At 50.3% G+C, this 71,189-nt stretch overlaps 1 protein-coding gene across 2 annotated transcripts; it reads left to right on the forward strand.

The window, feature by feature from the left end:
• Positions 1-582: 582 nt before the first annotated feature.
• SORL1 (sortilin related receptor 1) lies at positions 583-43,098 on the forward strand (the record flags this gene model as incomplete). 2 transcript variants are annotated; one of them, XM_080358012.1, is made up of 48 exons in its annotated part: positions 583-801; positions 8,684-8,800; positions 9,085-9,210; positions 9,451-9,612; positions 10,337-10,404; positions 10,608-10,788; positions 12,483-12,584; positions 12,980-13,149; positions 13,323-13,515; positions 14,352-14,469; positions 14,990-15,063; positions 16,667-16,755; positions 16,824-17,002; positions 17,651-17,837; positions 18,468-18,596; positions 18,827-18,912; positions 20,357-20,529; positions 20,698-20,829; positions 21,362-21,453; positions 21,860-22,106; positions 22,190-22,328; positions 22,764-22,937; positions 23,089-23,202; positions 23,987-24,109; positions 25,220-25,339; positions 27,383-27,508; positions 27,733-27,840; positions 28,245-28,376; positions 28,631-28,762; positions 29,423-29,557; positions 30,293-30,448; positions 30,902-31,051; positions 31,452-31,580; positions 33,198-33,324; positions 33,878-34,047; positions 34,146-34,258; positions 34,541-34,645; positions 35,571-35,643; positions 36,324-36,406; positions 36,649-36,745; positions 37,312-37,496; positions 38,315-38,434; positions 38,529-38,693; positions 39,424-39,598; positions 40,088-40,194; positions 40,863-41,055; positions 41,986-42,198; positions 43,031-43,098. In XM_080358012.1, 48 exons carry the CDS (start codon positions 583-585, stop codon positions 43,096-43,098), a joined length of 6,576 nt encoding a protein of 2,191 aa, XP_080214138.1. The 2 variants fall into 2 exon arrangements, with proteins under 2 accessions (XP_080214138.1, XP_080214139.1); XM_080358013.1 differs by having other exon boundaries at positions 27,386-27,508.
• Between the last annotated feature and the right edge of the window lie 28,091 nt (positions 43,099-71,189).

The following is a 71,189-nucleotide window of genomic DNA, read 5'->3' on the forward strand; positions in this document are numbered from 1 at the left end:
GTATTCCCAGCTGGTCTCCCATCCAAGTACTGACCGGGCCTGACCCTGCTTAGCTTCTGAGATGAGATCTTGCGTTCTCAGGGTGATATGGCTGTATATATATTATATATATATATGTATGTACATATATATGTTCCCCAAGTATATCCTGATAGTATCTGAACTAAACCCTTTTTTCAAGGGCAGAGCAGAGGGGCAGGAGAACCTCTCTGACCTACTGACCACCCCCTTCTAATCCAACCCAGGTACCATTGGCTTCCTGGCCACAAGGGCTCAGCCTGGCTCCATCCTCGTGACACTCGTATTATTTGACTTAACTATTTGACACTGTTCCGCATCCTTTCACTGCATTTCATCACCAACAACTTTACTTCCTTTCACATTATCTCTGTAAGACCCCGAGCATCACTTCGAGAGGTGCATATATGGTAGCGGGGAGGGGTCCCCGAGCATCCCCCGGGGGGACCGTGCGGCGGGGGCGGGATGCGGCTCCGCTGCCCATTGCACATTCTCTCCGTGCGGCGGCGCTCGGCTCGGCCCCGCTCGGCTCCGCTCGGCTCCGCTCGGCCCGGCCGCACCGACATGGCGACGCGGAGCAGCGGCGGGGCTCGCCGGGCCGCCCCGCTCCCCCGCCACCTCTTCCCGCTCCTGCTGCTGCTGGCGGCGGCGCCCGGACCCGCTTCCACCGCCGCCCGTTCCGCGCTGCTGCTGCGCGCCCCGCCGCCCGCTCCCCGCTCCGAGCCCCCGCGCAGCCGCCGCGCCGCAACGCGCCCGCCCGAGCCCATCCAGGTGTACGGACAGGTACGCGCCCCGCATCCCCCCCGCACCCCAAAGCGCGCGCTGCATCCCACGGGGGAAGCGCGCACGGAGGGCGGCAGCGCTCGGCTCCGGTCCCCCCGCGACCAGTGGGCTGGCGGGGAACAGACCGGGAACCGACCGGGAACCGGCCGTGCCACAGCGGGACGAGCTGCAGCCCCCGGGGAGGGCGGGGATGGGGCTGCACGCTCGGAAAATAACTTCCACGGCTGCCCTGGGCTCGAGTGGGTTCTGCGTGGGGACGGTCGGAGCCGGGTTGCAGCCCTGGCTGCGTCGCACGGCTCGTTTGCTGCCCGCAACTTGAAACCGGTGGACGCTTGTATGTGAGGTGCTGCTGAACTCCCACCTCTCCTCCTGCCTCTCCCAAAGTCATCTCACACTAGGGACACTGTTGGATTTGTGGTTGATACGTGCGGGTTTATTCCCCCCCAAAAAGCGAGCATCGGTGGCTGCTCGGTGGCCAAGGGCACACAGGCTGCTGTGTCCCCTCTGCTGGGTCACTGGGTGGGAAAGCGAGTCCCGGACGGGGCTCTTCACCTAGAGATGCTTATGGCGAACGTTTCTATGCTCGGAAGCCAAGCAGAGGGAGGTGACATTGCTTTTTGTGCGGCACCGTGCCCTTTTCCATCAAAAGGGCTCCTCTCTGCATTTCTCATCTATCCTCCATTGTGCCTTGAAAGGGGAGAGAGGAGTTGCTCTTCATAGAAGAACATATAAACTCCTATCCCTGAGCGTATCCCAGCACAGTCTTGATCCGCTGGCAAGTTTTGGTGCCAGGACTATTACGGCATCCTTTCGCCCCCCCCTTCTCCACACGACCCTCGCTTTAAGGTTAGTGGGGGATTGCACTTCAGCCTTCAGGAGTATACTCCGTTTTTTAAGTATTCACATGCTACACGACACTAAGCTGCCCCGCTTGACCCTCCTTTGCTTTCACTGTGTCCCACCACATGCCCAAAAGGCACCGGTGCTGCTCCTAAAGCTCTGCTCCGGATCCCCCATTTAGAGCATGAGAAAAGCTGCTCCTACTCCCCTTGCAAACCTGCTTCATCTCTTCTGCCTCCTCACCATTTGTCTGGTTTTAGCATAACACAGCTAGCTCAGTTTAGAAACAGATACACTCGTCTCCCATCTACAGAAAGACGTTTGTAGGGCTTCCCTTTCCATCTTCCCGGGGCTTTGCCCAGCTCGGATAGAGAGTTGCTTTGGCACGAGCAGCCTCTATCGCCTGGACGTGCAGCGGGAGAGTGCGGTAACCCTGGTGCTATCCAAAACATGCCTAAAAGGACGCTATGGGAGTTCTACAAAGTTTAACACTCTTTGGTGTTTCCTCTTTGCCTTGAGGGGATTTGCCTGCAGAACTGAGGGCTCCCGTTTCTGCCGGGCACGCAAAACCCACCTTTCCCGCTGCTCTAGGGCAGGGCGCAAAAATCATATCACAAGAAAGACTTTATTGGCACTAACCAACATTTCTCCTGAGCAAAATGGTGCTTCAAATCAAGGTCTGCTTTATTAAAAGGAAGGAGAGGGAGCCCACGTGTTCCAGGCACTGATACGGATCTGACTGCACAGATCTACTAACGCTTAGGAAGCCAGAGAGCCCGTATTGGGGGTCTCGCGCCTCCTCGCTCAGATTGGGGGCCAAGTACAGTGGCCCACGAGGTCGGTGCTGCCTGTTGGTGCCGTGGGTGGTGTTGTTGGGGACAGCACCGAGGAGGAGGAATGCGTCACGAGGAGGGGAACAAAGTCCAAACCCTTTGTGGCACCTTCCAAGCCAAGTGGGGCTTACTCAGCAACACCAGCAGCGGGCTCGGAAGCCTCTTGCTCTAGACACCAAAGACAAGGACAAAACATTACTTGGATTCCTCGACCGCTGATCACATCCTTGCCAGGCGGGCTCGCGCAGCTACAACAAAACCTTTTGGCAACCACAAACAACAAAACCAGCAGCCTAAACCTCTGCGTCTTCCCGGCATTTCCCCAGCTTTCCTAACGCCTAAGCACAAGCAACCCAGACCAAGCGCACAACTCCAGACACTGTCAGCTTGGAGACAGAGCTCGTTTTGTTCCCTTGCACGGCCCTCACCTCTATGGGACTCTGGATGCGCGATACAATGGACAGACTGTTGTGAAGCTGGCACCGACACGTGATGGTTCTTTTCTAGGATGCACGGACAGCATAGAAGCATCCTCAGAGCAAGACAACTGCTGCTGGGGCCGGCAGTGCTCCCCGAACCCCCTTTTGCGACCTCGCACTCCTGGTCTACTGAGGGGGCTGCTCATCCGCAGCGCCGCAACAGCCTCCGTGCTCCTGCCCACACATCCCCGCTCACACCTGCACGCTCAGCTCTGGGATCTGACATTTCTACAGTCCATCCCCACCAGCCCACGTAAATCACACCCCCCTTTCCTGGGGGAAGCCGCCCATGCGCTGCATCACCTGCAAGGACTTCACTGCAAACGAGTTAAAGAGAAGCAGCTGCTTGGAGTGCCTACCTGGTGCTGGGTCACTGTCCTCGGTCACTGTGTCGCTGCCTGTCTTGAGCGTCCTGTTGTAGCCGCAGTGGATGGTGAGAAGCATCAGGACCTCAGGCTGCTGGTCCTGAGGGGCGGAGAAGGAAAATCACGGTTATGGACAGTATTTACGCTACTGGGCTGCAAATACAGACATACAGGTCTACCCTTTATCTGCAGACATACCTTTCCCTTCTTTGCTTGTCCAAAACCACACAACTCACCATAAACCTTTGCTGTAAGCTTTACTGGGACCAAGTGCGTCTTATCTAACTGCTGTGCGGCCAGCTCGCCCTCCGTGCCACCTCGGCTCCTCAGCTATTGCCTCCACGCATCCCTGTCCCCGGCAGCTCTCATTGCCGACTCTCACATCAGCTCTTCCCTTTTGCTCCTGGGGGACCGAATTCATTGCTCTTAAGCTTCCTGTTTCCTCCTTACAACCTCTGAGGATAAGGACCGGGTTTTCCACATTTCTAGGCCAATTGCTGCAAAATGACCTCTCATCAGTCCACCTGCTGGACTTTCCTCATTGATGAAGACTTAGAATGACCTTCTCAGCTACTAGCGCTTATTGTACCCCTGCATTAAAACCAACGTGGTGCCTTGATGCCACTTGGAGATCTATATCTATAGGACAGAGTTTTTCAACACAACCAAGAATTTGCCTCTGATTTACACCACTGCAATGACTTTGTGTGGGACAAGTTACCATCTCTGTGAGGCAGAGCACCAACAAATGCAGCGATGGGGAGCGCTGAGATGCTGAGGCTTCTCATCTTTTGAGACCGTTTGTGCATCCTGGATAGAGAACCCACCTTATCTCTCTTCCCTCACAACCTGCGCATTGCCAAAGAGCCTTTTCTTCCTTCAGACAACATACAAAGCGCTTTGCAGGATAAACGCCATCCAGCTATGCGAGCATAGACATCAATCGCGCCGCGGCGGAATTGAACCGTGCTTAATTTTGACCTAGTTTGCCAGCCTGGCAGAGCCCTTCCCACATTAGGCTTTAACCTTCTGGAGGTGCCCGGGGGGTGATGGCGCATCCCTGGGGTCCTGCACCCCACGGCTCTTCCTTCCTTACTCCTTTTGGGAGATCCCTCTCCCCATTGCATCTGCTGGGACACAGACGTCCCTTTCCCTCTCTCCTACAAACAGCATCTCCGTTGCCAGTAGCAGAGAGAAAACAGCCCCGCAAGCAGATGATTTCAGTATTAACCAAATTACCGTGAGCCTGGCGCTCTCTGAAATGAGTCACCTGTGTTTCATATCAATGATTTCAGACCCTGGCATTTTCAGCCGAGCCACAAGCAGCGCTCCGGCAGGCGCAGGCTGCCTTTTAAAATATCACGGCAGGGCTAGAAACAGACGCTGGGGAGCGGAGCAGAAGGTGCAGTAATGAAGCTTTAGTGGGAACGCGGCGTGCCAGGAGCGCCGTGGGGCCCGTGGCACTCGCCGCGATGTTGCGTAAGCCTCGCCGGGGGAGGCGGAGGAAACGGGGACAAAAGCTTGTCCGCTGCGGCTTCCAGCGAGCCGGAACGGCGAGGAGATGGTGACAACACCTGCGCTTTACAGCCCGAGCGGCGGCTTCATGGCTGACCTGTTTAGGTGCAGCTTTCTTGAGCCGCGTCCTCCTTGCCCTGCCTAACAGGTACATAGTGTTTAGCTGGTTCCTCCTATGGAGGCACCTCCTGACAGCCTTGGAGCTGAGATCTGGGCTGCTGGCAAAGCTTTGACGATTTTGGCAGATGCAGGGGCCCGTTGGTCTCCTATACCCTCCCTTATTGACCCATATTAATCACCTATTCAGAAATTCCCTAGAGACTGCATTTGTTTGTTAGGCATCCCATTCTCACCAAGAAACCAGAATGGGAAAACACAGCAATGATCCCTAGCAGTCTTTTTTCAGCACGCCCCCATTTGCACAGCATCGAGCCCCTGGGTATTATTTGCACCATGCCACCTCCTGATTAACACCAACAACCTGGGTTAAGCTGCAGTCGAGTCCTATAGCTCGAGCACTAACTCTTGACAGAGGTTGACTCAAGCAGTTCACTCCTGAGCCCGTTTGGGACTGAGAACGGCCCCTAATGCCGCCCTGACACTTGTCACTGCATGTGGGCGCAGACACCACACGTGAATTATTTCTGCTTGCAGTTCGTCACTGCTACCGGTGTGAATGCAGCATGGGGAAGTCACACTTCCCACGCAGAACACCTCTCCGGTGGCTCGAAGGCTCGGATTAAAGTTTCTAGAGATGGAAAGGACCAAGATATCACCGTCATGCCTGCCAGCGGCCACACGAGGTGCCCACAACAGTCACTCATCTCCCGCACCCTTTTGGAGCCTGGGACTTCTGCTAAAGCTGCGGTTTGTCACACGCTGAACTTGGTGACCAAAACCCTACCCCGACCTCTCAATTCAGGGCATGAGCAACCAAGAGGGATGCGATGGGAATGGAAAACGGTGCTTAAGCGTTGCAGGTGCTGAGTAAGCCGGGTTTGGGGTGCTGGAGGAGTTGGACACTGCACAACGCGCACCCTGCTCTGCTCACCTATGGGTGGTCACCACCTTGGGACGCTTGGCAAGGCGCCGCTGCCATCTCAGCTCAGAACCACGTCCCCAGATGACATTCCCCCTCCCAGCCCTGCCCAGGAGCTCCTACCTGCTCTGGGACGTGCTCCCGTGGATCGGCAGCTCCGGGGCCTCCGTTCTCTCTCCGCTTCCACAGGGGGTTTATTTATGGAGAAATACTGTGAACGAAACAAACAACACTAGCAGCATTTAACCAGAGCCACCAGCAGCCTGCACTATGTCTTGGTCCTCCTGGACTTCATGTGGCACTTCACATATTAGGAGGACGAATTACAATTTCGTGCATATTTCATATACACTTAATAACTTGGCAAAGACCCAAACCCTTCCCTATTAAGTGGAATTTGTACTAAATACTGTTTCTATTAGGCATAAGGTTCCCCCCATTAGGGGAGTCTGTGGAAGCGACTTTGTCCCAGCAAGCGGGGCGGGGTTACTGGTGTCGGGAATAACAACAACCTTATTGCAAAGCTGTTTCACTGGAAACACCCCGCTCGATGAGACCTCACGTGCAGTTCGTTCGGGGCACAACGAGAGCACAGACTCAAGGTCCCGTTTGTTGCTCCTCTGAGCCCTTCGGGACTCCGCATCGCTCCAAAGGGCCATAGGGGGCTGCTCAGCACCAGGAACCGGCGGAGCCAAACGTGTGGGGCTCCTAAACCTGAGATAACGCTGTGTTCACCTTTCCCAAGGGACTTACAGTGTAAAGGATCCTTTGGGTGGTTTCTCTCTCTATACACCCCTCAGTAAGACATACTCTTTAGCTCCTACACGTTCTGCTCAGCCTCAGAGCTGCAGGAGAGCCAAACCTCACCTGTGTCCTGTTCAACCTTTATGTAGGAGCTCTGCCCTAATTAGGCTCCTGTGGCTTCTAATGAGTAACAAGACATATCTGGCTCCTCCAAGCCCAGATGTGCTGCCCCTGGTTTCTACCTTTCACTGCACCTCCCAGGTCCCCCTGCTCTCGGGAGGGTCTCTCTGTCATTGTGAGCGCACGGGAAAAGGCACTGAAGAGATTTATTGCTGTGCTTAAAGCAGAATGTGCAGGTAGGAGCTTTGTGTGGTTTTCCTGGGTTTGAAACTGTCCTAGTCTGGGATTTCTTGCTGAGTGCAAATGGCAAGTGAACTGAAGTAGCCACGGTGGCCATGGGGCTGAAGGGAGCCGGGGAGGGAGCGTGTGGGGCGGAATGGGCGCATCCAGGCTTGGAATCGTTGTGTGGGGCTTTCCTGGGGCAGGGTTGCTGTCTTCTGTCTCCGATTGTACAATTCCAGGCCCCCCTCGCTGTCCTCGTCTCTTCCAAATAGCAGCGACGCTCTACACAGACTAATAAACTGAGCCCCTTGCTTGAGGGTGGCGACCTCAGTCCGGGTGCAGCTGGGAACCCCCAAAAAACTGCATGCAAAATAACTAAAATAGACTTTGATGGGGTTATTCTTTGTTGTGCTTTTAAAGGAGAGGAAGGGGATTTGGGCTGGGAGCGCAGAGCTGTTCTGGATTGCAGACCTCAGGCTGTGTGTGGGTTGTCTCACCGGGCATCAGCACATCCTTCTTCTCCGCCCTGTTTCCCTGCATCCTTTCATCGCTGCTTTATTTCCAGTGGCCACACAAGCCTGCGGCTGCCTGGCTTTGTAGCTGATGCTGCTCTCTGACCGAAATCTCTGCTGCCTTTGCTGTCCGGGTGCTCTGGGGTGCTCTGCTCGCTTTGGGGGCTCTGGCCGGGCAAGCGGAGGGGCAGCCCCCCTGCAAAGTTTGGCATTTTTTCTTGTATTTATTCCCCCGTCCTTGTGTGAGCCTATTGCATAAGAGGGATTTGAGGACTTGTGTTTCGCTTGCCCTCCCCCTTCCAGAATAAAGACCTCGTTTTTCCCAGCGTTTCATTCGCCGGGCGCTGTCAACAGCTCAACCAGCCCCCGGCGGCGCTTTCGCTGATCCCGGGAGCAGCATCAGGCCTAAGAAGGGCTTAGCTTGTATTACAGCTTCCGAAGGCCGTGAGCTTAGGGGTTCCCAGCTGCACGTCTGCTCCTGCGGCGACTGGGATGTCTGTCTGTCCGTGGCCGTGCGGTGCGGACACCGCGCTTGTGCGGAGGCTCCTGCACCCCCAGCGATGCCGCGATCGTTTCCCCGTAGGAACCGTCCCCCCGCGACCGGCGCCGTCACACAGACAACACACACACAACGGGAAAAATGGGATCGCCTACAACCGCCTTTATTGTGGAACCTGGCACATCCTTTTGAGTACAAAAATCCCGGTAGAGAGGTGACTGTTTCCCTAATCAGCCAAGATTTCACATCACTTCTTGACACTTGGTCACGGTTTTTATCCTCATCATACCTCCAAATCCCTTGTATAAGGGATAATAAAGGGAAAAGGAACCCCTTTAGGTGCATTTTGGTAACATAAAGTTTGAGAGATGCTGTTTATATAGGGCCATGATCTAATGTCCCCTCCTCTTTAACTCTTTGGTGGCTTGTGGCAAATGCCTCTCCGAGGTGGCCGCGGTGTGACGCCAGCCCTGACTCGGTGGCACTGTCTGTGTAATCCCTGTTGGGTCAGCAGAGGTTTCCAACCCCTTTGTGCTGTGCTTTACATGGGGGGGCATAAAATGAGACCGCGGAGGGAGGTGGGACTGGGATGAAGGCCCAAAAACCTCAGAAAACGGTGGTTTGATTAAAATTCCCACCGCCTGTGTGTTTGCGAGGAGCGGTGGTCAGTCGGGTGTTTGCCCTCTTGACGGCCCCTTTTCCTTGGTGTTGCAGGTCAGCCTCAATGACTCCCACAACCAGATGGTCATTCACTGGGCGGGAGAGAAGAGCAACGTGATTGTGGCTTTGGCCAGAGACAGCCTGTCTCTGCTGGGTCCCAAAAACAGCGACGTAAGTGACGCAACCTGGTGTCGTCCTGGAGCACCTTCTGTACCGGGACAGGTGTTGGCGGCTGCTGAGCTACAGCCCTGCGAAAATGAAATAAAGGCCCATCAGTTTGAGTTCCAGAGGCATAAAAGATAAACTTTTACTATCCTCTGTGATTTGAGCCCTGGGAGGCCGACTCAGGCAAACCCTAAGGCTTTTCTTCCCTGTAGGTCTCAGAGTTTTTACCAAATCTGACATAAGAGAATCCAAAGCTTTGCGCTTTTCCCACTGGGGCTTCTCCTCTGCAGGTTTACGTGTCGTATGACTACGGGAAGAGCTTTAAGAAGATTTCGGACAGGTTCACCTTCGGCGGGGGGAACAGCAGCGAGGTGGCCATCGCCCAGTTCTACCACAGCCCGGCCGACAACAAGAGGGTGAGGAAGATGCGGCTCGTACGAGGGGCTCGTACGCTGCTGCGCCTCCTGTACGGCTCACCGACGCTTGGGGACACCGGAGTGCGGCTGGAGAGGGGGCGGCTGGGGCCGGCAAAGTCTTCTCCTCCAGAGTTTGCCCTCCCAAAGGCTTCCCTGGGGCGTGTACCTTTCTTACTGCCAGCCCCAGTTCTGCTCTGACCTCCTGCAGTCTGACAACCTGCTTTCCCTCTTCCTCCCCAGTATATCTTCGTGGATGCCTTTGTCCCTTATCTCTGGATCACCACTGACTTCTGCAGCAAGATTCAGGGCTTCTCGATTCCCTTCCGAGCTGCAGACCTCCTCCTGCATGGCAGGGACCCCAACCTGCTCTTGGGCTTCGACAGGTCGCATCCTAAAAAACAGGTGAGCGGTTCTGCTTAGGAAAGGCTGAGGAAGCTGGAGAAGAGGAGACTGAGGGGGGACTCATTGCTGGGGATCAAGATGGAAAGGGGCAGTGTCAGGAGGATGGAGCCAGGCTCTGCTGGTGACAACCGGGGACAGGACAAGGGGCAATGGGCGCAGCGGAGGCAGGACTGAGCTCTGCGGTGTCGCTTGCGGGAGTGTGGTTTGGCTTTGGATTGTGCATAACAAATGGCTTCTGGGATACAAACACTTTTTCTCTGCCCTGGAGCTACCGGCGACAGCGTGAAAATAATTACAGCACCTTCAGATAGACATGGGCAGCGCGAGAAAAACTGGAGGTGAAATAGTCATCACCCAGCATGTGAATGGGGACAATCGAGGGACAGATGGCTCGGCCCTGATATTTAGCCTTGATTATCACACTGCACAAGTACATTATAACAAGTTGGTTTTATTTCTGAGTTAGCGGCAAGGTAAGTGGGTCAACAGACAGTAAAATATTCTACTGATAAGAGACTAAAGGGCAGTTTTTACCTGTTTTAGTTATTCTTCTGCAGCCATAAGGATTGCTGGTGCTCTGGGCAGCTGCTATGAAAGGACAAGTCATCAAAGTAGTTCCTGGTTCTGTGATGGACGCACGTCCATCCTGCCTTTGCTGCCTGAGGTTGGGTCTCTTAAAGGGCTGGGTCTGTTTGGTCCCACTGGACTCTCTTTGTCGTTGCAGCTCTGGAAATCGGATGATTTTGGCCAGACCTGGATCATGATCCAAGAACACGTCAAGTCTTTTTCTTGGTATGTATCTAAGTGTGTTCCAGCCCCGGCCGCCCGCTCCCCTCGCCCAGCAGAGCCCCTGCACCGTGGGGACGTGCTCCACGTTCCCCCTGCTTCTTACACACTCACCCCGCTTCTTGCAAAGTCTCCTTGTACTCCCTGGTGCTTTCTGCATTGCTCTATGAGTACTGAGGTAACACCACCACCTTTCTTGCTCCTTCCAGGGGAGTAGAGCCCTACGATAAGCCAAACACGGTGTACATCGAGCGCCACGAGCCTTCGGGGGCTTCGACCGTCATTCGCAGCACCGATTTCTTTCAAAGCCGAGAAAATAAAGAAATAATCCTGGAAGATGTCGAAGACTTCCAGCTCAGGGACAAATACATGTTCGCCACAAAGTCTGCGGTAAGTACCGCGCGAGCAATTCGCTGCCGAGGGGGACGGTTGATGCTTTTTGGTACAGTACACGGCCACGGCGGGGAATGCATCTAAAGTGCAGCGAGAGCGTTTCCTAGGGATGCTCCTGTTGCTGCAGCCTTCCCGCCTCGCGTTCCGCTTGTCACACAGGTGTTGTTCGCACACCCTCGCGCTTCCGTGGACACGCAGCAGCACCTCCCGATGCCGCTGTCCCGCGGGGGCGTGGAGCGCCGTGTCTGCAGGCTGGGCAGAAGTAGGTCAGGCTGCAAAGTGCTGGGACCTGGAAAACACCCGGGGAAGATGGACGGTGGTAGAGGAGCTTGGGGATGCGGCTTGGTGGTTTGGAGGCCACTTGTCAGAGGGGATTACCATCAAACGCGCTCTGGCTCCGAGTAGCTTGATGTGCTCCAGCCTGGCAAGGGAGCGGAGTTTTCTGTTGCTTTCCCTAAGAACAGAGGATGTGGGTGAGCAAAACTGGAATTTGGGTCCCTGTGCAGCCTAATCTTTTTGCAGCCGCTGGCCAGAATCAGATGAACCTGAAAGAAAGCTAGAAAGCATTGGTGCTTCCTAGTCCTTTCTAGGTGATCAGAGACACCCCACCGGATGCATACAGTCCTATTCCTTCTATAAGTTAAAGAGCAGTTTTCTTTTTAGAAGACACGACCATTGCTTGTCTCCCGCTGCTACCATCGAGTCTGTTTTTAGGAGCTGCCTTTGCCACATAGGGTGACTCCTTGCAAAACTGCATAGGGGGTCCTGGATGGGAAGTGGTGAGCGTGTCACCTCCACCCTGACGCTGCCAGGGGACCCGCTTGCAAAGCACTTTGAGTTTGTCACAGGTGTCTCTCTCAGACAGTAAAGCCAACAACTCTTTGGGCCCATCCCCTTGGCGTTACGCCTGATTCGCAGCCTGCTGCGGTCTGCAGGAGGTTTTATCTAGGAGGTTTTATCTAGGCTGGCTGGTGGTGTGGAGCAAAATGTGGGGGGTGAGCTCTGTCTCTGCCAAGAAACCAGCAGACCCGGGGGGCTGCGCCCTGAAAGCCTGGGGCTGGATTCAGTCCAGACCTTCCCAAGCGTGAACTTGATTTGGAGGCTCCTCAGAGATGTTTCTGCTAATGGACAGCGCTGAGGTCTCATCACGCTTTCTCCTGCAGCTCCAATCAACAATATTACACGAAACAACATGAAAATCAACCAGGCCAGTGGGAAAAACAGGGGCTAGGAGGGGGGCAGCCTGGCTGCACACCCCTGGTTCGGAAATGACAGCCTCAGGTCTGGGACCTGCCTTCTGCTCCTCACCGTGGGAGATGCGGTTGCTTGGCAATCTGGAGCCTGGCAAAACCAGGCTGCTTATTTTTGGAGCCTAAATCTGGGTTTAGGCTCTTAGCGCTGACATCCACTATGAAATAGGTTGCCCACAGCTTTTTACTTCTTTTTTTTATTTTATTTTGCACTGGTGCCATTCACTTTGTAGAAATCGTTACAAATAGGAAGGACAGGGCAGCCTGCTCTGCAGAACAAGGGCACATTCAAGCCAGCCTCCTTACCTGCACACGAGGCAGGTCACGTCCCAGCCCCACGGTCTGTGGATTTGCCCTGGTATTGCATTTCGGCTGCCGCAGGAAACAAGGGTGTTTTGGCAGTGAGAGCCGCTCCTGACGTGTCCCTCTGCTCTGCCGCAGCGTTTGCAAGGCACCTCGCAGCCGCCTTCGCTGCAGCTCTGGGTTTCCTTCAACCGCAAGCCGATGCGCGTGGCGCAGTTCGTTACCAAGCATCCAATTAAGGTAAGTGGTGCTTTCCGAGCAGACCTTTTATCTCCCTCCTTTTCCAAGGGTGCCTTCAGATGTCAACAGCGCGCCTCTGCGTTTTGATGGGTGCTGCAGGGCTTGGAGCTGGGGAGGGACCTCGGATGACCCTGCTCGGGGGTTTGGCTGAGCAAAACCTCCTGTTAAGGTTTGTTGAGGTTTACAAAATTGAACTTGAGCATTTCAGGTCTCTGGGGACATAGCGGAATACCCAGGGCAGTGTGCAGGTCCAGTATAGCCCTGGAAACAGGCAGACACCGACTTGCTCCAGCACTGGGGATGGAAGCTGGTGGCAAAGCCCTGATACCCAGAGAGTGGCTGATCTTGGTGCCCACCTATAAAAAGCCTGCTCACCTGTCATTTGCATCCCAAAGGAATATTACGTTGCCGATGCCTTGGAGGACCAGGTGTTCGTGTGCGTCAGCCATGATGACAACCGTACGAACCTCTACATCTCGGAGGCAGAAAGCTTGAAGTTCTCCCTGTCTTTGGAAAATATTCTTTACTACAGCCCGGGAGGAGCTGGGAGTGACACCTTGGTCAGGTAACATAGAGTGTGCTTAATCACCTGCAGTAAATGAGAACATCAGTCAAAAATCAGTAGTTTTTTGCCGCGTTTGATCGAAGTGTTGCCCTGATCCCCAGGCCTGACAGTGGCCTGCTCCCAGACCCTCAGAAGCTGTGGTTCCTGGAGACCACCTTCACATTTCCGTGCAGGTATTTTGCCAACGAGCCCTTCGCTGACTTCCATCGTGTCGAAGGCGTGCGGGGCGTCTACATCGCCACCCTGATCAACGGCTCCTTCAGCGAGGAGAACATGCGCTCCGTCATCACCTTCGACAAGGGGGGCACATGGGAGCTGCTGCAGCCCCCGGCGCAGACACGCTATGGGGAGCAGATAGATTGCGAGGTAGGGGGTGGGAAGGGGCAGAAACCCCCACAAAGTGAGACCACACCTGGAATCTTGTGTCCAGCTGTGGCCCCTCAGTTCCAGCAGGACAGGGAACTGCTGCAGAGAGTCCAGCGCAGCCACCAAGATGCTGCAGGGAGTGGAGCATCTCCCGTGTGAGGAAAGGCTGAGGGAGCTGGGGCTCTGGAGCTGGACAAGAGGAGACGTTTAGAGCCACAGGTCCAAAGGGGTTGAAGACCAGATTCCCCCGTTGCCCATGAATCATCCCCGTGATGCTGAGGAGATCATCCCCTAGGCACTTAACGTGTACCAGTTAGTGCTGGAAGTGGAACGGCTCAAATCACTCTCCTGGAAGAGAGAATAAAGTTGAGAAGAGGAGACTGAGGGGGGACTCATTGCTGGGGATCAAGATGGAAAGGGGCAGTGTCAGGAGGATGGAGCCAGGCTCTGCTGGTGACAACCAGGGACAGGACAAGGGGCAATGGGTGCAAACGGGAACACAGGAGGTTCCAGTGAAAGAGGAGAAGCAAGTTGTTGGGGTGAGGGTGGCAGAGCCTGGCCCAGGCTGCCCAGGGGGTTGTGGAGTCTCCTTCTGTGCAGACATTCCAACCCGCCTGGACACCTTCCTGTGTAACCTCATCTGGGTGTTCCTGCTCCATGGGGGGATTGCACTGGATGAGCTTTCCAGGGCCCTTCAACCCCTGACACTCTGGGATTCTGTGAAAAGTAGCTAAACTGGCAATCCCAGCATGAGGGAGTCCTTCCTTGCCCTCCCAAGCAGGACTGGGTGGGACGAGGGCACCGGGGGTTAATGTGGCTGTGCTTTGCTTCCCCAGTTGTCGCAGGGCTGCTCTCTCCACCTGGCCCAGCGCCTCAGCCAGCTGCTGAATTTCCAGCTGCGGAGGATGCCCATTCTCTCCAAGGAGTCGGCGCCGGGACTGATCATCGCCACCGGTACCGCTTTCCTTCCCTCAGCTGCGCGGGGGCCCAGGGCGCGTGGTTGCCGGGATGTGAGGAACCTGGCAGCGTCTAGTTTGCATACACAGGTTACAAAAGTGCAATTAAACAGTGTGTTTTGCTGTCTCTGCTGCAGTCCCTATACAGTAATTACAGCGTGAATTTTTTACTGCGGCATAGTTACATGAGAAACCTTGCCTGCTTTTTCCTGATCCTCTTTCCTGCTCTAATCCACATGAAGAATTCTTGAGCATACAGAAATTCCTGTTTATCGTGCTGTTCTCCCGAAGAAAACACGTACTTTGTTTCATCATATTTGTAGCCATAGGTTTTTCCACAGCTGCGTTTCATCCTTGAAAGTCTTTAAAATACTTGCTTTACAAGGGATTAGTTTATAGCATGAAAAACCAGCTCCTCAATTGCTAATTTGCTTGCAGGAACAAAGCAGTTTAGAGGTGTCTGGCTTAATTGTAAGCAATCACTTTGCATTACTCACAAATTTCTCTTGTTCTTCTAGGGTCCGTTGGCAAGAACATGGCAAGGAAAACCAACGTCTATGTCTCGAGCAGTGCTGGAGCGAGGTGGAGAGAGGTAAGGCTTGCTGGCTTGGCCAAGGAGCTCGTGCAATGTAGATGGATGTTGACAGTAACCTCCAAGAGCTGTAGCGATAAGGGGATGGATGTTCCTTGAGACCGAGGCACAAAGGTCTTTAGATGAAGGACCAGATGGGAGGCGAACCCCTTGGTCGTCTTGGTGAAGGTGGTAGGTTCACACATAGGAGAGTTCCCTCTTTCATTTCTTCGTTTCAACTGGCAGGACTTGCCCCCAGCGCGGTTTATCTGGCCCCTTTTAGAAGGGACTGACAGCCGGGACTTTGCATGTGAAAGCGTCTGGAGAGGCTCCGGCACCTTCCCAATAAATGGAACGGTGCCCTCGGTTTATGGGGAGTTCAATGCTGTTTACTAAGTGGGTGTTCTGGTCTGCGGCGGTACTTGTGGTCTGCCTGTGCATTCCGCTCCAAGCGCAATACGGCACTTTGACATCTGCAAGCTATTTAAATTAAACAGCCTCCTTCTCCTCCCGTAAGTGCTGCGCGGGCCGGGTGAACGTCTGGGCGGCTGCAGGGCGGTGGGGACACGCCGCAGGTCTGGCTGCTGCCAAAGCCGCCCGTGATTCAGAGCGGGCACCTCCGAAACCCAGCTGGGGGACCAGTTCTCCCTGCGGAAACCTTGCGGCAACGCAGGAGAAATCAGCCGGGGAGGGGCATCCCAGAGCCAGGTGCCGGGCTCCCCTGGCTCGCCGGCAGGTTTGCGCCAAAGCGCAATTAAAACATGCCGAGGAATCGTTGAACCGCAGTTAACGGCGTCGAGCTCCTGGGTTTTTCCGGCCCTTTGTATGGTGAGCGGAGGTGCGGAATGACCCGGCCCTGCGGCTCCTTGGCCGAGCGGTGTAACACAACTCCCTTCTCTGGGCTTTGCCAAGCCCGTTGCTCTCCAGATCACTGAAAAGGAACAATGCATTCGGTGCCCTGTGCAGGAAAGTCCCTGAGAGCGTTAGCAACCAGGATCAGGCGTGAACGTGTTCTCTGTTTCCATCCTGAGCTGCATTGGCCTCCTTGGATGATGATTTTGTGATGATGGTTAATAGATTGAGCTGGAGATGACTCTGAAATACAGGTTTCTGTCCATGGGATGGAGGTGTGAACCATCTCCGGTGCTTGTCTTGCACACCACGGCTCCGCTTCTCTTTAAGCATTCCAGAAACCTTACAGCCCGACAACCAAACTTACCCGCAGTCCTGGGAACTTGGGGAGCGTGGGGAAAGCCGCGCAGACATGACAAGAGCTGCAGTGTGGTTAGTAGATCGAGGTGTCCCTTCCAAGCACTGACATTCTGTGTGGTGGAGTCCAGCTCTGTGTAATGGCGCTTGAATTCTTTCCCCGCACGTGGCACAGGAGGAGCAGAGTCTGGTACACGCTGCTGCTCTTCAACACAGCTCTACATTGAGGGAAATTGGTGTGGCTGCTCTTAACAGCATATGTTGGTCCATAAACACTTGAATATCTGGTGCCTCCACATACTTGGCTTGGCCGCGGTGACCCGAAGCGCTGGTCGGGCAGCATTGCTGATGAAGCACGCTTTCGCAACAAGCTTTTCCCTCAATTCTGCACCCCTCAGCACCCCTTCTCTTCCAGGCGCTGTCAGGACCCCACTATTACACCTGGGGGGACCACGGTGGCATTCTCGTGGCCATCGCACAAGGCACCGAGACCGACCAGCTCAAGTAAGCGGCAGGGCAGGGGGATCGCCACCGCGCTGCGGCGGGCAGCTCTCTCAACGCTTTCTCTCCAGATACAGCACCAACGAAGGGGAAACCTGGAAAACCTTCACTTTCTCCGAGAAGCCGGTGTTTGTGTACGGCCTGCTGACCGAGCCTGGCGAGAAAAGCACCGTGTTCACCATCTTCGGCTCCTACAAAGAGAGCGGCCACAGCTGGCTGATACTGCAGATCAACACCACGGACGTGCTGGGTGAGGGGATGGGTGATGGGTCCCATGCTAAGCTGTCCTGTTTAATCATCTAAGGCTATTAGATTCTGCTGACGTGCACATGAAGTTGGGCACCTAAATACCCAACGAGCGCAGAGAAAACCTTTGTTCTCATGCCCTACATCCTGTTTGCCAAAAGAGACCCCAGAGAGATGCCCTCGAGTCCCGTTAGCTCCGTGGGAGCTCCTGTGGGGAACCACCATCCGCTTTTGGGAGCCCGGTCCCTCGTGGACATGGCTGCTGAAGGTGCTCGTGTCCCCTGCGCTCGCACTGTCACCCCCTCCCTCCTCACCGAGGGATTTGTTGAAAAGGAGAAGGGAAAAAAAAGCCTTCTGAAGGCTTGTGCCCATGAATGTTTTATAACCCATTTCAGCTTTGATTGTAAGGCAGCGTTTTAATCAAAGAGCAGTTAAACCCAACAGAGGAATCTGCCTGACTGAGATTTATAACTGATTCCCCTGACGTTTTGTTCGGAACAGATCTGTTTGGTAACTAGAACGACTTCATTGAAATGAGGCATCGCAAACGCGCCGTCGCCGTGACAGAGCTGCTTGTTGCATCCTGTCACCGAGCGCCGCTGCGTTGTGCTCTGCCCTTTCTCGCCATCCCCAGCCCTGTCGCTTCTCTTAGGGGTCCCCTGCACTGAGAACGACTACAAGCTGTGGTCACCGTCCGATGAGCGAGGCAACGAATGCTTGCTGGGGCATAAAACCGTTTTCAAAAGGAGGACTCCTCACGCAACCTGTTTCAACGGGGAAGATTTTGACAGGCCTGTCATGGTGTCCAACTGCTCTTGTACAAGGGAGGACTTTGAATGGTAAATACCAATTACTGCATTGTAAGTCTGAGATAAATATCTCTGACCAAAGTGAACAAACATGTAATTTACTTAGCTCTCGATATCACTGCTTGATTTGATAGCAAGGAGGACTGAAAGCAATAGACTGAAAGCATCCTTTCATTAATCACGGCGCATGAGATTTAATTAATGTCTTTAGACCCTTTCAGAAGCCTCTAAAAGGTTCCATAGAAGAGGAAAGTATTGTTATTCCATCATCGTCTTTCAAATGATGGTGCCCGATATCCCATCACATATAGAGATCCTCCACTAAAATGCTTAGTGACCCTTTAGCTGCAGGGATGCGACTGGCCCTGCTGCATCATTTCACCTACAATTTGCACATTACTGACTCTGCACAGCTCTCAGGATTAGGAAACGCTCTGGCAAACAGATGCAAAGGTTTGGTGTTAGTAAGTTAGTAAGGATGGGGGCTCAGACTTGCTCATCCCATGCTGACACAGCCTGGAAAGGGGTCTGGCTCATCACAAGCAACTGGAAATACTTTGGGTTCTTACAACTTCTATGCAAAATCAGAGCAGAGTAATAGAATAGCGTGGTTGCATTTTTTTCTTCTCCCACTCCTTCCCTATATGTTTCTTCTTGCAGTGATTTTGGCTTTAAACTGAGCGATGACTTATCATTAGAAGTTTGTGTCCCTGACCCTGAATTTGCTGGAAAACTGTACGACCCACCAGTCCCTTGTCCTGTTGGTTCAACTTACAGGAAGACTCGAGGGTATGTGCTGCACTTGGGAGGGGAACCTGACCTTCCAAATGCTGGGGTTTATCGTATTGGTGATTAAAAAAACCTTAACGACCACAAAACCCACACCCTCCATGAATGGCCGTAAACAAACTGTGTGTTTGGCTATACATTGCAACTAAGCACTACCGCTTATTCTGGCTGCACCTGATTGCATGTTAATGGTTTCTGTGACATAAATTGTCTGCCTGTATATCTTGCAGATACCGAAAGATCTCTGGGGACACCTGTACAGGTGGAGACATCGAGTCGCGGCTCGAAGGGGAGCTGGTCCCGTGCCCGCTGGCGGGTGAGTACGTATGGGATTGGTTCAGGCTTTATTCGTAAAACCTTTGGCACAAATTCCCAGAGGGCTCTGAGACAAAACCTGTGACACAGGAGCCGAGATGCCTCGCTGAGTTACAAATCCATCATCTCCTGTTCTGTCTGGAGGCCAAAGAGCTTCTGAGGGGCCGCTTGGGAGCAGCTTCAGCTGTAGCAGGCTTAACCCAACCAGAGGGACACGAGTTAGACCTAAGATACCCCCAAACCCTTGGGAAAATACCACTCTGAGACAGGCCACCATATGGACTCAACAACGGCTATTTGGGGCCAGAGAAGGGCTGACGCTGCCCTTCAATCCCCATGTACATCCCTGCCAGACTTCGCCTCCATCCCTGTTTTCTCCTCTCAAACGTACGAGGCACCGCAATGGTCTCATGCCTCTGCGCTGCCAAAGTGATTTGCATTCTGCTCGTTACAGCTTTAATTGAATCTGCCGTCATGAGCTGCGTGATTAGCACACTGCTGCGCAGCAGCTCCCGAGCGAGCCCGAGAGACGGAAGAGGCTCGGGAAGGGAGGTTTCCCTGCACCGTCCTAAGGTTTTTCAGGGCACCAAAGACACACCAGGTGCCAAACGGCTTGGCGGGTGCTTGGGGAAGCGTTCCCTCCGCTGGGATTCACGCCAATGCCGTGCTTTAGTTTTCCTCCTCGTTGCGAGCCCGACATGTTCCTCACCCCTCCGAGCCCTCTTGAGCTATTTGGAGAGCTGCGTTAGTCATGCTGAGAAGGGCCCTGCTGATTGAAAAAGAAACCTGCGGTCCCCACCGGGCTGGGCTTTGAAGTGCCGTGTTCCCACAGTATTTGCTGATCGTCTTCAGCTACGTGTTGGCTCGCGCCGTGGAAACACTTTCATGTACAGTATCAGTTTCGCATCTCTGTATAATCTCGTTAGGGGTGCACAGCCAGAGTTTCTTACTGACATTAGCTTTACTCATTAATAGCATTATTGGACTTTACCGGTAGTGTGCTAATGCCCAGGAGACCTTGTGCTGCACCAGGATCCCATTACGCTCTGTTCTGTGCAAATTGCTAACAAAACCCAGTCTGGGATATTTATGGCGGTGCCGGTGTCCCCTGGGACTTGCAGATTTACATCACTCTAAACGAGATTTTTGAGGAACAGGACATTGGTGTTTTGTTTCTAATTGGCGTCATGCTAACGTGGGAAGGAAGCGGGCATGATGGCTTTTGCCAACCTTACCTTCAGCCCCAGGAACTAACAGGGGCACGAGCGCGCACGGGACCTGCATAAGGCTATTAGCGTGTTCTCATTAACTTAATCCCGCTGAGACAAAGAGCCTTTGCCTCCTTTACGCTCAAGCGCTAAAACCTGCAGTCGGGAATAAGAAAAACAAACGTGGAGCCTAAAAGGGCCAGAGGTGCCTAAACAAGGCGCTCGCTGTTCTTGCAGAGGAGAACGAGTTCATTCTCTACGCCACCCGCTACTCCATCCACCGCTACGACCTGGCGTCGGGCGTCAGCGAGGAGCTGCCCCTGGCCGGGCTGCGCGGGGCTGTCGCCCTGGACTTCGACTACGACCACAACTGCTTGTACTGGGCCGACGTCACCCTGGACATCATACAGGTGAGTGGGGAGCGCGGGGGCCACCGCGGTGCCGGGGGCGAGCGTTCCATACACACCCTGAAATACAAATGTTTACCTGGGGTGCTCCTCCTCACCGCCGTTGCCTCGCATGCCCGACCGCGGAACTTCCTCCTCTTTAATTCTGATTGGTTTAACTATTTTTTTCAGCGTCTTTGTCTCAACGGCAGCTCTGGGCAAGAAATAATCATAAGCACCGGGCTGGAAACAGTGGAAGCTTTGGCCTTTGAACCTCTCAGTCAATTGCTGTACTGGGTTAACGCCGGGATTCCCAAAATTGAGGTATGGCTGTGCCCACCCCTGCTACAGAGAGCTTGATTGTGTCAGTGCATCCTTTTGGCGGCTGGACCCCAAGCTGGATGCTGCCCTGAACTCTCCTTACTGATGGGGTGTTAGTGAACACTGCCCCATCCCGCACGCCACTTTATTGCATCTAATGCAAACAGGGCTTTGGATCTAAATGCAAATATGATAACATTCAGCCCTGTGTACCTACAGCAAGGTCAGCTTGTGAAGCCAAATCGCATGGTAAAAATGGGGGGGGAAAGCCACATCCTCACACAGTACACACAGCCCGAGCAGGGCACAGCCGGAGCGCTGCTGGTCGCTGGCTCACACAGAAATGTCAATACATACACCCATCTATTCTCTTTTATCACCTGCCTCACCGTGACTGCTCCCTGTGCCCACAGCAGCTATTTTATCAGGGAGCTGTAACTACCTGCCACAGATTTCCTGTTGCTTTAACCAGTGCAATTACCCTCCGCGTTGCCTGCAGTCAACACACCCCTCCTGATTGTGGTTGTGACTCTAGGTTGCCAATCCAGACGGAGACTTGCGACTCACCGTCCTCAATGCCTCCATACTCGAACGACCCAGAGCCCTCGCTCTGGTTCCCCAAGACGGGTAAGAAAGCGAACGTTGCAAACAACTTTTCCTGCCAGTAGAATCAGGTCAGGGGGGGAAGCTGCAGTGACCCTAATACAAGAGCCAAATGAAGTTACATCTTTCTAAGTACAGCTGTGCTGCAAATGTAGCGCTAACAAACCTTTAGCTGTATGCACTGATGCAAATCACTTCAACGTGACATAATATGCACCACAGAACCTGCAGCTAAATAATAAATAAGCCTCTGTGCTGCACGTAGATCTGGTGGTGGTGGTGGTCACTAGATTTGCAAAGAGCTGCCTTTCCAAATACATGCCTTGCAAGAGATGTGGAATATAAAAGTATTCAAACCTGTGCTTCATAAGCTGTTTCTTTGATGAGCTGTGTTGTTATCATTTCGAGTAACCTCTCTGGCCGCCGGCAGGTTGATGTTCTGGACAGACTGGGGAAACTCCAGAGCTGGCATTTACAGAAGTGACATGGACGGCTCGTCGGCCGGGTGCATCGTTTCGGAGGGCGTGCGCTGGCCAAACGGCATTTCTGTGGATGACCACTGGATCTACTGGACCGAAGCCTACATGGACAGGATCGAGAGGGTCGATTTCAACGGACTGCAGAGATCTGTGATCCTGGACAGCCTCCCTCACCCCTACGCTATTGCTGTATTTAAGGTATGTGTGCGGCATTGCTCCCCATAGAATTGTTCTGCTTCCGAAAGACCTTTAGGGTGCTAAGAGCAAAGCCTCTGTTTCAGAATGAAATCTACTGGAACGACTGGTCACAGCTGAGCATTTTCAGAGCGTCCAAAAATAGCGGCTCAAAAATGGAGATCTTAGTCGGCCGATTAAATGGCATCATGGATATGAAGATCTTTTACAGAGGAAAGACAACAGGTAATCGCGTGAGTGTGCAGATGATCTTTCCTGTGGCTTAGGAATGTGTTCATCTCCCATTTCCACCAGCCCATCCTGGCTCGCATTTCATGAGCCTGATTATATCCCCATTTCTGCAGGGATTGATGCATTCGGGCTCCTGTCGTAAGGGATGTATTTCATGGGTGATGCACCCAGCTTGTGGGCTATCAGAAGAAATACTCCCTTATGAAGGAGGAAGCCCACAGGGCACTGCAGCTGTGGTGGCACTTTAGTTCGGGTCACAGACCACGGCTTTTCGATGTGCAGTGTTGTACTGGGGGTGGGGAAAACAAGCTCAACACTCAGTGCTGCAGAGCTGGCTCCTAACAGGGCTTGGAAACCAAAACACGGGGTGATGGGTGAAACTGGGCTTCCTGCAATGCCTCCAGCACTCTGTCCCCTTCCTCGTGCCAGGGGAGAACGCCTGCATCGCCAAGCCCTGCAGCCTGCTCTGCCTGCCCAAGTCGAACCACGGCCGGAGCTGCAAGTGCCCCGAGGGGGTGTCCAGCACCCTGCTGCCCTCAGGGGAGGTCAAGTGCGACTGTCCTCATGGATACGTCATCAAGAACAACACTTGCGTAAAGGAAGGTAAACCCAGGCTTGGTTCTTGCGGCTGCTTTGCATTCTGCCGTTGTAAGAGCAGGAACTTTCGGCTGTGCTTTGGGAGAGGAGGAGTACGGCCTGTCTTCTGAATACAATGTCATGCCTCAGCTTGGGTTTGTTTTCTCTTTTGCACCAGAAAACACGTGTCTGCCGAACCAGTACAGATGCTTCAATGGGAACTGCATCAACAGCATTTGGCAGTGTGACAACGACAATGACTGCGAGGACAAGAGCGATGAGAAGAACTGCCGTAAGTGTGCTGCGGTTGCATTTGCCTCTCCGCTTTTAGACGTCTGCATTGCACCTGAGATGATGCATTTGCACCTGAGATGATGGTCTGTGCTCCCTTCATAGTCACGGAGAGCGAGAGCCGCTCTGGGGGTGCAAATGGTCTCCTTGAGCACACATTCGCATCTAAATTGGGGATTCGTGCCAATCTCTCCCCCACAACCAGCTCAGCGCGAACGTCTAAAATTTGGTGAGACTGATGCCAGTTCTCATATGAGGACACATTTGTCTCTTGCAAAAATTGTCTTCTGAAGCTACTGGGGGCCACGGCCAGTGCTGAGGTAAAGAGTGCAGATAGAAAGTGACTTTCTGACTTCATTGCACAGACTTGGGCCTCTGGTTAAACCACTAAATCAAGGAGGTCACCTTTTCCAGTGACATTAGGGACTGACACCGCATGCAGGAGGGGCAGATGTTACAAGGCTTTGCGGAGCCTGAAGGGTTTGGGCTAGTGCACTGTGGTAAAAGGCCTGTGTTTAAAGAAAGGAACTGGTGGAGAACCAAGTGTTCCTGGAGAGATGCTATTTATGCCCATTTTGTCCTGATAAAGAACTTATTTTCCTGCCAACACCAGTAAGCAGAGTTCCTAATAGTGACATTAAAATACAGTAACAGTAACCCAAGTTCACAGGATGCTATCTCTATCAGTTCCCTGCACTAAGTGCACGCGCTCAGGCAGCAGTAACTGTTGTCTGACTGTTGTCTAACCACAACCTCACCCTCCTCTTCCTCTCCATCACGTTAAGCCACCACCGTGTGTGATGCCGAGAACCAGTTCCGCTGCCAGGGCTCGGGGACCTGCATCCCGCTGTCCTACAAATGCGACCTGGAGGATGACTGTGGGGACAACAGCGATGAGAGTCATTGTGGTGAGAGCCCTCATGCACGTCTCCTTCTCTGACCCCGTGAGAGGGTGGAGAGCCCTGCAGCACTGCAGGTGCTGCTCAGAGATACCGTAGGGTAGATGCACAGGAGGCGTTTGTTCACAGAATCCCAGAATGTGAGGGGTTGAAGGGCCCTGGAAAGCTCATCCAGTGCAATCCCCCCATGGAGCAGGAACACCCAGATGAGGTTACACAGGAAGGTGTCCAGGCGGGTTGGAATGTCTGCACAGAAGGAGACTCCACAACCCCCTGGGCAGCCTGGGCCAGGCTCTGCCACCCTCACCCCAACAAGTTGCTTCTCCTCTTTCACTGGAACCTCCTGTGTTCCAGTTTGCACCCATTGCCCCTTGTCCTGTCCCTGGTTGTCACCAGCAGAGCCTGGCTCCATCCTCCTGACACTGCCCCTTTCCATCTTGATCCCCAGCAATGAGTCCCCCCTCAGTGTCCTCTTGTCCAGCTCCAGAGCCCCAGCTCCCTCAGCCTTTCCTCACACGGGAGATGCTCCACTCCCTGCAGCATCTTGGTGGCTGCGCTGGACTCTCTGCAGCAGTTCCCTGTCCTGCTGGAACTGAGGGGCCACAGCTGGACACAAGATTCCAGGTGTGGTCTCCCCAGGGCAGAGCAGAGGGGCAGGAGAACCTCTCGGACCTACTGACCACCCCCTTCTAACCCACCCCAGGTCCCATTGGCTTCCTGGCCACAAGGGCCCAGTGCTGGCTCATGGTCACCCTGCTGTCCCTAGGACCCCCAGCTCCCTTTCCCCTACGCTGCTCTCTAATAGCTCATTCCCCAACTTACACTGGAACCTGGGGTTGTTCCTGCCCAGATACAAGAGTCTACACTTGCCCTTGTTACATTGCATTAAGTTTTTCCCCACCCAAGAGGCTGATAAACAGCAAGGTGGCAGCTCTTGGTCAATCGGGTCTAGAGATGAGGCAGGAAAAGAGGCTTTCAAGACCAGTCTGCTTTGCAGGGTTGTGTAGCTGTCACCTCTGAGATATTAGCCGCCTCTCCTCAGTCGATAGCCCCTGTAAATCTTTCCTCCTCCTCTCCGCTGGCCCTGGCACCATCTGAACTGCGTGTGCTTGTTTGCAGAGGCTCACCAGTGTAGAAGCGATGAATTCAGCTGCAGCTCCGGGATGTGCATTCGTCTTTCCTGGAAGTGTGATGGTGATAACGATTGCAGGGACTGGTCTGATGAGGTGAACTGCACTGGTAAGCGCTTTGACGGGATCGATAACCTTCTGTGGCTGTCAGTCGTTTCTTAAAGCCTTGAGGTGCTGTACAGACATCAGCCGATGTCTCGTGCCTCAGTTTCCCTGCCAGGCAGCATCAACTGTCCTCAGCACCCCCTGTAAAACTCATGTTCCTCAGCAGTCTCCTGAGGATAACACCTACATAGAGCCTTCTCCTCATTAGAAAAGCCAACACAGAACAATGTAAGAACAAAGACAAACACCTAGAAACCAACCAAGCCAAAAACCTCAGTATTTGCATGAGAAGAGAGTTCTGAGAGTAGGCAGCGCTTCAGTATTCCGAGTGCGTGGCTATATGAGGAGGTTTAATTTATATTGGTACCACTTATCTCTCATATGAGTTTCTCCAGAGAGAATTAGTACAGGAAAGGAACCTACTTCAAAAAGCATATCGGGTCTGTAAAGCCTCAAGTTGAAATTATCTAAGAGGATCACCATTATTTGAGAAACATTTCATCTGACTCCACCGTCTGCAATTATTGCTCTTATCTAAAATAATTACATTTCACACTGAATACCTAATAGAATATTACTGACACAAGATTGTAGTATTTTGAAATATCTGCAAAGTGCATGTCACTTGCTAACCTAAAATTCAGTAGCATGCGATTTAATTAAGTTGAACACAGCTTTTCTTCTCAATAACGACAAGTGCTTTCCTGGTTGAAGAGCAGCATTTGTCTCTAAAGTGACAACATAGCCCAGACTTAACTGAGATACCCCACTGGCAGATATTTTTGTAGACAGGAGAGAAGGAAAGCCAGAGCCCTACTCCCTTGGAAACCCAAGGAGGTTTGTATTTCTAATTTGCTTGGCAAGACAGAAGAGCCTTGTCTGCCTTAATTAAAGGCTGTCTCTGAGCCTGCTCTACCCTGCACATGGGACTGGGCTGCTCCACCAAGTGTTGCTCGCTGTGATGTTTCTTGCCATCTCCGGCAAGATGCCACCGCTATCACCTTTGCCCACACGTGGCAAGAACCGAAATCAAATGGAAAGAGGCTTCTGACTTGGGGAGAGCTTTGGGGTGGCTCGCTAGCCTCCAAAAGCCACCCCTGAGGCAGGGCAGGCTGGTGAGCGAGTACGGCACAGGGGGAAAAAGCCTGTGGAGTGAAACAGGGAGAATCACAGAATCCCAGAGTGTCAGGGGTTGAAGGGCCCTGGAAAGCTCATCCAGTGCAATCCCCCATGGAGCAGGAACACCCAGATGAGGTTACACAGGAAGGTGTCCAGGCGGGTTGGAATGTCTGCACAGAAGGAGACTCCACAACCCCCTGGGCAGCCTGGGCCAGGCTCTGCCACCCTCACCCCAACAAGTTGCTTCTCCTCTTTCACTGGAACCTCCTGTGTTCCAGTTTGCACCCATTGCCCCTTGTCCTGTCCCTGGTTGTCACCAGCAGAGCCTGGCTCCATCCTCCTGACACTGCCCCTTTCCATCTTGATCCCCAGCAATGAGTCCCCCCTCAGTGTCCTCTTGTCCAGCTCCAGAGCCCCAGCTCCCTCAGCCTTTCCTCACACGGGAGATGCTCCACTCCCTGCAGCATCTTGGTGGCTGCGCTGGACTCTCTGCAGCAGTTCCCTGTCCTGCTGGAACTGAGGGGCCACAGCTGGACACAAGATTCCAGGTGTGGTCTCCCCAGGGCAGAGCAGAGGGGCAGGAGAACCTCTCGGACCTACTGACCACCCCCTTCTAACCCACCCCAGGTCCCATTGGCTTCCTGGCCACCAGGGCCCAGTGCTGGCTCATGGTCACCCTGCTGTCCCCAGGACCCCCAGCTCCCTTTCCCCTACGCTGCTCTCTAATAGCTCATTCCCCAACTTACACTGGAACCTGGTGTTAGAACCTGCACTCCCAGCAACCTCTTGCCCCCGGGGCGATCACTTTGCTCTGGAGCTGTCCTGGGACCTGCCACGGCACAAACTCCTGGTGCAGGTGGTGGGAACAGGGGTGCATGGCCCAAGTCGGGGCACCTCACACTCAGACGTTCCCCGGCTCTGGTTCCAGCAGTATCCCACACCTGTGAGGCCTCCAGCTTCCAGTGCCAGAACGGCCACTGCATCCCGCAGCGCTGGGCCTGCGATGGCGACACTGACTGCCAGGACGGCTCCGACGAGGACCCCGCAAGCTGTGGTAACGTGCAATGATTACAGAGGGGGTTCTGCCATGGGGCAGGAGGGATTTCTATAAACTCACCAAGATAAACCTGCGGCAAACTCAGGGGGCTGATTCCCACCCCTCCAAAAGCAGGCAGACACTTGGAGAAGGCAGCTAGTGCCATGCCAAGGGGTTTTGTAATTAACTAAATGCAGCTTTAAAATAAACCGGCATGACAGCCACCCAATTCTGAATTCCAGAAAAAAAGTGCAACGGCTTCCAGTGCCCGAACGGCACTTGCATCCCGACCAGCAAACACTGCGACGGCATCAACGACTGCGCCGACACCTCGGACGAGCAGCATTGTGGTGAGTGGCGCGGCATGGGGGCTGCCGGGGGCTGCCAGCCTTCACCGCCTGCCAAAGCCTGGCTGGCTGGGAGAAAAGCCCTGCTCAGATAATGGGAAAGCCTTAGTTAGCATTCAGCAGCCCCCTGGGAAACAGGCTGCTCTGTATCAGCACAAAGCGCAGTGCTGTGATGGAAAGGGACACTGCATCAGGGAGGTGATAAAATCCTTCCCGATGCCTGTGCCGGGCTGCTTGTACCCCAGTGTGTTTTTAGTGCTGGGACAGAGCTCAAGCGATTTGTCTTGGGAACTTTCTGTAACTTCCTGAGATGCAGCCGGTGTGCGCGGGTGCCAGCAGGTGGCATTCCTGCTGCCGAGGATGGCAGCGGTGCCATCCCCTCCCTTCCTCGCCTCCCGTTTCTCCAGAGCCCCTCTGCACCCGCTACATGGATTTCGTGTGCAAGAACCGGCAGCAGTGCTTGTTTCACTCCATGGTGTGCGATGGCATCATCCAGTGTCAAGACGGATCAGATGAAGATGCCAACTATGCTGGCTGCTGTAAGTGTGATATTGTGCCTCTTTGCAAAAGGAAGGTTGCATAGAGAATGCCACACCAGAGGCATGGAGAGGTTAGTGCCTTCCCTGGGCTTCCAGAAAGCTGCCAGGTCTCCTAAGAGGTAGCTCTGGACTGTAATACTCTGCTCATAAGTCCATGATTGCCTCTGAGTGTGCTTCTTCCTCAATGACGAGCTTCCCTTGAGCCCCTGATCTTTACACCAAACCTCTGATGTCCCTCCGTGCCGCCCCTGCAGCCCAGGACCCCGAGTTCCACCGGACCTGCGACCAGTTCAGCTTCCAGTGCCAGAACGGCGTGTGCATCAGCCTGGTGTGGAAGTGCGATGGGATGGACGACTGTGGCGACTACTCCGACGAAGCAAACTGTGGTGAGCAGTACCTTGGGGTCTCTTGTCGCTGGACTTCCAGCCTCCTTTGCATCTCAGGAGCATACTGACTTCATGTTTTCTATAAGCATTCATGCATACATACATACACATGCACATGTAGCATTCCACTTGCACACTGCGGAGTGTTTTGCAGTGAGATCCATATAATTTTCCTCGTATTGTAGAGAGGTAAACTGAAGCACGCTGAAAATCCGATATGGCTGGCACATCTTGTGCTTGACTAAGTCATATGTGACTGTGTTTACTCCACAGACTCTGAGCCTGAAGCAGACAGGCAGTTTTCAGCCAAACTCAATATTTACCACTGTTCCCTGGGTAGCTGTAGGAGCTGTACCCAGCCAGACGAAGCAGCTGTGTCTTCATTTCAGAGCTGCAGTGTTCGCTTCTCTGTTTTTGCCGTGCTCTGTCTGCATTTCGCTGTCATCTCTGGGATCATAGCACTCAGCACACAGACATAACAGTGGTGGCAAACAGGCTGGCGAGGGCTATGGGGAACGGGGACGCTGGAGGAGATGGAACCATGCTCAGATATTCAGATAGCGTGATGCTCTCCGGGCCAGCCGCGGCGTGGCCTGAGATGCTGCCGTACTGAGCACTGGTGAGGTAACCTTGGGGCTCCCGGGACTCTCTTCTTGGCAGAAAACCCAACAGAGGCCCCGAACTGCTCCCGGTACGACCAGTTCCAGTGTGGGCACGGGCACTGCATCCCCAGCCGGTGGAAGTGCGACGAGGAGAACGACTGTGGGGACTGGTCCGACGAGAAGGACTGCGAGGGTAAGGGCACCCACCTTCAGATCATTACTGTTCGAACATACTAGATTCCTAGGCTTCATTTTGTTACTTACTTGGAGAACACGGCAGCAACTGGTATGAGATGTGAATGAAGAAGACAGGTATGTCTCCAAAAGGAAAAAGAGCTTAGGGTGTTCTTTTCCTGAGTTTTTTATTATAATCCCTCTTTTCCGTGGGGTCACTGCAGCGGCAGGTAATATATAGTGGCTTGCCAGGGGCTCTGCCAATATTTGCAGACAGCAAGGAAGTAGGATGATGGTTTGGGCTGTGGTGGGGAGCATCGTCCTCTCACTGTCCACAGTTTGGTTTCTCTGCACTGACTTCTCCCCATCTCTTCTCCTCTTTCGTGGCACTTTCTTCCCACACCACCACCTTTACCTATTCGGTCAGTCCTAGCCTAAAGTTCAGGATTTCCAACCCCAGGCTCCTCATCCAGCCAAGCTAGGGCTGCGCTGTGCTAAGAAACACTCTCAGCATCACCTTCCTTTCCATAGGGCTGCTTGGGACAGCCTACGCTCCAAAATTCCCCCATGGGCTGCGTGTGCACTCTCATACATCTTTTTTATTCCATACTTTTATTAGGAGCTGTGCAGTTACAACACAGACAAAACTATTAGGCTTGTAATACCTTGCCTGCTCACCACTTCCCTCTGCTGATCATTTGGAACAGGCACAGCTCGCAGCCTCTCAGATGGGCTCTGGACGGTGTGTTTTCAGGTTCTCCGGTTCATCTCGTCACCACGTCGATGCCGCTGACGTGTTTGCCGAATCACTTCCATTGCAACAGCGGCGCCTGCATCACGAACAGCTGGGTCTGCGACGGCTACAAGGACTGCGCCGATGGCTCCGATGAGGAAGCCTGCCCCACTGCACGTAAGCTTTTTGCTTTCCTTCTCCTGTGGGATCACATCTACACGAATGCTTGGCCGTTCAGTCTCAGCGCCTGGCCAGATTACAGGGTTAAATCACACCGTGGTGCAAAAGCATGAGTGTCTGCTGCTCAAACGTCACGTCTCACACTGTGTAGGGCCACAGAGAGCAGGGCTGTAGGGTGGGTTTCCCGCTCACACTGATGATGAAGGTAAAAGGGAGGTTTTTTCTTGCTGTGCTCCTTGCCAAGCCTGCAAACCAGTTGCTTTTCCAGCCCTCTGCAGTCGGGAGAAACGATAGTTTAGGGATCATCCCAGCACAAGCCACGTACCTGCTAGATGGAAGGAGATTGCCACCTAGTGGATTTAGGACCTGGGGACAGGTTTTGGTCCCTCCTGGTGGCAGCGGCAGCCTGGCGGTGCCTCGGGTGGTTTCCTCACGGGCTGCTTTGTGCAGGACCCAACGTGACGGCCACTTCCCCGGCGCTCCCGGGACGCTGCAGCAGGTTCGAGTTCGAGTGCCAGCAGCTGCACAAGTGCATCCCCAACTGGAAGCGCTGCGACGGCCGGCGGGACTGCCAGGACGGCACGGACGAGAGGAACTGCCGTAAGCGCGGGCAGGGGAGGGCGTCGCGCCCGGCTCTTTCCCTTGGGAAGCTCGTTGTGTGGACAGGGGAGCTAATGTGCTTTTATTGCTGGTGAAATCCATGCAGTAAATGCAGAATGATGGTAAAAAAGGGGAAATAAGGCCAACCAAGCAGCGCTCTTCCCATTAGAAGTCCAGCTGTTGTTTTCACTGAAATATGCTCCAGATTCTTCTAATGCCACCATTAGAGGACACAGCCAGAACGAGACAGTCCTACAAATGACACGCTCTGTCTGGGCTCCGTCCCTGAGGTGCAGCTGCCCCAGCATCGTCCCCGCTTGTGAACTAGCACAGCAAACAGCCCAGTGCTGCTGAGGGAACATCCCTGCCTGGAGTCCTCAAACCTTTCTGCCTCTTTCAGCTACTCACAGCACCCTGTCATGCCCTAACGGTTATAAATGCGAGGACGGAGAAGCCTGCATTATGGTGAGTGAGCGGTGCGATGGATATCTGGACTGTTCCGACAGCAGCGATGAGAGAAACTGTACCGGTAAGCAGCAGCCCTCTCCCATTTCTCGTGCTCTGCTCTGTGTTAACAGCCAGAGGTGCTCTCCTCGATACGCGACCTTTCATTCCCAGCATCCTAGACATCTCTGCCTCCCTTCAGCTGTCCAGGTTACCTCCTCACCCGTTTATAACCAGCTGGGACCAACTTCCCAGACAGTTTCTACACTGACAATTTGTCTTCCGGCAGAAAAACAACTTTAGGACGCATAGGAGCAATGCTGTCTATTTTAGGTGGCCCACAGGTGAAGAAATAGTCTCTAGCTCTGTCCTCCTTTGCAAGGTGACCCTGGGAGCCGTGGCATGTGCCCCACAGCCGTCTCTGGTCCTCCCACGCTGGCTTTTGGTGGCCCTGTGGAGGCAGGAGGGATGGACGCCCAGATAACAGCGATCAATCACAGTCTCTTGCCAGCTGAAAGATTCAGCTGCTTTCCTACAGAACTGCTCAGGGGTTTGAGCATCAATCAGGTCTTAGAAATTTAATTAAATATTGATTGGGAGAGGCTAGTGGGTTCAGAGGAGAGGGAGGGAGCTGCCAAGATTCATAGCTTGGCTGCTACGCCAAGGGGGAACCGTCTCTTTTCCCTTGGCTGGCTTGTGTTGCCATGCATGGTGTTGAGGGTTTGGATTGCGGGGTGACAATCAAACCCTGGCAGATGTATTGTTAACCTCCTCTCCCCCCCACTCCCCTCCCTCTCCCCCTTCCCACTCAGGACAGGCGATCGGGAGGGAAAGAAGGGCAGAGAGAAGAGAGTTGGAAATTAACAATGTTTTACTAATGCTACTAATAAGAATATAGAAAATAATACAAAATATACAAAACCAATCTTGAAAGTCTCAGCAACTGCAGAGCCGGCACCCGAAGTCCTGGACTGGACTCTGCAGCCAACCGGAGCTGGATTCAGTCTGTCACCGGCCTCAGGTCGCAGGGACGACTTGCAAGATCCATTCCTAGTGTCGGCCATAAGGAAAAAGGGAAAAAAGGGACGAGATCCTTCTGATCTCCCACTTTTATATGAAGTATTCATGTGAATGGAATATTACACACTGTTGGTCAGTTTTTGGTCACCAGTTTCTCGTTGCCCCTCTCCCGAGATGTCCATCCATGCTTATCAATAACTTCACATTCCATTGCTTTGTTTACCAAAACATGTGTCTGGTTCTCCAGGAAGATGCAGCTGATATGAAGCTTTAGCTGACAGGCAAATTCACTAAAAGAGAAACTTGTTTTTTGACAAAACCAGGACACACAGATGTGCTCATACACAACGAAAATGATGTTAAAGAGTATTTCATCAACAGCCACGCTTCATCTTTCCAAGGGGTAAAGAGGATGTTTGCATGATGCTGCATAAAGACAACCAAGATGTTTTGGGGAGAGCTAAATACACCAGGGGTTCCTGCTCTGGGCAGCCGGCTCTTCTCCACTGAAAACACCTCTCTAAATTACATCTCTGCTTTGAGGAGTCCAAACACTCCCTTCGCTAATCTTACTGTTTCTACCTCCACGTGTCGTTTGTGCTACAAACACCATTCCTGATTCTGTTCTGGGCAAAGGCCTTGTTTGCCTCCCATAGACTAACTCTTCCTGTTGCCCACTTAGATGACACAATGGTGTACAAAGTCCAGAACCTCCAGTGGACGGCCGATTTCTCCGGCGACGTCACTCTGACGTGGGCTCGGCCAAAAAGGATGTCCTCGACCTCCTGTGTCTACAACATCTATTACAGGTACGCCACACGTTACCCTGCATGACCCCTTGCTATTCATATCAAGCAGCAGAAGCGTGAGCACAGGTATCTGTATGCCCGTGTTTTATGGCTGAGAACCTTACAGAATCAGGTCTGAAAGACCGAGAGCTGTGAAATCTATTTCTACTCGGAAAAATCTTCTAATTGGTTGCAAAGGAGACCCAAAATAGCTGTACCTGGGTGGCATTTGTGGAGAGCTGGATTTTCTTCTTCCATGATTGTTTGCTCAGAAATATGGCTATATTTGGTGGGGTTTTCAGCTCAGCTCTTGGTGGGACTGCTAACAGCAAGAACAAAGTCAAGAAATAAGTTGTATAAAACCTCAGAGCCCGGTGCTTATAAGTCAATGAGTTCTGTTTAGTTCAGGCTTTAAAAGAGCATCTTTTCAAACTAGTGGTGTGGCTTTACTGAAAAGGAAATTAAGCAGCAAGCTTTTAAAATACAGATAGATGGTTTCACCCTTTGGGACAAGCTGTGTCCCTCGTTGTTACTAAACGCCATCCTGACTGGAGGGTGTTCCTTCCTCGTGCAGAACGGTCGGCGAAAGCATTTGGAAGGTTTTGGAAACCCACAGCAAAAAAACAAACAGCGTTTTGAAAGTCCTCAAGCCCGACTGTACCTACCAGGTCAAAGTCCAAGTGCAGTGTCTCAGCCGAGTCTACAACACCAACGACTTCATCACCCTCCGGACGCCCGAAGGATGTAAGCGGATCTACGCGGTTGTATCAGTGACCTGATGGTGCCACTCGGGCTTGGAAAACAGATGTGACTGTCACTAGCACCTCTGTTTCTCTCCCCAGTGCCCGATGCTCCCTTGAACCTTCAGCTCTCCCTGAAGAAAGAAGCTGAGGGTGTCGTGATGGGCTGCTGGAGTCCCCCTGTAAACGCCCATGGCCTCATACGGGAATTTATTGTGAGTCCTCCTGGACCGAGTCCAGGTCGGTGGTGGGACAGGGAAGGCTGCTCAGGACACCTTTGCGTAGTGGGGTGGGCCAGAAATAGGACATTTCATGGAGTAAATCAGCGAGCATCCTTGGGACAAGGAATGCTGTAGGTAGCAACACAGCCCTCAAGTTCGTAATTTCGTTTCTCGATCCCTTTGTAGACTTTTGTACTTCTTTCTGCTGACGTTTTGACGCGGAGGGACCTGTCACTCCACGGTGTTGTTCCTCATCTCTTGCTTTGGTGCTCCTAGGTGGAATACAGCAGCAGCGGATCCAAGGAGTGGTCATCCCTTCGAACCACCAGGAACTACACTGAGATCACGAACTTACAGCTCAACACGTTATACACTGTTAGAGTGAGTATTTTCAAAGCTCTGTCTATGCAGGCTCTCATTACTTTTCACTAGATGGTCTAAATCCTACGTGGTCAAGTACTTGCTAAAAAAGTATCTTGTCCTTTAGAGTCAACCCAATTGGCATTTGCGCTGCTAATATCTAATTCAAGGCCTGAATTAAGGCCCTTGATTCGCTCCTTCTCCCAGAAGGCTGGGCTGTATTACAACATCTGCATGACTAATCGCCCATTCCAGTGTCACAGCAATTGCACCAGATCTAGGCCAGAGATAAATTTGGTCCTTGCAGCATCACGGGGAAAAGCTGGGAAATGCATGTATGTGGGAGAAGCTGGGTAATTATAGACAGAACTAATAAGATCAGGAAATAAAAGCCTGTGCAGTGAGCTCTGGGAGATATATACTCTGCCATTGCCCATCCTTCCCGTGCTGCATGAGTAAGGGTTTGCGGGGGAATTTAAAAGGAGTGGGATGAACACCTCTCCACCCCCCGCAAATCACTGTTATTCTCACCGTTGCTTGGAGCGAGTCTGTCCTTCCTTGGTATTCCTGCCCATATTAATCTGTTCCCAAAGAATTCATTGGAAATGGATTCACCAGCACTGTTCTTGCCTATACTATGGCTGATAGAGTCCAAAGCTCCTTATCTTGATGGGCTCCTCAGAAAGATCTCATAAGAGAGTGGTTATCTGCAAAAAAAGGATGCACCTCCCTCCTCTTAGATTCCTTTAATTGACTTAAAGTAGTCTGCTTTATCTCTGTAATAAGCATTTTATTGCCAAGTAATTAAGCTATTGTTTGCTTCAAAGTCCTTTTCCCATGAGCTCTGCCATGTCCGTAACCTTGTTCTAACCTCGCTCTCTGTGTGCATTATACAAGGTTGACGGCTTGCGTTTGTTCATATTAACCAACCCTCTTGTTTGAAAAGGTCGCTGCGGTAACTAGTCGAGGAGTGGGAAACTGGAGCGACTCCAAATCCATAACCACCGTAAAAGGCAAAGGTAAATGTTGCTGCTTCAGTCAACTCCGACAACATAGCAAAAAGGCGGAATATAAGCCTGAAGTATTAGCATAAGCATCTTAGGTCATGATTATGATGGTTTCTGCATCTTGTGTAGGTTAGACCACTAAAAAACCACTAAGACTCCCAGGAGCGATCACAACATTACGGTCTGACAGTAGATAAACTCGAACAACACAGCAAATAATTTCTTTCTGATGTGTTTTTTTAAAAAAGCCTTTTGAAATCATTTGTATTCATGCCAAGTTTCTCTTGTGATTCTATATTCCAATGTCAAAGTTGTCTGCTAATTTGTCAGATAAAAGCACATCCACATTATGTTGACAAAGGAAGGAAAGAAAACACGGTGCTATGAAAATTGCAGGATTTAGATAGTGTGAAGTACATGAATACCTGATGGTTAGAAAAACAGAGGGAGAAAGACCTGAAATAACTTTCTCTTCAGGTTTTGCATGAGCTCCTGACCTCCCTCAACAGTTCCTCTGAAACCCAGAACCCGTTACGTGGGACACGAGCTTGTCCCGCTGAGTTCAGGAGTAAAACACCCGTGTCCCAGAGATGGTTTTCATAATGAAATCCTGTATTTTACCTGTCCCCTCTCAATAAGCGTTTGTGTTTCTTTGTGATGCGGTAACAGCTGTTTCTTCCCTCTCCTTCCAGTCATTCCTCCACCTGTCATACACGTTGAGAGCTACAGCGAGGACTCCATAAGTTTCAGCCTAAAAATGACTACTAATATCAAGGTAAGATTTTTACCTTGACTTCTGAAACTAAAATAAAGGGTGGGATAGGCTGTCACCCACTTCACTATTGCAACTGGTTTTTGAAACTAGTTATTTCATGCAAAGTAATTTCTTACTACTCATCAACTTCATCCGAAGTAGGATGGGAAATACAAAGCAAAGACTTTGAGCACTGAATCTTTCCCTGCGTGCAAAACCAGTTGAAGTGATAGTTCCTATTGTGTGCCCTCGCTGCTTGACAGGTCAGCGGTTACGTGGTGAATATCTACTGGACATTCGATACGCACCGGCAGGAAAAAAGGACTCTGATCATAGAAGGAGAAAAGTCCATCCAAAAAGGTACGTTCTGTGCAAAGCGTAAGATTCTGCTCGAGTAGAACATTTTATGGAAGGCTATAGGATATTTTAAATTTGTTTTCTCAACAGAGTAGTTTCCGTTTAAGAAAAACATTAATCTTGAGAGGACAAACAGCAAATCCTTGGCCTCTCTGCTTAGGACTTGGAGTTTGAAGCGGATTTAGGATTTATCCCCCAGAGCTGCCCTAGCCTTTTCTCATCACACAGGATTTTGTTTGTGCTTCCTTATGTACTCTGCAAAAGGTCAACAGTTTATTGGGCTTGTACGCAGTACATGTCCCTATTAATCAGATTCCTTTCTGGTTTGGAGAAAACACTGATGTATAGAGTCTAGATACGGGAAAGCTTCCCAATACAGAAAAGCACAGGTTGGTTAGATATCAGAATCCCAGGTGTAAGGGAAATTAGTTGAAATGAATCAAACCACAAGGCAAAACAGGCAGGTTCCCATCCAAGATTGTTTGATGCTGCTACTGGTTTCCTAGCGCTCTCACCCTGTCCCCGCAGAGCTTTCCCTCACCTAATAGCGCGTTTCTCTTCTTGCTCAGTGACCAATTTGACAGCGCACACCCCCTATGAAATTTCCACCTGGGCTAAGACGGAGCTGGGTGACAGCCCTCTGTCTTTTGTCCACGTGGTGACTAGAGGGACAAGACCAGCGTCGCCAAGTCTCAAAGCCAAGGCCATCAACCAGACGGCGGTGGAGTGCAGCTGGACGGGACCGAGGAACGTCGTAAGGCATCGAGTCTCTTTTATCACCAGCTGGGATGGGGTGCCCTCAAAACACAAGCAAAGTCTTAAAACAGAGTTATTTGTTGGGATTGAATTGCAAGAGCTTGCAAAATGAGGGAAAGCTCTTGCTGCCCCTTAGACACAAAGAAAACTGCCTTATTGTCTACTCAGCCACTGAGCCAGTGGAGAAGGGGCTGAAACAGAGATAACAACATGATGCCATAGGGGTCTTTCAATTGACTGAGGTGTTATCAGAGCTTAGACCGGGATTTTACAGTGGGGAATGCAGATATGGGTGCACAGACTGAACTTGAACTTGGGAAGGAGAAAAAGGGTCTTCACATCATGTCCCTAGAAAGTGTCAGACAGTGAAAGTCTGGGTGGGAGCTCTGGACCGTGTCAAAATAGGGAAAGGCTGAGGGAGCTGGGGCTTTGGAGCTGGACAAGAGGACACTGAGGGGGGACTCATTGCTGGGGATCGAGATGGAAAGGGGCAGTGTCAGGAGGATGGAGCCAGGCTCTGCTGGTGACAACCAGGGACAGGACAAGGGGCAATGGGTGCAAACTGGAACACAGGAGGTTCCAGTGAAAGAGGAGAAGCAACTTGTTGGGGTGAGGGTGGCAGAGCCTGGCCCAGGCTGCCCAGGGGGTTGTGGAGTCTCCTTCTGTGCAGACATTCCAACCCGCCTGGACACCTTCCTGTGTAACCTCATCTGGGTGTTCCTGCTCCATGGGGGGATTGCACTGGATGGGCTTTCCAGGGCCCTTCCAATCCCTGGCATTCTGGGATTCTGTGGAAACCTGAACTGTTCTCTGCAGGTATATGGCATCTTCTATGCCACATCTTTCCTAGAGCTGTACAGAAGTCCTCACAACACCACCACGGCCTCCCACAACATCACTATGATCGTGCAGCGGGATGAGCAGTACCTGTTTCTGGTGGGCTCCTTCTCCTACCCTCTCCTTCTCCTAACCTGTTCCTGGTTACCCATGTGTGCAAGCACGGCATTAACGGCTCTGTCATCCCTTCAAGGTCCGTGTGATGTCTCCCTACCAAGGGCCGCCATCCGACTACGTTGTGGTGAAGATGATCCCCGACAACCGGCTTCCCCCTCGGCACCTCCACTCGGTGCACACTGGAAAGACGTTTGCCGTCATTAAGTGGGAATCGCCCTACGATTCACCTGACCAGGACATGGTAATTGCCTCACGGTGCCTGCTGTCCCTTTGCATGCAAAACCCTGGCTCAGTGATAAATCCCTGCCCTGCTAGAGAACCGAGCCTGAGATCAGGTCTACCCTCCATCTCTCTGATGCCTCCAGGACCTGCGTTTCCTCGCTTTACATTAGCTGAGGCCTATAATGTTGACACTGCAGTTAAAAAGAGTCAGGTCTGGGATATCGTTGCTGACAGAGTCTAAAAGCAAACACGGGCATGTGTTAGAACACCTTTCTGACTTCCGCTTTGCGCGGCCCCAACAAAGCCCGGTTCTGTTTTCTGGCACGTACGGTCGGTCAGGTCTCGCTCTGTTGAAGGCAAGTAATTTTCTCAGCAAGTTTTCCTCTCCTATTGCAGTCCGGAGCCTTTAGCAGCAAAGCTTTAAAGGTAGAAGTCTTCCTGGCAAACCTGGAAATTTTGACATGGCAAGAGTTTGCATTGCATCCCTTTGATTCATTAAGAAATACAACCTGAGATTTTCCTGTTCCAATAACTGTGTTTTCTGTATCTGTAAATGCTGATCTCGGGCAGGGATCCTGCTAGTCCAGCAAGAGGCTTGAAATCTTGTTTCCCAGGCTTTCCATAGAGTGCAGGGACGGTTAAATACATATTTTACCCCCCTGTGTAATGTCCTACGGTTTTGAGATTGCAAGCAACTCTGCAGGCCGGTAAGATCTTTCACTGTTTGTGCCTTTCCTCCCTCCCTCCAGTTATACGCTGTCGCAGTTAAAGATTTAGTCAGAAAAACAGATAAGATCTACAAAGTGAAAACCCGCAACAGCACGGTGGAATACACCATAAAGAAACTCGAACCGGGAGGCAAATACCACGTGATTGTTCAACTGGGGAATATGAGCAAAGAATCCAGCTTGAAGATCAACGCAGGTGAAGGGGAGAGCGCTGCTGGGTGGGTAACGGGGCAGTGTCCACTAGAGGGAATCCAGCGCCCATCCCATGCACCGTCCATCCCACCCCTGCGCTGCTTGGAGGCTGCAAAAGTGTTTCTGCATCGCTCAGTCCTCTGCCACAGCCAAAATCCTATTCTGAAAGGCCTCCCTGCACCTCCTAGGAAAGGCAATTAACCCCCCCAAAGCCTCTCCAATGATACCCAGGGAGTTTTTCTCCTGTCCAGGTGGAGATGGGAAAGACACCTCTTTGGCTGTGAAATACCATTACGGTCCTGCTGTAAAAAACCCACTGAAAATCTCCAACCAGATCACTTGCCAGAGTATCCTCTCCTCCAGTACAGCCCCTTTCGAAGCAGAATATTGTGCTGATCCCTAGAAATCACTGATTTCTGAAGTTGCTCCCATTGCTATTTCTCAGCCATCAGTGATAAAACCTAACGTGCCTGCCGTGTTTTCTTATCCACAGTTCCACTGTCTGCGCCAGATGCCTTAAAAATCATAACAGAAAACGACCATATTCTGCTTTTTTGGAAGAGTTTGGCATTAAAGGAAAGTAATTTCAATGAAAGCCGGGTAAGTTGTACTATCTCTCTTGTCCTTTACAGAAAAACCTAGAGCAGAGTCACCGCAAGGCTCCTTTGATAGACTTTAAAATACACCAGTACGCTCTGCTCCCCTGAGTGTCCTTGATGGACCCTCGACACAGCGCTCACTTTAATTCCTATCACAGCTAAGGCACTATACTCGATAGATCCAATCAGTCACCTTTTAGGAACACAATTATCCTCTTGCAAAAGGTCAACTGTCTCGTGTGAAAGGACTGGGAACAGGACGCTGCCCCACGGTGCCGGGAGGCACGATCGGTGGCATCTGAGAATTGCCATTATTTAGACTTGGATAGAAAATCTGTGATGTGCTCTGTCAGGGCATGGGCAGATGGAAAACTATGCCAAAAAAAGCCATCGCTGTTACTGGACTGTGTTTTGGGTGGTCTCAGGGGATGCTCAGAATAGAGTGAACCAGACAGAGCGAAATCTTCTCTCCTCCCTGAACCGGCCAAGGTCACTGCACACAGATGCCTGGAGGAGGCTCCACATTGCTCTGTCTCACTGCTGATAGCACAACGTGATGCATCAAAGTTCAGGAGGAAAAACAAGCTTCAAAGCCCTGTCAGAAGGAGCAAACCCGACCTCTGCAGCCGAGTAATTTGGGGTTTGTGTCTTTGTTTTCACGACTTTCAGGGCTACGAGATTCATATGTTTGACAGCTTGATGAACATGACGGCTTATCTTGGCAACACCACGGAAAACTTCTTCAAAGTTTCCAACCTGAAGATAGGCCATAACTATTCGTTCACCGTTCAGGCCAGGTGCCTGTACAGCGGGCAGATGTGCGGCGAACCGGCCACGCTTCTCTACGGTGAGCTCGGAACTGGTAAGTCCTGGCATTTTCACCATCCTCCTTAACAAATACTAATAAAAGCCTTGCAACCTCACTAGAAAAATATGCTACAGTTGTGCCGCCATCCAGTGAGACCTGGACAGGCTGGAGAGGTAGGTGGGAAAAATTTACTGAAATAGAACAAGGGGAAGTGTAGAGTCTTGAATCTGGGCAGGAACAACCCCAGGTTCAGTGTAAGTTGGGGAACGAGCTGTTGGAGAGCAGCGTAGGGGAAAGGGAGCTGGGGGTCCTGGGGACAGCAGGGTGACCATGAGCCAGCACTGGGCCCTTGTGGCCAGGAAGCCAATGGGACCTGGGGTGGGTTAGAAGGGGGTGGTCAGTAGGTCAGAGAGGTTCTCCTGCCCCTCTGCTCTGCCCTGGGGAGACCACACCTGGAATCTTGTGTCCAGCTGTGGCCCCTCAGTTCCAGCAGGACAGGGAACTGCTGCAGAGAGTCCAGCGCAGCCACCAAGATGCTGCAGGGAGTGGAGCATCTCCCGTGTGAGGAAAGGCTGAGGGAGCTGGGGCTCTGGAGCTGGACAAGAGGACACTGAGGGGGGACTCATTGCTGGGGATCAAGATGGAAAGGGGCAGTGTCAGGAGGATGGAGCCAGGCTCTGCTGGTGACAACCAGGGACAGGACAAGGGGCAATGGGTGCAAACTGGAACACAGGAGGTTCCAGTGAAAGAGGAGAAGCAAGTTGTTGGGGTGAGGGTGGCAGAGCCTGGCCCAGGCTGCCCAGGGGGTTGTGGAGTCTCCTTCTGTGCAGACATTCCAACCCGCCTGGACACCTTCCTGTGTAACCTCATCTGGGTGTTCCTGCTCCATGGGGGATTGCACTGGATGAGCTTTCCAGGGCCCTTCCAACCCCTCACATTTTGTGTTTCTGTGATTCTGTAATGGCACTTGTCTTCTCATTTTAGGGGAAAGCTCCTCTGTATCAGCAGCCAGCAGATCCACTGACGTGGCTGCCATCGTGGTGCCGGTGCTGTTCCTGCTGCTGGTGATGCTGGGTATCGGTTTCGTGGTGCTGTACATGAGGCACCGGCGACTGCAGAACAGCTTCACCGCCTTCGCCAACAGCCACTACAGCTCCCGCCTGGGCTCGGCCATATTCTCCTCGGGAGACGATTTAGGTATGTAGCCCTCGGTTTCATATGCAGGATGTGAAATCAGTGCAAGACCTAAATTCTCCATTGTGCTTTGGGCCACCTTTGGTGTTAAAACCTGTGCATTTGATCCTGTTCTAAGAGTACAAAGCTAGTCCGGGATAGACGTTTTTAGTAGCTTGGCTTGAACCACTTCCTCTAACACACACCAGTTAAAACCTGGACGTAACAGATATAACAACCAGATAATAGAGCACAGAATTGCCCAGAATCACAGAATGTGAGGGGTTGAAGGGCCCTGGAAAGTTCACCCAGTGCAATCCCCCATGGAGCAGGAACACCCAGATGAGGTTACACAGGAAGGTGTCCAGGCGGGTTGGAATGTCTGCACAGAAGGAGACTCCACAACCCCCTGGGCAGCCTGGGCCAGGCTCTGACACCCTCACCCCAACAAGTTGCTTCTCCTCTTTCACTGGAACCTCCTGTGTTCCAGTTTGTTTGGGGCAGGAGAACAAGGGAGTGACCTCTGAGCTGCTTCAAAATGGCGGCACCAGAGTCACCTCAGGGCTTAAAACAGCGGCCCCAGGGGAACCAATTTTGAGGTTGTTCCTGCCCAGATTCAAGACTCTACACTTGCCCTTGTTCTATTGCATTAAATGTTTCCCGCCCAGCTCTCCAGCCTGTCCAGGTCTCTGATGGCAGCACAGCTTCCAGTGTCACCCACTCCTCCCAGTTCAGTGTCACCAGTACAAGCAATGCCACAACATGTCATTTTTGAGGGCAGTTTGTGGCCACCTTCACAAGCCGATTAACTCGTGTTTTGTGAAACACATAACAGAGCTCTGGGTTTATTTTTCAGGAGATGAGGATGACGAAGCCCCGATGATAACTGGATTTTCAGATGATGTTCCCATGGTCATCGCATGAAGCGCGTTTCTGACTGTACAAACCAAATGGTGTAAATATTTTATTTGATAAAAATAGTCGATGGTTTATTTTAAAAATGCACTTTGAGTTGCAATATGTTATTTTTATATGGGCCAAAAACAATTTAAAAAATACACTTTGTAGTAATCAACTGTGAATTGCAGACTAGGTTGGTTTAGTAACAAATTGCTTTGATTTAACATTGATTTAGTCTTACAAGGCTATGCTTGCTGGGCATGCTTTTAAGTCTGTGAGATATTTTCCGTTGACTAAATTGGCTACTCATTTTATTTTTCTAAGACAATAATAAATTTATTTTAAAAAATTTCAGGAGATTATATATGTAGAGAGAGAGATAAGTAATATAGTCCCTGAAGGTTTTGCTTCTACTTTAAAAAAAAATCCTTTGTACTTTGTTTTATATGAAAGTATTTTTGTTGTGTTAATTTATTGGGAAATCTGCTTGAGAACAGATTTCCAGCGTCGTCAGACATTGTACACATTATTGTGTAGAACATGTGCCACTTTATCTTGCAAGGCAGTAGCATCTTGGCATCCCCATCATTGTTCTTGCCATAATAAACCCCTTTATTTTTACATCTATTTTCCCCCCCAACCCCAGAGCGATGACACGAGCGGGTGTTCACGGGTCACGCCTGTCCGGGCTCTATATATGCAAAGCTTCGCACCACTAAAACACAGCACACTGTCTCATCACACCGTTTCCTTTGTTTAAACCAAAAGTATTTTTGCTGTGTAAAGTAAGTTCTAATTGCAGTCTTCCTACAGATGAACTGAGAGGCCAACTATGTTTTGATACATGACTGATCCATTTAATTTCACGTATAGAATATGTATAAAAAGTTGAAATGCTGTATGGTTTGATACTCTATAGAAATACTAACTCTATTTTCAATTACTAGTGTTCTCATTCCCGGTGACAGTTTTTTCCCCCGAAGCTGGGACCAAACCTTATTCAGATTTTTATAAGTAGCAGCAAGCTTGCAGAGTTGCATTATTTTTATCTTCTTAGTGGGTCAGGTGCTGTTCAGGGGTAAAAATTTTGAGTGAATCAACCCAGCATGTATAGATCAATTTGTCCAGAATTACTGCTACATAGAGAGATCAGAATCTGACCCAGAGGCTAAACTATTCCAAAGATTCAAATCTAAAGATTTGATACAGGAAAGAAAGCCTGAAATCAGAGATTTGAGCAGTGAACCCCCTCCTTATTAAGCAAAGCAACCTCACAGGGCTAGTGTGTTTTATACAGAGAGAAGTCTAAGCCCCACGTGGGGACTGAGCAGGACAGATGCAGTTCTGGGTAAATTGTATATTTTTATGTACTTTTGAAGCACGGAATCTTGTTCACACGGGGCGGGAAGGTTCTGGTGTAAATACGGTACGTGGATGTGGATGCATATTTTTGTTCTGGTTTTGTTTCAGTAGCCTTATGCAATGTGACATGCCTCTTGACCCTGACTTTTGGGAAGAGACGTGGGTTTACCTCATAGCAACCCAGTGAAACCTCTGGAAATCTCATTTTCCGAAACAACTTTAAAGTCTCTTTCAAATGGACTTCAGAAGGGAAATGGGGCAATTTAGTTTCTCTTGGACCCAGAAAGCACCTTCATTACTGGAACTAGCTGTAACGTCTATAATTAATCCTCCAAAACAGGCAGCAGTCTACAAGCAGCCAGTCTAATGAGTTTTCTAGAGGTAGTGTCAACGTCTAATCTGGTTCCTTAAGTGAAGTTTAATAGCATACCATTTAAATTGCTACCCTGTGTCATTTTATTTTCATTCACTGATTTCTGCTATGTTATTATTGCACAATTTTGAAGGAATTTTTGTCTGTCATTTTTTTTTTCCCCCCACTTAATGGTAATAATAAAAATGGACTGGGTAAACAAACCTATTTCTGGTTTCTACAGTTATTATCTGGCCTCGGTGTGTCTAGTGCAATAAAAAGGAGACTTTTTCCTGAACCGTATTTGATTTTTATTTTACATCGGACAGGCACATTGTATAATCTACCAGGATCATCTGAAGCAGGAGAATTGAGCTTTTCTGCAGCAGGAGCAGCAGGAAGGTACCGCTGACATTGATAATGCAGTCACGTATCTGGCTGGTTCGCAGTCAAGGGCAGCGCCAGTCAGTAAGAAACACCCTCAGACAACACTTTGAGTCTTTCCGAGCTTCCCCTCTATCTTTGCCTGTTTGCCATTCACATCAGACATTATTTCCCTGCTTAACCCCCATTTCCACAACCACCCCGTTCCTGTGCAGCGTGGAGCGATCGCACCGTTTGCCTCTTGCTGTTTAAAATCCCGTGTATGCGAATACACCTGACACCCCGGCAGCCCAAAGCGAGCGGCATTACTAGTAATGAGCAGGCAGCAGTCTCTTCACACGTACCTCGTTTTTCAGCCTACATAATTGGCAAGGCAACATGTGAGCCGGGTGGACATAATTGAGGCACGCAAGCATCTTAAGTGTTGCACTTCATTAATGTTTAGCTTAAGGCAACATTAACAAACAGCCATTCCTTCCTCCCTGTTGCCTGTTTCTTTGTGAATGAAGCCCGTTTTTGACTATCATTGCGGACATAGGTTGTTCCTCCAGGAGATACCAGTTACACCTCATTCCTGCACATCTACTTTCTGCTAAAGTAGTCAACATGACTCTTAAGCCTTATCAATACAATAACAAATAACGGTATCTATCTTCAATATTGCCGAGCGTGTTGGCAGTTCTCAAATGAATCTCCCAGCATTGCTCATTATGTGACTTCGTTTTCTCTTTGAGACCCCGGTTGTCTCCTGTTTTACGTCTCAACCTGAGCATACTGGGTCTCTTTTCCCCACTGCTTTCACGGAATCAATGTGAGGGGTTGGAAGGGCCCTGGAAAGCTCATCCAGTGCAATCCCCCCATGGAGCAGGAACACCCAGCTGAGGTTACACAGGAAGGTGTCCAGGCGGGTTGGAATGTCTGCAGAGAAGGAGACTCCACAACCCCCCTGGGCAGCCTGGGCCAGGCTCTGCCACCCTCACCCCAACAAGTTGCTTCTCATAGTCAACTGGAACATCCAGCTTTCAGGCTGGACAGTCACAGTTTTGTGCAGAAACCCAGCCAGGAATCATCGCATCGCTGACGTGTGTTTCTCCATGCGTCCCCTTCTCCACAGCGCCCTCCGAATCAAGCACATCTGACCCAAGAGGGAAGACACCACTATCCTATGTGTTCACTGCAAACGGGAGGCTCTGCAGAAGAAAGAGATCCAAGTGAGCGTTGCTTCTGCAAAACAGTTTTCCCCACTATGAAACGCACTGGGGAGGAGGAACCCAACCACTGCAGGAGCTTTGGTTGGAGCACAGGGCGCCAACCCAGCCAGATCCAGGCTCCCTTCACTCTGCTGCTCCTGAAACTACATCTTTCTCTCCCACAACATCCAGCGGACAGACCACAACCGCTGATTGAGGACTTGGTGAGCTGCCTGCAGGAGCAAGGGAGCCAGGTGGAAACAGCGAGGCCAAGACCGCGAAAGCACTTCCCAGCGTGGGTTAAGCGTTTCATGAAATAGATGCTCTCTGATCTTGAGAGAGAGAGAGCAGCTGAAGTTCTGGCTCGCTGCTCCTCTTTTGAGCGAGCAATCCGAGTTTCTTGTGCCAGACTCCTGAACGTTTGTGTTTAGCCTTTCTCGGCAGGAAAGATGAAATAACTGAGGATATTTCGCTGCAGAACTCAAGCTGGAATTTGGGATGGGGAAGCCCAGAGCTCCCAGATAGCCCAACCCCTGCTTTAAGGAGGGAGGAGAGACTCTGTGGGAAGGAAAGATTCATGCTAACCATCAACATCTTGGCTGCCGCCACAAACCTCTCAACCTGCCAAATGTGGGACGCAGAGAAATGGCAGCCAGGGCTCTTCCAGGGTGTGTGGTTTATTTCTTCCCTCTAAATTATAGGCATCGAGGAGCCCACATCCCCCAAATTCTCATGGCTGGGCTCACATGATGCCCAGCAGGTTTGCTCACCCTGGGTCCTGCAGCGCCAAGCGGGGAGTGGAACTGACCTCATATTCAGCAAAAGCACCTGCGTGGGGTTGGGCTGGAAAAAATCCCACTCCTTCGGAATACAAAGGGTGATGAGAAAGGAACTAGAGAGTGATTTGGGGAGGAAAGCCAGGAAGACAGTCGGGGAATGTTGCTGTGAACCGAGCAGGAGTTAATTAAATACATCCTGAAGCTTGTTACAACCTGATACTGGCTGTACAGGAGGAGGGGAACATGTTTTACAGATGGAGGATCTGATACGGAGTTGGACAAAATGTGGCATTCACATCACCCAGCCTCGCATCTCCAGGCCAAACAAGAAGGCTTATTTTCCCTGCATCTTTCTGTAGCCAGCAAAGGAAAGCAGGCGTCCTCCAAGGAGGAATTTAGGACCTGAATGAGCCATTCGCAAACATTTTTTCACACTTTTCCATTTCTCGTTTTCAACCCATTTCCACTTTGCTATATGTAGCTCATAGCCAGCATGCTTATGTACCCAGGAAATTACCATGGCGGACTCGGAGCTGGTAAAGACAATAGCGCTCTTGGCTCGTTTATTTGGATCAGCACCATTTCAAATGTACTTTTCCTCCTAAACTTATTTAACCTCGCAACCAAGAGCCACAACGATGGTGAGCTATTTGTTTCGAGACCAGATCTCCTGGGAGAATAGACACAAAGAATAGAAGGCAGCCCGGAGAGATGGAAGAGAGAAAATTGAGAAAGGGATTCGAATGCATCGCCCTTGGAGACCATGCCAATGACCTGCTAGAGTCCAGCCATCATAAATAAATAGACTCCGTTTATTGTCTAGCCAGCCCGGCAAGCACGGTAATGCTTGAGCTGGTTCCAGCGGGTGGGGCTACGGACCAGCATCGCTCCTTCGTGCTGCGCTTTCTGAGACAAAACAGATGTCGGTCACCGAGCACCGGTTTTGTCGTGCGATTTGTGATGCAGCCCCTTTGCCTGCTTTGTTAACGGCCCCCCCAAAACGGAGCCAAAATCTCGCTCCGCGACGGTGAATCCTGAGCAAGCAGCAACAATGCCAAACCTGCGACAATTAAAGCACCGTGTTGGGCTCCCTTTGTTACAGACCCACCAGGTGCTCCGGTTAGAGAAAGGTCAAACCCCAGCTACACCCATGCGAAGGGCTGAGGTGTGCGGGGCTGTGGACCCGTTCCACCCGTACCAGAACCCATGGTTCATCCTTTAACCCGTTTTGCAGCCAATTGGGTCCAAATCGAGCTGTTCCCGGCCCTACTGCCACCCACTTGCAGTAGATGGCAGCAGAAGCTCGAGCCACCAGCACCGAACTCACTGGGATTCCTCTCCCCCCTTTCTTCTTTCTTTTTTTTCACTTCTTACTTTTGGTGGCCTCAAAAATTATTAGTTCCAGATGAGCTCCTGCCATTGTAATAGTCCATTTAACCCGATCCACTCTGAGCAGAGTCAGTGCGAGTTCAAATGCGGCGTTTTCACGTGTAAACTATACATCAGAGACATATTTCTGCGCGGCTTTGGGCATTCCTTATGCAGCCCAAAAGGGGAGACGCGGAAGGTTAAACCTCACGCACACCGTGGGCAACAATGGCACTTTGTCAAAGCGGCGCTGCCAGAGCGGAGCTGAACTTATGAATCGAAGCAGGAACCTCAGGACTGCTTCTCCCTTTGAAGATTAGCGCTAATAAGCCAAACCAGTGGGTATTTTGTTTTATAAGGAAAGAGCGTTTCAAGTCACGTACGCTGCTATTGTTGGACACAAAACGTGTACTGTCTCTGCCTGTGGTGACTCTAGTAACCGCTCCACGCTTGTCTTTTGCTGGTATTACCTTTATTTTTATACTATATTACATTTACGTCCCTCAGCCTTTCAGGCCTATTAAAACTGATGACGTTTCCCATGCACACATATAGTTAAGAAACCTATTTGTACTATTTTACCATCACATTCACATTTTGTGCCTTATGTGGATTACGTATTCAGAAACGATAATCAAAATCTACCAGATTTCCCTCCTACTGGAATAATAAGCACATCCTATATAAACAAGTTACATATAAGAGGTACATTAATGATTTGTTTCTGGTAAATGAAGACAGCTATAGCACAACACACGGAAAATTTCATGTTGTTTGCTTTTGTAATTCAGTGTACACACAGCCTTTAATCTGAGGATCTTTGAGCACTCTGCACAGTTTAATTAAGCCCCACAACTGCCATGTTGGGGAAGTATATTAAGTGTTGTTATGCTGATTCTTTACAGATGGGGAGACTCAGGGACCGAGCTGTGCGCGCCAAACTTCCCTCTCCCTGTTCATGGTGGATCCTTAAAGCTCTTCCATGTGCTTTTCCCATGTCAGCCAGAGAAAATACAGGAGGTTTAACCACCAAGCAAACAAGAAAACCCTGCCTTTGCTGGGGCCTGAACCTTCCAACGGCATGTTCTACCTGCAAAACATCTGACCGCATTCCCGCTCCATCAACGCTGGTGGAAACGGGTGCAGATCAGCACGATGCTCTGAGCTGGGCTATCTGAAATAACCCTACATGCAATGGGTTAAACCCCAGCCCCGTGCATCGACACGACCTCAACGTCAGGTCAGGAGCCAGACCGCGTCCCAAACTTAAACCTTCGGGGCCCCAGATCTGCTTTTTCGCTGCAGAGCTGGAAAGAAGAAAGTCCCAGCGTCTTGGCTCCCAAAACCCCATTTTTCCACGGTATTCTCTCCTGTGGGATCTGTATGGAAACCGCTCGCGCTGCTGAAGCCGCAGGACAAATGAATGGGAATTCACCCTGCCAGTGATATCCATCATGAGGCACAACTCTTTCCAGGGGAGGGGCACGCTCGGCCCTAACCAGCTGCACATGTGCAGCGTCTGCCTCATCCAGCCCCTCGGATCGGGGATTAAAAACCCAAACCTTGGGAGCGAATTGTGTAGCCTGGGGCTACCGAGCACAGAAGCGGCCGAGCCTCCCGCTCCCGGCTCTCGCCCTCACACCTAATCCGCTCGAGGCCACGACTTCCTCGATGGCCTTGGGAAATGGGCGAGCAACAGCTTTGGCCGGGGTATGAATAGGTACCGAAGTCATCCAGCTTTTCCCAACATTGTTTTAGCTTGGGCTGCCTCCATCTCTCCCTTTTCCTTGTTCCTTCCCCCCCTCTCCTCCGCGAGCTCCTTTGTTCTCGTGTTTACAGCAGCATCGATTTGCTGTCAGAAAGCAACATGGCCTTGGAGTTTCTGTACGCTCAGTCGAAATCCTGATGGGAACCTGCCCCAGCTCCCTGTGCTGGGCTGCACCGCAGGTGCCGGTGCCCTTCCCCGCTCCCCAACAGCTGCTGTAGCGCTGGGGGGAATGCCGCTCCTTTTCTCACAAGGAATCACAAGAAAGTGAGCAGAACCAAGGAAATCTGGTTCTCTGGACTCTTATGGTTGCATCACATCCTTCCGCTCCCTCCTTCTGACCCACCTCAAAGGTTTCGGTCACATTTTCCTATTAAGACTTGATAAAATCTCCTCCCTGATGCCTAAACAAAAGCCGGGGTTATGTTTTGCAGAGTGAGCTGATTTGTCCAGGAATGCTTCAGGTGCCCAAGCACTTGATTTCAGACACACAACATACAGGTAAAGGGAATCCAGGCACGACTCTGCACACCCTTATGGCTTCTGGAACCTTCCATGGGGATGTTAGCACTGAAGGGCGCCAAGTTAGCAGCCCCAGGACTGCAGTGCTCTGCGTATTTACAGCATGGATATAATATGTGTAATTCTGTGCCCCTATTTGTAAAATTAAGATGATCGACCCTCCAACCTGCAGCAAAACCTCTCGCCACAGCTCCCCCGATGTGAGGAAACTCAAGTCTTTTAAATAGCTTCTCGGAGGGCTGAACCCCCCATTTTTACTTGATTCCAGTTTCCAGATCCCCTCTCTTTTCCCAGTTCTGTTGCTTTCACCTGCTTTTGTTCAGCTCTACTATGAAAGACGGGGGTTTGAAGGGGTGACAGGTCTGTAAATATATCGTATTGTCTACTGAAAAAAAAAGGGAGAGCAGAACGAGTGATGGATATACTCTTCCCCTCCCTGCACTTGGGACAGATGAGGGAAGATGGCAGATAATTGCTCTTTATTGTGCCCCAGGTTCACCTTAAGATGAAGGAAGTGATAAGATTTCAATTAATGTCATTTAAGATTCCCGGCAAGCTGTCCTGCTCCTTTCTTGGCTTCTTTCCTTCTCTCAAATTGTGGTCCTCAATGCTGCTTTTGTAACCCCACGGGAACTCCCTAAATGGGCCACATCCTCACCTGGTGAGCAATGTCAAGGCGCCATCAACATCAGTGGAGCAATGCTAATTTAGACCAGATGACAATCCCCCTCCAAGCCCGCTCTCGATTTATTATAGGGCAGGATAGATAACATCCTTCATTATACAAAGCAGGGATCATTTTCCAGCTTGCCCAAGAATGAACCAAGAAGCTTTTCTAATCAGCTTGAACTGATCAAGATATCCAGGCACAGAAACCACGATATCCAGGTTTCTGTGGGAGACACCTTACGCTGAGCTTTCTTACTTTCTTGAGTAATTGCACCAAATTCCTCAGGATTGCTGTCTTGAAAAGAGAGAATACAGTGAGCTGCAGGCCAGGGAGCTGCCTCCTTGCTCAATAATATGCACACATTGGACTTTTTATTTTAAATCAGAAAAGAAACACTAAAAGAAAGAAACAGTTGAACAAAGCCGCATGTGCAACTTTGCAAACGTTTGAATTTTGATCTCGTTTTATCCAGAACCAGAAGAAAGCGTTGAATCGCCAAGGTATTGCAGAACGAGCCCCAGCATCTTGAAAATGTTCTCACCGATCACTTGGGTGTTTCAAAATGTCTCCTTACAAATATCTGCTGGCGTGCAGTCATAACATCTTTCTTTCTGACTGTGCCATTTTGAACACAAAACAAAACAGAAGTTTCATGTAAAGAATGACTCCTGCCTTGCATAGAGTTACTAATGGAAATCAATTTTATATGTATATGCATATTTAGTTTTACAAACAATAGCGAAAAACCACTGACAAAAATCCACCAAAGCAGCGCAAATAGCTGGAATTCTTTCCCTCCCCTGCAGATACACTAATGTTTATTGTCCCCAAGAGCATCCATTTTCGCTTCTCCTCTATATATACGCGCATGACGTTTCCATATGTTCTGTAGCTCGGCTCCCTGGTAACACAGGGGAGGGAGCAGGGGCTGCGGGACATGGGAACGGGGTGGGAAAGGAGAGGACGAGGGGGTTTTGTGTCTCCTCCTCTTCCTCATGCACCTGAACTGGTAATGACAGACTCTGCGGTGCGGACCTGACATAGATGCCACTGTAAACAGTCATTTTCCTACCGCGTGTGCCTCCACTCCCCCCAGCCTTCCCCTGCCCGCGCTCCGCAGCTCCTTTTGACAATAGCCATTACCAAGGTGCGAAATCCGCGGGAGGGGGAAAGGTTGGGAAGGGGGTGTGCATCTGTGAATATGATTACCGGCTTAAAATGTGTGAAGTCTATTCAGATTTAATGAACCACAATGTGGCTTTCGTTTCGGCTGTGCATATTTTGAACCCTAATATATGTTTATCTAGTCTAATTAATTGCCTTTTTTTTCCCCCTCCAAGAGATACCTGCTCGGCTCTCCCAAGTATGTTTTGCAGTATGCACACACTGTGTCTAACAAAGACTGCAATACCTGGGCTGAGACCTCATCCTTCCTGCGTGACGGTAGGAGGGGACTGGCTGCTTCGAGAAGAAAACACTGTCTTCAACAGATTAGAAAGTCGTTTTTCTTCTCCTAGGTCAATCCTGAGGCATTAAATTTACCTGATCTGGCTTTAGCAGATGCTGTCGTTTGAGATGGGAAAGTCAGACGAGGGGTGTGGAGTTATGCAGAAACCAAGACGCAGTGATTGTGCGCACGCTGCATTCATGACCTGTACTATACTATATGGCAGTATACTGTACTATACTACAGGCAGGCTACTCTATGGTATCTACATTCATCCTCTATGATTTAAGTCCTCCGGCTAGATGTAAGAAAATAATATGGTGAAACAAAACAGAAGAAAATCCTTAAATACCAGCAGAAGATATCCCAGCACACAAGAACCTACTGGGTCGCCAGTGGTTAAGACTGGCAATTTGGAAATGGAAAAGGTGGCGCAGTCCTAAGGGTGATCAGCTAGTAAGCCAAGACTAAGGGCAATGCCAGCCAGAGCCTGGGCAGGAGATGGGAACATTCAACTTGCCATGCAGATGAGTAAATAGGTGATGTGGTACACATAATAGCAAAGATAAGGTATATAGCATACAGGGTCCATAGCACCCCCAGCCACATCCTTCACCTGCTCCCTGCGGCCTCGGGGCTCAAACCTGGACCTTGCATGAGGCCACGTTTTCCTGCCCTCAAAACTCTTCACCCAAATGTCAAATGGGGTTTATTGTATTTTTTTTTTCCTACTACCAAAAGTTTTTTCAGGACAGGAAAAGCGTTTCCTGTCCAGACCAGACACCGGCTTCCTGCACGCTCTCCCGCAGGTCGTGTAATCCTACGCCCCTGTTTGTAAAACGAAGATGATCGACTGCCTTTGTCTCCTCTACTTAAACGTACAAGCCGTAGCCCTTAATACACGCACGTGACCAGGCATATCTCTGCCCTGATCTCATATAGCGCTGCGGTAATACTCATAAATAATGACAGAGTTACGAAAGTAGGATTTACAGTAATGCGTCAGAGCAGAGGATGACAAAATTGCCTGGGTTTACTTTTGATTTACATGAGAATAAACAAGGCCGGACTTTTGCCCTAATTCTGCATCAGGGCTCTGTTTTGTGCGTCTGTGTTCCCGCTTCGCAACCCACCCCCAGCCTCTTACATGGAAATTCATTTATTTTAAGACGGTGAAGTTGCGAATGAAAGTTTCCTCAAGCCACGAGAAACCCACCTAAAGGAGCTCCTGCTCTGGGAGAAGGGAGGCACAGAAAGGGTTAACTGGCAGCTTTAAGGATGAGCTCTGGTTACACAGAGAAATTCTTCTTTTTTTTTTTGTTACATTTTGGACATGGGCCAGAAATGCAAATGCTCCGAATCTGGAGCTGGTGTAGGTTAGACCCGGTGCTTCTGGGCTGGTGTAAATAAAATGGCCGGTTTTAGACCCGGTCCAAGGGTCGGTGGGCTTTGTACCCGGGCTGCGGAGCAAACCATCTTCTGGATGGAAGGAGAGGGACCAGTCGTTGCACTTGCTCCTTCCATCCTACAGCCCCAAGGCCTCCTTGGCTACCAGAGGCTTATAACGCCAACGCATGGTACCTGCTGCCATTTCATGGGTGAGACCAGAGCTCAGAGCTCCTCTGCCTTCCATCACCAGCAAGGCCCTGCACCCTGCAGGGATTTGTGAGAGCAACTGTTGACTTTCAGCCCCCAACAGCATCGCCACCCCACACATGACACTCATGATTTTGTTAACAGGACCACTGATCCCCCTGCAAAACCATCTTAGCGGTGGCCACAGATGGGGACCAGGCATCACCAGCGTGTCCCACCGGCTCTGGGCTCCTGTCGGAGAATCGGAGACTCTCCAGGCAAAGTAACGACGGGGAAGAGATGGAAAGGAGCCCCGGGGAGGTTGCAGAGGGAGCTCCATCCCTCTCCGAGATGCACTGTGGCTGCCGGCAAAGCAGGGGCTGGATGCGGTGACCCAGGAGAAAAGGGGGGTGGCTGCAGAAAAGCTGGGCAGTTATGCAAGAAAACCGCTTCTGCTATAGCAGCATCACAGGAGCGCGGCGATAGCAAACAGTTAAGGATGACAGGCGGTCAAATCTGCTTACTTGGCTATTCCTCTGTCAGGCAGGCACTGCCGACAAATTAAACAGGAATGCTTTTTATAGCCGGGGTCTGAAATAACAGAATCATACTCAATTGTGCTTTATAAAGCAATACTTTCTACTCAAAGACCTTTGCAGAAAGCAGGTTTCCACCGGCTTTTTGCTGTCGCTGCTGCAGTGCTTATTCCAGGGTAGGAAACCAACCTTCCCCACCAGCTGCTTTCCCCTCTCTCCTTCCTCCTACATGGAGTCGCTGCAGCACGCTGCTACTTCTTCCCCTTCGCGTGATGAACGGCAATCATTACTAAAAATTAGAGGAAATGAATTCTACCTATTCTATTTCTGCAGGCTGAAGGTAATAAAAATTTTATATAATCTTCTGCACAGCGCAAGTGAAGAACGTCCCCTTTCCTTGCTAGCCAACTCGAACAGAAGGCAAATTGCCTCAGACCCAAGGCTGGTCCATTAGGGCAGCATCACCAGCCTGCACAGGGGGAGATTTTTTGGGTTTAATGCTACCCGCACGGTACTTTGCGCCGCAATTTGCTCTGACACCGCAAACACATTAATTGTCCCAGCCAGCGGCTTGTTCTGCTTCTCATTTCTATGCCGACTGCTCCCTCCTCATTGGCTGCTCGGGAAATCCCTGCCAGCCAATGGGAAGGCGCTTTGGCATTCATGTCCTAGCAACAAGGCCTGTTCCAATCTCGCTCCGGCAAAATGACACCTGAAAAATGACATCATGGCCAGGGCGCTTTTTTTCCGGCTGTCTGCTGCAGAGTTCATTTAAGGTGTTTCAGTCTCGAATCTTAAAGCCACACCACGCCGAGCGCCGGCTGCGCTTTCCCCTGCTCCCCGGCCACATATGTAGGTTAATAGTTTGCAGAAAAACGCGTTTCAATCCTCCCCCCGCTCCAGCTCCTTCGCGACGCCACCAATTCGCCTTCCCGGCTGCGGGCGGCGATGGGGACCAACCCGGCCAAAACACCCCTCCATGCATCCCTGCGAACACAGCGCCGCTCCTCACTTTGCGCTTTGCAAAGCAAACCAGTGGGAACACCCAGGGCAGGACCTACGAGACGGCCAAAAACCCCACGAGGTATTTTCCCTATCGCTTTGCCCCCATGTCCCATCGAATGCATCACGTCCCGCCGCGTTCCCGGGGACAGAGGCGATGTTTCAGACACCACCAGCCCGCCGAGGCTGCAGCGTGTGAAAGGAGCGCTTGGCTCTGTCGCTAAAAGGTTTTAGCAGGGGCTGCACACGGCTTTTTCAATGCAGAGATCAAAACCTTTTGCTTGCCTGCCTTGCTATCATTTTTAATTAATGAAGGCAGAAATGCCTGCAGATACAGAATGGGAGAAAACGCCCTCCCCATCTTTGTACTGTATTTCCTTTACAGGAAAAATAAAATAAAAGGCAGGGGAAAAACATCTTGTTCAGCAAAGATTATAATCGTACAACTGATCCAGGTGATTAACCAGAACATTCCATGATTTTCCAAGGTGTTGTGGACCACGGGGATGAGGGGGTTACACCTCGACATTGGTCTACAATTTATGTAAAACATTTTAGCGCACCGGAAAATATACAGCAGAGAAAATCCAATTCCAGATGATTCAAAAGGCACAAAGACAATGGAAGAAAAGGACCAAGTTCAGCTCATTTAAATGTTGTTAATTGTTCATTCCCATAGTGAGACAGTTTCTTCTGCAAATGAGAGAACAAATCCTTTAACATTTTTTTTTATTAGCACCATGCCAGGACTGAAGTGAACCCGAATAATCTTAATCACTGAATAGTACTTGTTGTTTTATGGCTTTTTAAAGAAAGCAGCAGAAGAAAAAGAATAAAAAGGCACAGATAATGCCGTATTGGCACAAAGAGCTGGAGCCGAGGTTGGAAGTCACTGCAATCTGTGCCCAGACCTCTTGGAGGTCTCGAGCGCTGCTAGAGATGAGCAAACGGGAACAAAAACCTTTCGGGGGAGCAAAGTTCCACTTATCGCTCAGTGGTGAGGGCTGCGAGGCGGCGGCTGCACCTCCAGCTACGGATTTGCGTTGTGCTCTAGGTGCCCGTCGCTCCATGTATTTATTTTGTGCAAATAGCGTCTCATGATGCAGCAAATTGTTACTGAATTTTCAGCTCTCGAGAGCAGTCGGCGTTGGCAGGGGAGGTCGGAGCCTCTGGCAAGCTGCTCCGGCTCCTTGAAGCCGTGCCTCGCATGGCTATATAGGGAGAGAGGAGGAACACAAAGGGGCAGGAGAAGGGGAAACGTTGCACATATAAATATGAACATTTACCAGAAGCAGGAACCCATTTAAGCGGAGTTTACCACAGGCGGTGGGGACAGCCGGTCACAGTTCAGGCTCCCTGCACAATGCCCAGGCTTTGCATCGCTCCCCGACTCCTTTCCTTTCTCCAATGGTGTCCCTATGTCTGTCCCATCCCTGCAAAACCTGAACAATTCTCCTTCTCTCCTGCCTGCCTGTGTGCTTTCTATCTTGGTTTAGCATCTGCAGAGCAGCAGCAGCTGGTCCAGGCTACACTGCTTCCCCATCACTGCCAACAAATAAATACAAGCCGTTTAAAGCACTTTTTCTAAGGAAAACAGAAAACCCTTAGACTTGGTTGAAAAACACAGAGAAAAATATACTCGGCTTTGCAATTCCCTGCCCTCACCCCTCCTGTTCGGGCTCCAGGAGCAATTCCTGGGTCCTGGTTGAGGATGCAGCCCCGAAGGGACCCAAACAATCTGCTGGCAGGCTGGGACTGTACCTGTCATGGCACATGGGCTACTGAAGGGACTCGGAAAATGCCAATAGTTCATTTTTCCTGCTCTCGCTGCCGTTTGGTGCGACACAAGGTCTAGGAAGACCTCGTAGTCTGCTATAGGAACAACAGACTGGCAGCAACGTGGCTGGACTCAGGCTGTCTGGAGAAAAGAGCATCCATTGCCCCACCAGGAATGAATGTAGAGGCAAGGAACACAATCACAGCCGTATCCTCCACGCTGTGCTGCTGGGGTAAGTGTCCCTGTGTATTTAGACCATAGCGGAGGTCAAGGCTCTGGCTCTTCTGTAAGGACCTGGCCATCTTATTTCATTTTCCTTCTACCACTCCGCTATAGAACGGGAATATATCCAGTCATCAGGCTCTCAAAGGAATTACTGTCGTTAATAGCTCCGTGCATCATGGATAAAACATAGTTTTTTGTCATTAGAAGAGAAATCCTCACCGTTGTGTGCCCTGATCCAAACGTGAGTCTTTCAGTTCATTTCAATGGACTTTGGAGCAGGCCCCTCATGCAATATGCATTTAGTCATATAGTGCTCACAGAAAAGGATCCTGAATGAGACAAAATATCTAATCAACTGCATTTACCCCGTGCTTCAGTCACCCACCTGCACCAGGATTATATTTGATAGCGTGCAAACTGTACCAGAGTTTTCTCTATAGCATCAATCATGATATTATGCTGCCACACTTTGCATTGGTTAGAGGAGCAATTTATAATTTGAGACGACTTCAAGTTAGGAAGCAACTGATTACAGAACAAGAACTTTGTAACTCCACCGAATTATAAACCCACGACTTGAGTGAATCATGTGCAAATTTAAATTGTGCATCATTAGAATGGCTGCTATACCCCACCCTGGAGATAGTAAAATACGCTAGTGAGAGTTGATCCTGGAATCTTTATGAATGAAAATGTCATCCTAAGTACATAAGCCGTCCCATTACTTGTAAGTGGAAAGGTGCTATTTAAAAATCTCAAAATACTTCAGTCATATGGGGGACGTCTCTTTTGTTTTAAGGTGAAACACATATCTGACAACAAAGCAGAATGGGAATTACCTGGGAGAGCTGCTAGCTCATGATTTTCCTGAGATAAGTTAATTCCCCTGATACTAAAAACCAGAATGATATGGGCCAACTTTTGCATGGTGGGTGTCAAACTTAAGCAGTTGTTGTGCTCATGTTTCTATCCAACGTTTTCCGCAATGACCTTGACAGAGAGTATGTTTATTAAATTTGTGGATAACACAGAGCTGGGAGGGACCTTCAGTATGTTAAGGGCAGAATTAGCCTTCAAAACGATCTGGATAAATTGAGAAATCATCTGAAATAACTGGATGAAAACCACCAGACCAGTACTAGAAGAGACTAGTGTGAAACGTGTCCCGCAAGCGTAGTGTTATCGTTCTTCATCAGTTAATTATCCTCATTTACTGGCAGATCACCTCGGCTTCCTCCTCTGGAGGGTAAAACGCTACTTGCAAACATACAAAGTGATGAAGGTTTTATTTTCTGTGGCATGTTCAGACCCTACCCTGGATTTTTATGTAATGGACAAATCCTTCAGGGATGCAACTTCCAGTAGGGTAAAAACTGTGTGACTCGTCCTCTGTTTCTAAAGAAAACATGTGCTACCCTATTATTAGGCCTTTGCACATGTTGGTACGGCAGATATAAAGCAAAAAATGGCAAATTCCTGATAAACGCGGCCAAGTATCCAAGAACCGTACTCCCATTTCCCTGTTCCACAAGCACTTTAATGGCTGGGGGGGCCAAATTAATGTGAGCTCTGTTTTTTCTCAAGGCGTCACCATCACCTCAGAAGTGAAATAACACGAGGAGATCATAAATGAGTCCTTGAGGTGTAAAAGAAAGGCAATGAAAATTATGAGCACAAATAAAAACATTGGCTGAGGCTGCGCACCCTGCATATTAATATTTTTCCAAAATAGCGTCTTCCCTTTAAGCTTAAGGTTATATTGCTTTATGGATAACTGTTACCCTGACACCGACTGATAAAAGTAAGCATAACTTGAGGGCCATTCTCTTCCAGAGAATGTTTAAATAATAACAACAACAACAAGAATAATAAACAGAAATCATTGGAAGTTTTCCCAGGGGAAATCCTACCACTTTGACGGGTAGTCAGCCTCCCATTCTGGTTCTGCACCCAAAATCTTGCAGGCACAGACACCCAGCAGCTCGGCCATTAGACCAGTTAATATTCCGGAAAAATGACATATATATTTCCCTCTTTTAAAATACACCCTGCTCGGGGTTGGTTTTATTATCCTTTTTTCCACATGCGACACAGAACTTTGTTAAGAGCGTGTTATTTGGCTGCAAAGTCAAGCATTTGAGAGCCCTGCCTGCCAACATTGGAACGGCCCGTGCAACTCAATCCACCTCCATTGTGCCTGTGCATTACCACACGGGCTTTTATGGTTGTCATAGGGTTGTAGAAGGGGAAGTATCAGACAGGCTTAATGGCAAATTAATCATCATTATCATAATAGGCCCCGTCCATAGCACACACATTCCAAATTACACCGAGGACGGCACTCATCCTGCAGTCGCCGCTCCTGACTTATCTCACGCATGGCACGGAGAGCACAAAGCGCTCCCAAAGAGCAGCTCCTGCGAACTCCACGTTGGCGGGAGCATCGCGCAGGGTTTCTACAGCCGGTTTCTCCCTGAGGGAGGTAAAACGAAAACAAAACCGAACAAAACACATTGAATTCCGCGGCCAAATTTACATCTGTGTCTGTATAAATGGCAGGGGTAACTAGCTAGAGAGAGCAGGGAGCTCTCTGCAGTCAAATAGGCAAAGGGAACGGACCAAAGCACTGTACTTTATTTTGTTTTTATTCCCCTTTCTCACAGAATGAAAAAAGCCTGGCCTAGCTCCCCGTGCCAGAGCCTGCCTCGAGTTTCTATGTCTCCCTACTATTCATTAGTGATTACATGCCCCCCGAACACCTGCGAGAGCAGCTCATAAAGCACGCATTCATGGGCCCTGGCAGCACCAGCATGGGAACTGCAGGCTACAGGGCGACAGTCATTGTATCTCCAGATAAAAACATTCTCTTGCGGAGACCTCTGAAAATAGAAGCTGGCTGCAATTTCGGTTTGGCACCACAGGGTATTTAAAAAAAAATAATAAAATAAAATAAAGGAAGAAGGGTTACTTCACCTCGGTCGCTTTTAAAGTCAGTTAAGTGCGTGGCTGCGGTGCTGTCGGGAGCCCTCTGTACAGCAGGGGGAAATCATGGGGCTCTGACACTGTTTGCTCGCTGGAGCATCTGGCAACGGTGCCATTTCTTGCCTCAAACAGCCGTCCTTTAAAGCTCCTTTGGCTCATGGCACTGCTGATAGGGGCTACAGTGTCGGGGTGGTCAGCGGTGCAAGGTGGAAAAGAAAGGCGTTGGTTTCAAATAGCCTCACTGGAAACATCCAGAAACTCAGGGAAAATGAAAATATCGTTAAAAAAGAAAATATAGCGCCTACAACACTTTGAGACGTGCGCCTACGAGGTAGAAATACTGGCAATGAAACATTACATTACAATGGTGCCTTGCACAGATCTGTGTTTCACAGAATCCCAGAATGTCAGGGGTTGGAAGGGCTCTGGAAAGCTCATCCAGTGCAATCCCCCCATGGAGCAGGAACACCCAGATGAGGTTACACAGGAAGGTGTCCAGGCGGGTTGGAATGTCTGCACAGAAGGAGACTCCACAACCCCCTGGGCAGCCTGGGCCAGGCTCTGCCACCCTCACCCCAACAAGTTGCTTCTCCTCTTTCACTGGAACCTCCTGTGTTCCAGTTTGCACCCATTGCCCCTTGTCCTGTCCCTGGTTGTCACCAGCAGAGCCTGGCTCCATCCTCCTGACACTGTCCCTTTCCACCTTGATCCCCAGCAATGAGTCCCCCCTCAGTGTCCTCTTGTCCAGCTCCAGAGCCCCAGCTCCCTCAGCCTTTCCTCACACGGGAGATGCTCCACTCCCTGCAGCATCTTGGTGGCTGCGCTGGACTCTCTGCAGCAGTTCCCTGTCCTGCTGGAACTGAGGGGCCACAGCTGGACACAAGATTCCAGGTGTGGTCTCCCCAGGGCAGAGCAGAGGGGCAGGAGAACCTCTCTGACCTACTGACCACCCCCTTCTAACCCACCCCAGGTCCCATTGGCTTCCTGGCCACAAGGGCCCAGTGCTGGCTCAGCCCACAGCACTCGGTATTCCCAGCTGGTCTCCCATCCAAGTACTGACCGGCCCTGACCCTGCTTAGCTTCCAAGATCACACGAGATTGAGTGTTCCCAAGGTGGTATGACTGTATATCTTTTATATATATATATATTTATGTATGTATGTATATATATATGTTCCTCAAGTATATCCTGATAGTATCTGAACTAAACCCTTTATTCAAGGGCAGAGCAGAGTGGCAGGAGAACCTCTCTGACCTACTGACCACCCCCTTCTAACCCACCCCAGGTCCCATTGGCTTCCTGGCCACAAGGGCCCAGTGCTGGCTCATGGTCACCCTGCTGTCCCCAATGAGTCTACTTCAAAATGCAGAGTACTCCCAGAGTACAGAAAGCAGGATGGAAAAATGAACCACGTAGGCCAGGAGTTGTTTCAAAGGTGACACCGGGCAAGGGCAGAGAGGATGCCGATAAACTCCAGGACCCTGAGCACTGGGATGTGCTGCTGTTCGATAGCATCATCTCCCAGGAGAGGTTTGGGGTGGTGGTTTTAGTGCCTAAAGCGCTGCAAGTGCAGGTGGAGGCACTTTTATCTGCCACGCAGGGATCTGAACGCGCTGTGCTGTGGAGCGTGTACACACGATCCAGCCCCAGAGTTCAAACTCTGTATGAAGAGTCCCTGCTTAGTCTCTTATGCTGAGCCCCTGAAGAGCAATGAAGATGAAAAATGCTTCACTGCAGTTTTTTGCCATTAGCAATACCGAGCTGCTCGCTGCTCCCAATTCATAGAGGGCAAAGCGCTGCAGAAACTGAGAGGTAAACTCTTCAGAAATACCTTTATTTGCTGCTGACATACAGCGAACTCTGGGGAGATGGGGAGGCTGCTGGAAGAGTTTGTGGCACTGCGACAAAAAGAGCAGCAGAAGCAGCAAGAGACACCTGGAGTAGGATGGAGCTGGGGTCTTGTGTAACAGGATTCATTGCTTAGACCAGAGCATCGCAAGGGAGATCACAAAATAAAGACGACAACATCTTTTTGGGTGCGAAGACGCCTCTGCTGGGCCATCCAGCCTAAGGCGTGATGACAGGATTAACTAAACCATCCCCTGCCCTGGGTAAAGCCTAAAGCTGCCACAGTTCTGAGGCCACATGTGCTCAGAGCCTCCTTGTTTATTAATATACATCCTCTACTCTCATGCACCTGTACAAAGTGCGGTGCCAAAACCCAGGGGGTACAATCAAGAAGTCCTTGTATGCTGGAGTCCCAGGATGAGGACAGATATTTTAACATTTATGATGCTTGAGATCACATTGAAAACAATCGCATTAAAAACAGAAAAATCTGTTCAAAGACGCATTTTAGACTGATTTCCCAAGCAGGCAAGCTGGGGTTCACATGATCTAATTTCTATCCCCCTAAAAAATCCAATGTCTAGTCTGAAGTGGCTATTTAAACTCCCCCTCTAGTCTGCAGGTGGGCGTTGCTACCTCTAGAGGGTTATTTCTCCCATCCTAACACCTCCTAACACAGGATTATAGGAGGAAGCAGCAAACAGTTACACGGAAGAAAGATGTAAGGACCATTTAAATTAAATGACCATTCATGAGGAGCACCAGAGGGATTGGAGCAGTGACTAGTGGAAAGAAACCCATCCAAATCATCACCCAAACCTTTCCAGAGTCAACGGCACTGAGGTTGGGACCAGAAACACCGGCTTTTGGGGTCACCTTTGGTTCAACGCTGTCTGTGGGTCCCCAGGGAAGGTGCCAGGCACAGTGACTCGCATTTCGGAGTGGGATCACCGGGTTCTGTTGCAAAGGGGGAGGAGGAATTGGGAGCTACGGCCACAGAGCTGGAGACAGATATCTCCAAGATCGGTAGATTACGTCCTACACATCGAGCCGCCTCAAAATTCTGCAATATCAATTCACTTGCCATTCGAGAAAGTGAATAAAATAACATCTCATTTCAAAGAAGGCAAAAAGGAAAGGAAAATATGCAGCAAACTCTCCTGTGTGTGTTTTTGACTTAGTAATATCTGTAGCCAATTCTCCCAAGAGACACAAACAAACACATGCCGAACCAGAATATCAATGAGGTCTTTTTTAGAGCAGGCACATTAAAATGCAAAACAGGAGATAATGAGATAAAGCGGCAAGTTACAGGTTTCTTAATTCCAGATTTTTAAAGCCCATGAAGTAGCTTTAGGAAGAGAAGTGGGTTAAACCTGGTGGAGGGCTTGGCGGGGGGCAATGTGCTCGAGCTCACGGGGGTGAATGAATGAAGGACTAAGGGTAGAAAATAGGGGCAGAGGGAGAGGAGGGGGTGTCAGGGACCCCAAGAGATGCAGGTAGGAGCATTTCTTGGCTCTGAGATTGAATCCTGCTCTAAGGGCTGCCATGCTGCACCTGCATGCCCTGGATTCGGAGGAGCAGACCCCGAGAGTCAGAAAGGTGGTTTTGTTTCTGCTTTCAGGGCTCCTGAATCTTTGCTGAATAACAACCACGTTTTCTTTCCCGTACGTCTGCCTGCCCGCGCTCCCGCAGCCCTGGAGGTGACACTGTAAAATTCAGGGTCACTTTGAGGAGGTGACACTTCGGATACTGGTGCCAAAAAGATCATGAAAGGAAAATTAAAAGAAGAATGAATGAGAGGAAATGGAGAGAGGGGGAAAGTATAAGAAAGAGCCATTATTTAACCAGACCTGGCCAAGGGTAAAGGTTTTAATTCTTTCCAAGTGCCATATGTGGTTGCCTGTGGGGGAAAGGCAAAGCCATATTTATCTGACTGAACTAATAATTCATATCTGTTTCAGAAGCTGACTTTGGTGGATTGTAGATCTACAGCTGTTCCTAGTCTAGGTCCAGACTTTCCCGGTGGGAATCACTGTAGCAACACATCTGACTTATAGGATTCATATGGAGGGGGATAGGAGACCCAGAACTGTAAATTCAAACCGTGTGTACATTACTTCTATGTATTCAATTCAAAAGCATTTAGGGCTTTTCAAAACAGTCCTTTCACTACAGGAAAACTCCCCCACACTCACAATTTAAAGGAAACAGATCTTTCATGTTTACCCTTCCTGTTTCTTGTAGGAGGTCTTGAAATAAAGGTAAGAATGCAAAGCCGTTTTATATTTTTCCAATAAAATGCAGAACAGTTGCCCTGGTGCAGAGTGTGTGTAGGGGGATGGTGGATGTGTTACACGCTGCTGGGGGAAAGTCACAATGCAGTGATTAAACAAAGAAGGCTCAAGAAACACTTGGACTTCCTTCATTTTCCTAAACACCCTTTCCAAGACAATATTTCATCTCAAATTTGTTTTCCAACACACACATCCCTTGCAGCTTACCTACGATCTAGGAGTGACGAGAGTATTCGTTAGGGACTCAGTTCATTAAAGTCAATGGAGTTTTAGTATCTTTTAACAGCTGAAGTTTGGCATGGACCCCCCTTTCTTCTCTGGGGATGCTCAGAAGAGCGTCAGAGCCCGTGTCACCGATGGTCTTATGGAGCTCAACAGGTCTCCAGCACTCATCGCTTCTTGGTAAACTGACCCCAGGACAAGGGGAGGCGCCAACCCAAACATGGAGATTGAAAAGAGATCCTCATCCAAACCCCATGTCAAGAAGGACCACGCGCTAAGGAAGAGCGTATTTCCCTCCTCGCATCTCCACTGAATCCATGGCAGAGCCCTATGACCCTTCGCTGTAGATGCCCATGGAGAGAAAACAGTCCTGCCAAAGGGCCAAAGTCTGGCTTAAAACTGCCTTCTGTCACAGTTTTTCTCTCTTTATTGATTATAGCAGCAAACTAGGTGCCTCACAGCTACTGCAGAGTCTGAATTAGGTAGTATGGATAGACACCTCTCCAGTGCTGATTACACGGAGGCTCTTTGCCCCTAGGGACAGTGGCTTTTCTCCTTGTGGAGATGACCAAACATTTCCTCCTCTCCTTCCTTCAAACACTAACTGATTTTGTGTTGTTTTCTACAACTTACTTGGGGATCCAGCTCTGAGGGTGCAGGAGGAGGGCGGCTGTCACCGCTCTTAGCAGCAATGCACAAGCGGTGGGTTGCCCTGTACTGCGGTGTATCCTCTGCATTTGATCTCACTTTTGTTTGCTTTCTGTCTTTTTGCTTGTTTCATGTATTATGCATGATCACCACGTTAGGTCTCATTTCTCGCTACGCCAAGGAAAACAAAGAATTTTGAACTCTGAGTTAATATGTGCTCTGTGTGTTAGAAAATAATCACTGTTCACTAGGCCAGATTCTCAATAGAAATCTCCACGAACCAAGGATATCTTGTTCTTTTCACACCCGTGGAGGCTTCAGCCTCTTCTCATTCCCTCCTGCCATTCCGTTTGCTGAATCATCGTGCTTGGGGGCTCTCACCCACTTTACTATGTACCAAGTAAACATAAGATTAAAAAGGACGCAGAAAACTCTGCAGATTCAAATCTAAACTTAGACACCTTGTGTGCTGCAGAATGACAAAGGCATAGAATATACATAGCTGTAAAATACTCTAATTATCAGCCCAAACGTTCACTTTGGCTGAGTGGTACTAATGTGAGCAATTCAGGGGGGTACCTGGGCATGCAGGGCTTGGAAGTATTTGTAAGATTTTAGCTGCAACAGTACAAGGGATGGGTGAAAATTCTCATTTACTGCTCCCGGTCCCTCCCTTTGAAAATATCAATGAAAAGGCCCAGCTCAATGCTACGAACTTTTCCTTTGCATATCATCAAGGGCACAGGGGACTTAGATGGATGCTGGGCAATGTTTCAGGGCTCTCCCCTGCCCTTCAGTAGACCCAAAAATCTGATGGTACTGTTGGGGTGAATAATGGTAGAGAAGGTGAATGATGGTAGAGAAAGAGAGGAAATAGTCTTAACGACAGTTTTGGCCCAACACTCCTCCAAGAGGAATGTCCCATTGCATTTTATAAAAGAGGTTTTCATCGAGAACACTGTCATTTAAAGCTCTGTTTTCAAAGCCTTTCTGGCTCTTTAGTGGTAAATTGAAGAGGACAGAAAACTGCTTCTTTCTGAATTTCCTTGGCTGAGGTGTCACGTTGCGCTGCATGATAGATGGGACGGGAAATGACAAGTCGTGGCAATTACTAGATCAGTGCTGGCTGATTCCAGAGGCGGCTCTCTGCGAGAGCGTGTGTTTGCTGCGTGGTGCTGGAAGATTGGGTTAAGAAAAACTAAACCAAGCCGGAGTTGGTAACAGTAGCTCTTAGCACCAACAACAAGCTGCAGAACCTGGTGGGCCACACACACTGAGAGGTACCTCAGTCCCCCACAAGGTTACTGCGTTTGGCTCTGATCATAGAGTGATACCCAGATATTCCACCTATATCTTGGCTGACCACAAGACAATTTCTTAAGATCAAATCGTCCATCTCTCGCATGACGCAGCAAAGAGGGGTGCCAGAGGTATGAGCTAAAGGATCTAATGCCACCAGCGGCTATTTTGCACCAGGCTGGAGCCATATTTGAGAACAATTCTCTGAGAATATGCTCCCATCTCAATAATAACAAGCAATGCCAGGTGGACACCACACACATCCCCTCTGTCTGCCTTTCAGCTTGGACTCCGGTAAGGCTGAGCTTCAGTACAAGCACTAGCACCGGTGGATTACGTGTGGCTTACACATTACCCCAGCCATGAACCACCCATCAAAGCGTTTGCTTTGTCTCTGCTCTCTGCAGAGAAACCCTCAATAGCTTCCAATAGATGTATCTTTCTCTCATTCCCTCTCTGTTTTTCTATGTTCAATATCACTTTTGCTAAATATATTCTAGCAACATTTCATTTATTTGGGGTCTAGAGCTTGGAGACCTCCAATGGTCTCATCCTTCTCTAGCGTTTTTGCAAATAAAATCCTGGCAGAGAGCTAGGAAGACACATTTAAGTTCTTCATACGGGAGGTGATTTCCTTCAGATCCTGGGCTGTGCATATGCTCTGCATCATACAGATCACAGGGGGATTTGCTCCGAGTATCCTGACAACTGCAGCTGGTGCTGGCCCTCCCTGTGGGAGCTCCGAGGGGTTTGTGCAAACAGGGTGTTCAGTGAGACAACAGTCGTACCACCTTGAACAGGAAAGGTGTCCAGATGTGCAGCCTCTGTTAAAGACGCCTCCCCGAGCTCCTCGAAATGTGAATATCACTGGGGTGAACTTGCTGAGACCTGCAAGCACCGGGTTCACTATTCTGCAACAATCCTACCTCTGATTGCACCTCGGCACGACAACAGTACCGCCCACGCCTTGCTATTGCAAAACCCTGGAGAACAGCGGCTGAGAAGCGCTAAATAATATTTCTGCAGAACGGGGAATCAAATCGCGTTACCCGGGATATCCTGTTGACTCCAGAGAAGGGCCCCCTGAGGTCCCCGCGTTGGGTTTCAGACCCAGTGTCCCTCTGGACACCAGGACCAGTCTAGACTGCAATCCCGGCTCTGACCCCCAGCACAGCATCGATACCAATGGGTTTGAAGGGACCCCCTCCTCGCTTCTCCCTGTTCCGCTGCCTGAAAAAGAAACTACAGAGCACGGGAACCATCCCAGAGCGCCGCTAGGAATTTAAAAAGAGGAGATTAAATGGTTTCCTTTCCCTCGCCAGGCTCAGTTATTCCCCACCCCCACCAGGACTGGCCCTGGAAAGTGGTTTGTGCCTTTTCTCAGGTGATGGGGGAGGGATCTGACCGTGGACCCGGAGGCCCCAAACCCTTCCCTGACTTCTCTGCCTGAAGTACAGACCTCTTAGAAAACACAGATGAAAGGGAAGCTGGGGGAGGGATTCAGACGGGGAGAAACAACCCTCGTGGCAGGTCCTTTGGCAGGGGTCAGGCTGCGGGACACCGAGGAGATATATTAAAAGGGGAAACTGGAGGAATCTAAATAATCAGGCTCCCCACCGGATAATGCCTTGACAAGAGGAGATGCTGCAAGAGCCAACGAAAACCGACTCGCACCAAGGGGCAGAAAAGTAAAACGCCTTCTCCGAGGCGATGGGGCTGGCGATGGAGCGGGAGACCTGGGAGGCGAGGGGGGAGGGCTGAGATCAGAGAGGAAATTAAATAATAGTCTGAAATTCCCAGGTGAGGAACAATGGAATTAAAAACAGAGGGGCCCCCAAGAGATAAACAAATCAGGGCTGGGAGGTGAAGTGCAGAGAGTGAGACCTGGGGGTTTCACATCCCCCGGGCTGCAGTCACCCCGACACGGGAGAGATGCTGCTCCCTATAAGCTGAACCAGCAAAGCCATGTGCAAAATACCCCATTTTATGGTTATTTTGTGTGCCTCAGCTGAGTCGCTGCAACAGTTAAGCTGCAAATATGGAAATCGTGCATAGGAGTCCTGAGTAAAAGTGTAAATGCTGGTTTTGTGCACAGACCTATGGGGAGTACACAGCAAGATAAAGAATTAAATCCATGCTTGGGAATCCCAAGAAAGAGCCCTGGACGTGCAGGCCATTCAAAAGACAAATTTCATGGAATATCCATTAGGAAACAAGTTGGGAAACAGAGATTGGTGGAGCAGCTTAGATAAACTTCTGCCATTGGTGTTATAAACTGATGGAGCTACGTCGACTGCAACAGATGTGTTTTGATGGAGGACGTGGTCCTTAGGGACTGGGAAATGATTGACTTGGAAGCAAACCACAGATTTTTTTTGGCAATTCTGTTGTGTTTTAAAAATTCATGGACAAGCCCTGAAAGCACTTTACCAATAAGGATTTATATTCCCCGAGGAGAAACTGAGGCGTAGGGAGTGGGACTTGCTGAACCACAAAGTGACACGATGCAAGAACAAGGCAAAGGACCCAAAGAGCTTCCAGCGTTTCCTTGCTCTTGGTACCCACAACATCCACCCAGTGCCCCGCTGGACTTTACCCAAGGAGCTTCGCCTTATTCATACAGAGTTTGCCATGGTACTTCTGCCCTACAAGCGGGATAAATCACCAGGGCTTCCTGCTCCACGTTCTTCAGAAAGTGGAGAAGCAGATTTGAATTTCTACCTTGAACTGCTGCTTAATATTTAACCATCTTTCTTCCTGAAAGAGAGCAGGGCTGTCTTCAAATCCCTGCATTCTTTATCGCCAGTCCAGTTTGTGTTCAAAAGCCTTTTCTATTTCCTTTTCCAGTGCCACATGCTGCTGTGTCAACATAATACAGGGTCTTCCTAAACAAAGGAATGTGTGTCTAGGAACCATGCACAGAGAATGATGGCCAGAACCCTGCCAGCAGAAAAACAGGCGGTCCCACACTGCTTTTTACAACACTGCTTAAAAACAGAGAGTAGCACAAGGAGACAGAGGAATTCAGGTGTCTGCTATTCAGTAGGTCACATCAGCACGTAGCACTAGGTAACTGTAGCCAAAACCATATCACATTAAGTTATGGGGTCTCATGAGCGCTCACTGCTTTAAGCCAGTCTTTCCACTCTGGATCAAGGTGAAACAAAAGCCTTATAGCTGCTAACACGTCTCAGATACAGGACAAATGCACGGCCGGGAAAGTCTGACACCCCGGAGGTGTTTCCATGGGGGAGCCAAGAATTATCTGTGTGATGTGCAACACTGCAATATTGATAAGGGAGTTAGTTGTCTTTCTTCTCTCTGCTCATCACAAACAAATGAGCAGATGAAGGTGTGCATGGCTGGCGTTTGTACCATGCTCATCAATAAAGAACAACCCTGGAGTCAAGAGACTCCATTCCAGACCCAGCTCCACTACCAACTTGCCATTCCATCTTGGCCAAGTCATTGTTGACTTAACTCAAGCTGCTTAGGAGGCTGCAGCCAAAAAGGTTTTCATCAGAAAATATGGTTTGGGGAGGAACATATGACCTGCAGCTGAGCTCTGTTGGGGTGTGAGACCATTGGATTGCACAGTGGCATGCCAGACCTCATTGCTATCATGCAGAAGATATTCAGAGGACTGCCAGGGAACTGCGGGAAGCATATGCATTTGTTTAACATGGTGGTAGCACTAGAAGGAAGCTCGGGAAACATTAAGCCTTGTTGCAAGAGATAACACCCTCAAATTCTCAGGGCAAGTACGAAGATGACCCAGTCTGAGTCAGGATGGAGTTTTTCCCCAGACACCCTATGGCATATTGTAAAGGAAATATCAAGTCAAAGTCAGCATCCCTGGTAACT

This window comes from Nesoenas mayeri (assembly GCF_963082525.1).
Source record: "Nesoenas mayeri genome assembly, chromosome: 22".
Classification (NCBI taxonomy): domain Eukaryota; kingdom Metazoa; phylum Chordata; class Aves; order Columbiformes; family Columbidae; genus Nesoenas; species Nesoenas mayeri.